At 59.2% G+C, this 65,369-nt stretch overlaps 1 protein-coding gene and 1 long non-coding RNA gene across 15 annotated transcripts; one reads left to right on the plus strand and one right to left on the minus strand.

Annotated features, from left to right (window-relative positions):
- Nucleotides 1-21,135: 21,135 nt before the first annotated feature.
- On the minus strand, nucleotides 21,136-30,482 carry LOC103540567 (uncharacterized). Of its 9 annotated transcripts, XR_011533087.1 has the most exons (5): nucleotides 29,049-29,183; nucleotides 28,646-28,696; nucleotides 27,631-27,717; nucleotides 27,107-27,334; nucleotides 21,136-22,729 (listed from the first exon to the last, which is right to left on the minus strand). It is a non-coding gene; the product is annotated as an uncharacterized lncRNA (long non-coding RNA). The 9 variants fall into 9 exon arrangements; XR_011533080.1 differs by lacking the exons at nucleotides 21,136-22,729; nucleotides 29,049-29,183 and adding an exon at nucleotides 30,219-30,482 and having other exon boundaries at nucleotides 27,103-27,334; XR_011533079.1 differs by lacking the exon at nucleotides 21,136-22,729 and having other exon boundaries at nucleotides 27,103-27,334.
- On the plus strand, nucleotides 29,078-57,662 carry CEP170B (centrosomal protein 170B). Of its 6 annotated transcripts, none has more exons than XM_070594379.1 (19): nucleotides 29,078-29,201; nucleotides 32,713-32,844; nucleotides 40,539-40,628; nucleotides 42,414-42,492; nucleotides 43,423-43,481; nucleotides 44,603-44,741; nucleotides 45,491-45,595; nucleotides 45,750-46,235; nucleotides 46,583-47,283; nucleotides 47,534-47,704; nucleotides 48,191-48,281; nucleotides 48,428-50,140; nucleotides 51,424-51,667; nucleotides 53,989-54,148; nucleotides 54,434-54,616; nucleotides 54,697-54,785; nucleotides 55,219-55,312; nucleotides 55,532-55,583; nucleotides 55,771-57,662. In XM_070594379.1, exons 2-19 carry the CDS (start codon nucleotides 32,740-32,742, stop codon nucleotides 56,010-56,012), a joined length of 4,803 nt encoding a protein of 1,600 aa, XP_070450480.1. In that variant the 5' UTR covers nucleotides 29,078-29,201; nucleotides 32,713-32,739; the 3' UTR covers nucleotides 56,013-57,662. The 6 variants fall into 6 exon arrangements, with proteins under 6 accessions (XP_070450480.1, XP_070450483.1, XP_070450484.1 ...); XM_070594382.1 differs by having other exon boundaries at nucleotides 54,434-54,577; XM_070594383.1 differs by lacking the exon at nucleotides 29,078-29,201 and adding an exon at nucleotides 29,488-29,657.
- Nucleotides 57,663-65,369: the final 7,707 nt, after the last annotated feature.

The following is a 65,369-nucleotide window of genomic DNA, read 5'->3' on the forward strand; positions in this document are numbered from 1 at the left end:
TGTCCCTGTTCCACATGGACTCAGTTCATTTACTACAAGGGAGGAGCTGCCATTTACTCTGCAACCCACTCCACTAAAACTGCTGGGAAACCAGCAGCCTGCAGGTTGCCATCAGACAAGGCTGTCACATCATGCGCTGGGTACTCGTTCTCTTGGCAGCATTCTGCTCAGTGGCCCACTCCCTCCTTCAAATACTCCTCTCCCGGTTTTCTCCTCACCTCCATGGATCCCTACATCTGCTGGCACTCCTCAGCCCCGGGCGGGCTCTGTTCTGTTTCTCTGTTAATGCCCGTTCCTTAGGGACTCTCATCCTTTCCCATGTGACAGATGCCCTCTCCTGCTGGCGCCTCCTAAACTGATGCTGCTGGCCACGAGCTCCCCTTTGAGTCGAGGCACACAGGCGGCACCTCCGCACATCTCCTGAGAACCTTCCGGGAGCACAAAGGAAATCCGGACTTCCCCCACGAACCGGTTCCTGACCAGCTGTCCCCACTGGCTAGGTAGGACCACCAGGGAGCCTGCCGTTCAAGCTGAGAGCCCCGAGGGCCCCCTTGGTTCTTTCCTCTACCTTCCTCCCACGTTCCACAGCAAGTCCCGCAGGTTCTGCCTGCACCAGCTACCTTGGATCGCTCCATCTCCACCGCCCGAGTCCAAGTCACGACTGTGTCGCACGCACAACGACCGGAGTGGCCTCCTAAGGGCATTAATTAGCTCACACCACTTACCGGCTTACAATCCCCACCGGTCCCTCCCCTCTCTTGGAAGGACATCCCATCTCCTCCTTGCCCGGCCCGTGCCGCCCGCTGACCTCATCCCCCGAGCGCCCCGGCCCGGCCTTTCCGCTCTGAGTCCCCGTCCCGGGCCGTGCTGGCGCTTCCTGCCCGGCTTGGTCATCCCTGCAGGCGAGGGCTCCCCTCCAGCTCGAGCCGGGGCGGCCGGGGAGCTGGGCTACGGGGTCCGAAGCCCGGCCCGCCGTCTCACGCCCCATCCTCGCTCTCACGACCTGCCCTTTTCTCTGACGCCCCCGCGGAGGATCTAGAGCCGCGACCCCCGCCCCGGCCCGCCGCGCGCCCGGAAGTCGCGGTCCCCGGCCGCGCATGCTCGCTCCCTCCTCCCCCCCGCGCTCTCGCGTCACGTGGGAGGGCGCGCGAGCGGCCCGGGAAGTCCCGTCCGGAAACGCGAGCCGTGGGGCCGCGGGCTCCGCCCCCCGGCGCTGGGGGTTGGATCACGTGTCGCCTCTGTGACGTCTGCTGCCACGTGGCCCGGGGGGCGGGGCGGGCTGCCGACACCCGCGCGTCCTGCGCGCTCCGCGTGGCTACCTGAGCACGCGCAGGCGGGCGGCGCCCGGGCCTCGGCGCCCGCTCCCCTGGGATCTTCCTGGTGGGCTCCTCCCGGGCCTGCAGTGGCCGGCCTGAGGGCAGGGCCCCTGTCTTTCTTGGCATGTCCATCGGTGCCTGGCACTGTCACTTAATATTGGGGGCTTGAGTAGGGAGGCGTGGGAGATGGGTTATCCTCACGCACGCACGCTGCGGCCACCCAGTGTGACAGCAGGCCCTGAGGCAGAGGGGCACGGTGAGCTGCAGGCTAGGGTCCGCCCTCTGAATGTGGGGGAACCCCAGCCTGCACACTTGATGGGGTCTGCCGAGTCTGTGGCTTCACTGAGGCCTCACACCTGGTGTCGAGCCCTCCTCTTCCCCGGTGCGGCTCCAGCCGTCCCGATGAGGAGCCACGACATGGTCTGGTGCTTGCTCGGCCCTGGGTTCCAGGCAGGGTGCTCTGGGCCTGACCCTCCGCACCCACGGCTGTCTGCATTTCCTCCTCAGCTCTTCCAGTCCTCGTCTGTCTAGATAGGACCCTTCCACCAGCCTGACTGGGCCCAGCTTGGGGAAGACGTTCTTGGGTTTGTCCCTGGCTGGGCTCATCCTGGGCCTCACCAGGCCAGGGCTGGGCGGGAAGAGGGTGATGCAACCGAGATGGCTCCAGGTGGAGCGTGAATTTCTCTCCCGGACAGAGGAATGGTTTGGAGGCAGCAGTGGGATGGAGGAGAATTCTGACTCTGTCGCCAAAGGCTAAGATAGTGAGCTCCAAGAGAAAAACCACCACTATTTGAGAGGGTTCTAGTGCATGTGGGATCCGCATGGGAGAGCTTGGTTTGGTTCAAATCTAGGAATCCTTCAAAACTTTCCATTTCCCCAATCCTCCTCCTGACAGTAAACGACTTTCTACAGGTGACCTCTCTGGAATAAACTCCTTAATCTGCATTCCCACTTCTACCTTCCAGTTGGTCTCTATGCCGCCTCTGTCCTTTCCTCCACTCCTTTCTGAAAAGCAAACTTAACTTGCTTCTTAAACTCACTAGAGTAAATTTAAGCAAATTAACTCCTTTGCTTAAAAGCTTTGTTAACTCTGTGCTGGATGGATGGATGGTTGGATTATGGATGGATGGATGGATGGATGGTGGATGGGTGGGTGGCTAGTGTATCAGCAATTTTGGCTTCAAATGGCAGAGACTCTGACAAGTGCAGTGTTTGAATCAGTAGAGGTTTATTTTTCTCCCATAACAAGAAGTCTGGAGGCAGGCATGGCTGTTAGTTCCACAGCCCAGAGGTGTCAGCCCAGCATTTCTGCAATCCTATTGGCCTTTCCCTCATGGTCACAGAAGGTTGCTATAGCTCCAGACATCACTTCCACGTTCCAGGCTGGGTGAAGGGTGGAAAGCATCATGACAGAGATGTCTTTTTTTCTCTTTTATCATGAAAAAAAAAAAAACCACTCCCAGAAGCTCCCCAATAGGCCTCCAGCTACATCTCACTGCTCAGAACTATGTCACAAGACCAATGCTACTGCAGCATAGTTGGGAGAGTGGCACTAAGCTTTTCCAGTGTTTCTAGTGAAAGCGAGAAGGGGAGAAGGTGGTGGAGTTAACCACTGTGGTGGGCATCTGTCCCTGGGGCTGCCCAGGCTGTTGAATATCCCCCGTTCCCACATGTGAATCCTGTCTTTCCCACTTAGAATTCAGAAGGGTTACGCCGCCCTGCCTCCCTGGCCTCTAGTGGCAGATGTCTGACTTGATGTGTGACGGGCTGCTACACCAGGACCCCGGTGGGCTGCTGGGGCGACCGTATGGCTGGATCTGGTCCTGGCAAAGGCAGCATCTTTCTAGGGTTGGGCTGCTGGTGTCCGCTTCCTGCTGCCATGGAGATGCAGCCATTCTGGGCTTGGTGGGGCAGCAGATCCCTTACCCAGACCGGTGCCGGCAGGCGGTCTGGGCACTGTTCCTGGAAGCCTAACCTGATCCCTGAGCCATCCTACAGCTCCTTATAAACCCATTTCTGCTTAAACTCGCCAGAAGGGATCCTATTAGCTGCGAGTGTTATGGGTTGGATTGTGTCCCCCCAAACGCTATATTGAAGACCTAATCCCCGCTGGCTGTGAATGTGACCCTATTTGGAAATAGGGTCTTTACAGATGTCATCAAGTTAGGAAGAGGTTATTAGAGTGGGCCCATCCAATATGACTGGTGTCCTTATAAAAAGAGGGATATTTGGACCCAGACACACAGGGAGGGATCACCATGTGATGAAGGAGGCAGAGATGGCGGTGCTGCAGCCACTGGCCGAGGAACACCAGGACCGGCAGCTACCACCAGCAGCTAGGAGAGAGGCGAGGAAGGGTCCTCCCCAGGAGCCGTCAGAGGGAGCGACGCCTTGACTTTGGACTTCTGGCCTCCAGAATGTGCGAGAATGAACTTCTACTCTTTGAAGCCCCCCAGTTTGTGATACGTTGTTACCACAGCCATGGGACACTGATACAGCAACTAAGCACCCCAAACGACAGTGTCCATGCGAGTGGAAGGGAGGGCGGGTGGGCGGGCATGCAGCCCCGTCCTGAGTGGTGGGATTTGCTGAGTGATGAGGTTGCGCGCATCCCGAAGGGAGATGGCACCACCGGGCCAGACTCCTCCCTCTGCGCTTTCCAAGAAGCAGAACTGCCAGTGTGGCAGCCATCCTCACACACACTGTCCACCTACGGGGAGGACTGGGGAGGCAAGAAGTGGGGGGAGCCCTTGGCTTTACAGGAGCGCAGTGTGCACAGGTGCAGTGACTGCCACCTCCCATCGCGCCTGAAGCAGAGTGAGGGTGTGCTCCAAAAGACCGCTCAGAAGTGCTGTTGAAACACCTGCAGGACGAGGAGACCGGCATCTGGTGCCCCAGTTGGAAGCCTGCTGAGCTGCAGAGCCCGCAGACCCCCAACACCCCTGTCGGAGCAGAGCAATCCTGGCCCCCTGGGGAATGGTCCACACCAGGGGCGCTGGCCTTGCCCCTGCGGTGGTGAGATGACCACCCAGCAGTCAGAGCTGCTGGAAGAATCCGGGTGAGTGCAGAGCCTGGATTGCCACCACACCTGCTCTTGTGCCAGGCCTGGGGTGCCTTGGCAGGGAGCTGACTGACACCCGCAGGAGGTACTATTCTGTCGACTGATTCTGGAGAGCCTCCTCTGCAGGGGATCCTTCTGGGGGCATCTCCGTGGAGCACAAATATCTTCTCGCTCTGCCCATTTCAAGTGACTCATCAGAAGACCCCTCCCCAAACCTCCATGCCGCCAATCACCCCAACTTGTTTCTGCCAAATCATCCTGCCTGGGCGCTCCACCTCACGAAGCCATGTAGATCCGTGTTCCAGGTATTTGCGTGCTTGCCCTTCACACCGTCCTTCGGGGCCTTCCCTGCGGGGGATGCAGCAGCTGTGGTGGCAGCTGGCCACTCAGACCCCTATGTCAACCAGTTCAGTTCTTTTCTGTTAGCCAGCCAACCAGGTGCCCCCTGAGGCCATAACGTGTCTCACCTGGGGAATGATCTGAGCAGCAGGCCTCAATGTCAACGGAGGCACCCGCCTCTGCTCACGTGAACACCTGCGCCTTTGGACCTATGCGCCGGGTCTCACGTCTGTGTCCTCATTCAACGATAGGAACGCTGCAGGGCATGTTTCATTCTATCGAACATCCCCGGTCCACGCCAAGCCGCCTGTGCGGTCGCTTCATGACCCGTGGTCGGGTCTTCAGAGCCCAGGAGCCAAGCTGGGGGCTGCCTCTCAGACGGAGAATGTCATCAGCTGGTGCGAGCATGACCTTGCTGCAGACATCGAGGGGACTTCATTGTGATTCTCCCATGGGGGCTTACCAGAGGCTCATACAGAACCCCACCTTCTACGGGCCCTGCAGGCAGCACTTAGGACCCCAGTGGGTCCTAAGTCCCAGCTGGCAGCACAGCCTGGACTGCTGCCGGGCCCCAGAGGAGTGCTCTCTCGCTCTGGGCCCCCCTCGACCCTGGAGCCCGTGTGTTACTTAGGAAACGTGCTGGGGAGGCTCGTCCAAAAGGCGATGTGCTGCCTCCAGCTCCCAAGGGTCTCAGCGAGTGTGGGGGTGGGGGGGCCATGTAGCAACTCACCCTGCACTTTAGGGGGAGGGATCATTGCCCGCCCCAGATCGCTAGACCCCTGGAAATGTCGCCACCTGAGATTCCATGAGGCTCCTTGCCCTCCCTTGGGCACACAGGCCTGGACAGGACATCTGGTGTGCTTAGCACTTCCCGGAGACCTGATCCGATGAGGACAATACCGTACAGCTGAGGTTTGGCGGGACATCAGTATGACCGAGGCCCCTGGGACCCTGTGACAGAAGCTGGGGGTTAGCGCCATCGTGGGAAGATCACCAGGATGTCCTGACACCCCTGCCAGGTAGAGGCACGCTGGTTCCGGTCCTCACCCTATGGACTGCTTTATCTGTATCCTTTAAAAGGAAAAGGTAAACGTAAGTAAATGTTTCCCTGGGTTTTGCGAGCCATTCTAGCAAACTGTCGAACCCGAGGAGAGGATCAGGAGAACCCCGATTAATAGGCTCTCGGTCAGAAGCTCAGGTGACAGCCTGGACTTACAATTGGCATCTCAGGTGGGGTCCTCCACCTGTGGGGTCTGGGGCTATTGCCCGGTACATAGTGTCAGAATTGAGTTAAGTTTGTAGGACCCCCAGCCTGTTCTCTCAGAATCAGAGAACGCCTTGATGTGGGAAACCACCCCCCGCCTACATCTGGTGTCAGAAGTACTGAGAAGAGAAAAATACAGCTTCCTTTACCCTGGCTTATTAGCTCCTGCTCCACAGATCAGGGAGCCAGAAAGGAGACCAGGCCAGTGGCCAAGTGAGCTGACCTCAGTCCATGCAGAAGTGGGGAAATGCCCCAGGACTGGTCCCTGCTGAGACAGACTTGCACCGAACTCCTTTGTCACTTACCTCCGTCAGCCTCCACTCTGACTCGGTGGCCCTTGGAAGCCCCAGGGGTTGGTGTCAATTCAGAGCCGGTGGTGACAATGCCCGGAGGGTGTGGCTGTTTCCTCCTCCTCACAGTCCCCCCTGGGTGGCCACAGTCCCCTGGGGAAGGCTTGGAGAAAGACTGACAGTAGACACGTGTGACCTGCAGTGGCACCCTTCCTCAGAGGGACCCAGCCTCCCCTCCCATTAAGGGGCTTGGGGTCCGGGACCTGGCTCGGGCTGGGAACTGGGTGAGGGTCTTGGATTCCCAGTCTGGTGACTGGAGTCGGCGTTCTGCTTTGACTAACCAATCGAGCAAGCTGTTGGGGCTGCTCCCTGCTGCTCTGTTGCGGCATCAACTCCAGATCCTGCCTGAGGGCACCCCCCTGGGCAAATGCAGCCCCCCAGTCTGGTGTTCCACCCGCCTGGCTCCTACCCCTGCAGACTCTGTTTTCACAGACAGAACGATTCTGCAGGTTCCTGCCGATACAGGTTAGCAAGCCCTGTTATCTCCCCCAGGAGCACATTTGAATTGTCCCCTTGGCCGTGCAGCTGGCCTGGAAGCGACGACAGTGACAGTGGTTAGCCTGGAAAGCCAGGGTCCTCTTACAAGGGGACTGTCCCAGGTGGCGTTATTCAAAGATGGTCGCATTTTCTCCATCGAGGCAGCTCTTTCTTCTGGCAAAGGAGGCTAGGTGGGGATATGGGAGTTCAAGTTCCTTCATGTGTGTCTGCACGTATGTCCCCATTTCTTCCCACCCAGTCCCCCCAAACTCTGCCTGAAGACTTGCTGAGGGCTGGCCTCTAACGTGCTCAGCAGCTCTGCAGCCTCACGACCCCGTCCGAGGCCAAGTCCTAGCCACGTCTTCCCTGGGGTTCATGAGCTGAGGGACTCTTCCAGGACCACCATAGTGCAGCCAGAAACCACCACACCACTGCATCATCTTTGTCGTCACCGTGGCACCGAGGCCAACTGCACTGGTCTCTCTACCTTGCCCCTCACTGGTTCTCTGCCCGCCTCTGGTGATGACCTGAGTAGCTGTGGGCACCACATGCCATGGGGTCTCGGTGCCCCACGGTCCCCTCATGGAGTCAGTGGGTTCTCACCAGCCCCAAGTTGCATTTGGAAGGTCTGTTTCCTGGGGCCACTCCAGTGGCCAGTGCTGGGTCAGTCAGGAAGCCGGCTTCAGCCCAGCCAGTGCCAATGCAGAAATGGGACAGAAGGCACTGGTTGCAGAGGTGTGGGCATGCCTCGGGGAGCAAAGGAGGGGTGGTGAGATGGCGAGGCACCCAGAGGCCCTCCAAAGCAGAAGGCCATTCCCATCTTTCGAGCTGAAAGGACAGAGGTAGCGGAGAATGTTTCCAGAGCCCATGAAGAGCTGGGCCGTGCAGGAGGGCTGCCCGGGGGACTGTCGTCAACATGGCAGGTGTGGCTGCTGCCAGAGACGTGGCACTAAAGCTGGGAGGGAGCTGGAGAAGCACTCAGCCGCCTAGGAATCCCCTGCCCCAGGCATGGGCTGAACCCAGCCAGAAGTCAGCTGGCGTGGGAGCCCACATTGGTGCTGTCCCAAGCCGTCAGCCTCCTGGGGCACAGAGCAGGCAGAGGCTCCAAGGGCAGCAGCGAGGGGTTAAAGGGGGACCAGGAAATGAGACCCCCCAGGTGGTCAGGCCGGTTGGAGGATGCCATCTTGGTGAAGAGCTTGAAGCCAGGAACTACTGGTGGGTCCAAGACATGCAGCTGCCCCCTGGGGGTCTCAGCAATGGAAGGGTTCAGCTGAAGCTGAGCATTGTCCCGAGACAACCATGGCCTCTGCTTCTGTAGGGACATCAAATTGTAGGGGCAACAAGACCAGCCAGAGCAGGAGCAGGGACAGGTCCACACAGCGTTGATCCTTGCCTCCCCACCTCTCCTCCATGCCCCCAACCGCGGAGGGCCAAGACCCAGGGAGGGAGGTCGAGGCTTGTCCCAGAGGGAGATCCATTCCTCTCCTTCTTGGCCCCACGTGCTGGAGCTAATGAGTGAATGAGACCCCACTGCCACCCCAAGTTAGACCCCTTGCGTCACAGGTGTGGCCAGAAGTGAGGGATTAGCAGCGGATGGGGGCTTAAGTTGGGTATTTTAAACTGACTGGGCTGTGTTGATACCTGAACGTTGTGGACCCTGCCTGAGCCTGAGATGTAGTTACAGGATGAAAAGGGGGCATTGGACAGAGCACGATGGGGTGCCTCAAAAGAATAGGTCCAGGTGGGTGATTGGAAAGATTGAGGATAGAAGGATGGACGGATGGATGATGGAAGGATGGATGGACAGAAGGATGTTTGGATGATTGGATGGATCAAGATTGAGTGGATGGGGATAAGGATGGATGAATAGATGGATATGTGGATGGGGATAAGGATGGATGCTGAGCGTGCCCCCCACGCCCCCTCCACCCCCTGTGTTGAGAGAGCCTGAGCACCTGGACGAAAGGGGCCTTTCCTTGCAGACACTGGGTTCCATCTTGGGGAGCTGCGGAGCGAGAGTATGGGGCTGGCCACTGTGGGGCTGGGGGATGACTTGGGACCCCCGCCCAACTGTCCTAGTCTGCACAGCTTTCCAGATGGACTAAACCCTTCACCCAGTAGCCCTCATTTGGGAACTTTAAAGCGCTCAGTTTACCTCGCAGGGCCTGGGAGAGCCATGGCCCACTCTCCTAGGGGCAGTGCCCACCCCACCTGAGCGCTCTCTGCACCCCAGGGCGTTCTCAGGATCCTGGGCAGCTCTTACCATCCCGGGAGCACTCTCAGCATCCCCGGAGCTCTCAGCAACCTGAGGGGGTGCTCTTAGCATCCCAGGGGCACTCTCAGCATCCCAGGGGCACTTTCAGCATCCCAGGGCACTCTCAGCGTCCCGGGGGCACTCTCAGCATCCCCGGAGCTCTCAGCGTCCTGAGGAGGCACTCTCAGCATCCCAGGGCACTCTCAGCGTCTCGGGGGCACTCTCAGCATCCCAGGACACTCTCAGCGTCCGGAGGGCACTCCACGAGGCCGGCCAGCCTGGTTCCCGCGACCAGCGCGCCACCTGGCGGCGTCACCTCGCAATAGCGCCCGCTCCGGGCTCCCCTCCTCCCGGGCTGCGCTGAGGGGCTTCTCCGTGGAAACCCCCACCGCCCTCGGAGCGCGGAAGCGAAGGAAAATGCAGCCCTTTGACCACAGCTGACGCCGGTGGAATCTGGGTCCCCGCCCTGCCGCGGGGTCTGGGGGAGCAGGCTCAGGCGGCGGTAGACCTGGGGCGCCCCTCTCCATCCGCGCTGGGCAAGAGGGCCCCCCCCCCCCCGAGAGCGCAGCGAGGGTCTGCGGGGGCGGGGGGCGCTCGGGGGGCGCTGGGAGGATGGGCCCGAGCTCTCCGGGAAGGGGAGGGCGTCGCGGTGGAGGTGACCGCAGGTGCCAAGACCAGGCCGGCAGCCAGGACGTTTAGTCCCGCAGACACCGGGGCGCAGCAGCAGCCCTGGGGCTGAGGATACCAGAGAGGAGCGGGGTGAACGGGGCTGAATCATGTGTGTGTGTGTGTGTGTGTGTGTGTGTGTGTGTGTGTGTTGGGGGGGGGGGGTCCTAGGAGGAATGGGGAAGCGGGGGAGATTTGAGTAGGCGCGCGCCCAGGTGGGCTCTGCATGAGTAGGAGGGTTGCTTTGTGTACTGAGTGGAGATGGGAGGTGGCCGCCCTGTTCCGGGGGCGAGGACCAGGCCTGGACCGCCCCGCAGTGGTGAATGCCTTGGTGGCCGACCCGGTGTGGAGGGAGGACGGGAGGGGGCAGTGGGGCGGTGCCCAGGGCGGGTATGAGGTGGACAGGGAAGTTTGGGGTCACCGGGGCGGTGGCCTCAGCTCTCGCCCTGAGTGGGGAGCTGTGGTGGAACCTGAGGGGCAGAGAGAGGCTTGGTGGGAACCGGGCTTGGGGAGCGGCCAGCACAGGCCTGTGCCGAATCGAGGGGAGGGCTGGGGGAGGCGGGGGTGGGGGGCAGTGCAGGAGGACTGGAGGAGGGGCACGTGGAGAGGTGGCCCGCGTTTCTGAGGGCGCGGGGCGATGACAGGCCGGGTTTGGGTAAGGACCCGGCAAAGGTCTCCATGCAGGGTGGGGGTGGCAGCCCGAGGCAAGAGCCGTAGAGGCTCCACGTGCCCTCGGACGGCCGGGGGTCCTCAAGGAAGCCTCCGGTCCCCTCGCCCAGCCTGCCCCCTTCCCTTCCTCCTCTCCGGCCCGTCGGGGGCCCGGGCAGTCCGGGGCTGAGGCCTCTGGGGCACACCGGTGCCCTGGGCTCCCTCCTCTGCTCAACTGTCTCTGAGTGAGTCACCGCAGCCTCTCCGCAAAGCTGCTCCCTCTGGGGTCTCCGTGATGGGACGCCCGTCCTCCCGCGCCTCCACCTCCCCCAGGCGCTGCCGCGGGTGGCCGCAGGTGCTGTCGGAATCTATCCTGGGGAAAACTGCCCGCAGCCTCTCCCGGAACCCGGTCCCAGGAGTGGCCGGCGCGGGTGGGTGTGGCACGGTGGCCGCAGCGGCGGGCAGGTGGCGCGCAGGTTACTGCCGGGTCCCTGCGCGGCCCCAGCTGGGAGACTCGGGGCGGGGGGTTGGGGGGGAGCGGTTTGGACAGAGAGAGGGCGGGCCAGGCAGGTGGCGTGTGCCCTGGCCGGGGAGGGAGAGGTGCGCCCAGCCTCAACGGGGCGCAGAGCGGAGGGCTGCGCCCGGGCCGGCGTGAGCTCCTGGTCCACGCCGCCGCCGCCATCCGTTTACCCTGGCCCACCTCCCGGGGTCGCTCCGGGCGTCGGCTGCTCCCAGAATAAAGTCTTCATGTTTGTTTTAAAAAATATTTAAGCTTGTTTCATGTGTGTGTTTTAAACTTACATGAATAGCAATGTGCTAAAAATCATGCTGTTTCTTTCCTGATTTAACGTGTTTCCATTGAGTATAACTTACATGACGCTGGGCCCCCAAATCTAAAGTGGACAGTTAGATCATTTTTACCTGTGTAGACGCCCCTGTAGACATCTGTGTTCACGTGCCCCCAGCGGGCACCCTTGTGCCCACTCTGTGGCCCCAAGCCAGCCGTTCCCCTGACCTCAACACCACACATGAGCTTCACCTGTTTTTGAACTTCATCTAAATGGACTCATACAGTTTATTCTCTTTTGCAGCCAACTTTTTTTTTTTCTCAAAACTATGTGCATGAGATCCATCCATGTTGCCTGGAGCAAAAGTTGTTTTTTTTATCGTTCAGCCGAGGTCCATGCGTGACTATACCCACTTCCCTGTCCGTGGACCTCTGGGTGGTTGTTTCCAATTTTGGGTTCTTAGGAATAAAGCCACTCTGATTGTTCTTTTGATGGATATAAGGATGTGCTTATTGTGTTGTTTTTTTTTAACAACTCTCTTATTCATTTTAGTGCAAATTTCTCCATTTTTACTCATTCATTCATGAAACTTTTATTAAGAAGATGCCAAATGAAGTTTTCACCAATATGACCACGGAAAGGGGGAGGCAGCGCAAAGACCTGGTCCTGCAGGAGCTGGCCATCCAACAGGAAAAAGGCGGCACAGAACTCTGCCAGCTCCCAGGGAGTGGAAAGGGAAAAAAGATTCCATTTAAGAATGAAGTCTGGCTTTCGTGAGGTTTGGGACATATTTATACTTGTCAACAACAGACCCTCCAATATTCTGGTTGCAGTGCTCGGCTCACGGTCGTGAGACACTGCAGTCCCGACGGTGTGAGTCCTTTGGATGAGCTCCTCGTATTTAAAGCCAGATCATATATCTTGGTCATAAATTCCATAACTTCACTGTTGAGTTTCTTCATATGTTTTGGAAAAAAAGACCTCTGACTTATTTACAACTAACTTGTCAGTTACATGTACACTTTCCTGTGCTCTGGTCACTGTTTAATGTAGGATTTTAGGTTTGCGTGAAAGGACCATTGAAAGTGGATGTTTCCTTAACTTTTCATCAGAACGACAGGCAGCTCTGCACGTACTCGCCCCTGCTGACCTGCATGCGGTTCCCTCCTGTGGGGCCCGTATGCCTCCGCCCTGCCTGCCACCTGGGCGCGTGCCTCCGTCCCGTGCGTAAGCGCTCTCTGCGTGTTGGGTAACATCTTTCCTCACGTATCGCATCTTTTCACTTTTCTCTTTAGTCTTCAGCTGTGTTCCCTTCGAGAGCTGATCTTTTTCTGGACACAGGTTCCAGTGAGGTGCTAATGTAATTTCCAAGCTTTTTGTGTTTTAAAAAATAACTCTGCCTTTAACTTTTTACCATATCTTTATTCTCTTGTAGTTCTGATTTCCAGTATTCACTGATCACATGTTAGATTTTTTACATTTTCGCTGTCAATGCGTCACTAGTAAATGCCATCTTCTTGTTCCTCCTCCTCATCATTATTTTGTACACTTTTTGCTGTTATTGTGGTTTTTTAATTTATTTTTATTAGATATAATTCTGTATAATTTACCTGCAATAAAAGGCACAGATCTTTACTGCAAAATACCTGTGGAATATCACCTGTACACCATGCCTCTGATGCCTCTCTTGTCATTCTCTTTCTAAGAACTCTAAAAATGGAGACTTAATTCGTATGTCATAAAATTCACCCCTTGAAAGTGTACAACTCAGTGGTTTTTATTTCAGAGTTGTGCATCTGTCACCCATCCCCACAACCAAATTCCAGAACATTTCATCACCTCCAAAAGAACCCTGTACCCATTAGCTGTCGTTTCCTTTCCTCCCTCCAGCCCTTGGCAACTACGAATCCACTTTCTGTCTCGATAGATTTCCCTCTTCTGAAAATTTCATATAAATGAATCAAACAATATGTGGCCCTTTGTGTCTGGCTTCTTTCACTTTAGCATGATGATTTCAGGTTCATCCGTGATACGGCACGTGCGAGCACATCATTTCTCTTTATGGCTGAGTAATAGTCCAGGGGATGGGCGGGCCACATTTTGTTTATTCATTCATCCGTTGATGGACATGTGGGCTGTTTCTCTTTTGGGCTATTTGACTAATGCTGCTCTGAACATTCATGTGCACGTCTTCTGTGGATATATGTTATCAGTTCTCCTGGTTATCTATCTGGAAGTGGAATTTCTGGGTCATATGGTAATTCTCTGCTTAACTTGTCAAGGAGCCGCGGAACTGTTTTCTGGAATGCCTGCACCATTTTCCATTGCCAGCAGTAATGGATGAGGGCTCCACTTTCTCTGCATCCTCACCAGCACTGGTTATTTTTCATTATAGCCATCCTAGTGGTTGTGAAATGGTATCTTACTGTGCTTTAAATTTGCATTTCCCTAATGACCAGTGAGATTGAGTATCTGTTAATGTGCTCATTGGCCTTGGACAAATGTCTGTTCAAATCCTTTGCCCATGTTTTAGTTAGATTGTTGTTTTATTATTATTTAGTTGTAAGAGTTCTTTATACATTCTGGTTACTAGACTTCTCAGATGTAAGATTTGCAAATATTTTCTCCCATTTGTGTGTGTGTTGTCTTTTCATTTTCTTGATCGTGTCCTTTGAAGCAGAAAAGTTTTTAATTTTTTGGAAGTCAAATTTATCTACTTTTTCTTTTGTTGCTCGTGCTTTTGGTGTCATATTTAAGAAAAAGTTGGCTGATCCAAGGTCGTGGATGTTTACCTCTGTTTTCTTCCTAGAGTTTTATGCCTCTAGCCCTTACATGTAGGTCTTTGATGCATGTTGAGTTAATGTTTGTCTATGGTGGCAGGAAAGGGTCCATCTTCATTCTTTGCATGTGGAGATCCAATTTTCCCAGCACCTTTTGTTGAAAAGACTGTCCTTTCCCCGATTAAATGGTCTTGGCAACTTTGTCATGAATCAATTGATCGTATATATGAGGGTTTATTTCTGGACTGTGTGTGCTATTCCAGTGGTCTGGACATCTGTCCACAGCCAGTACCATGCTGTTTTAATTACCATAGCTTTAGAGTAAGTTTCAAAGTCAGGAAGCATGCGTCCTCCAACTTTATTCTTTTTCAAGACGGTTTTGGCTATTTGGGGCCCCTTGCAATTCCATAAGAATTTGAGGATTGGCTTTTGTTTCTCTGTGGGAAAAGCCTGTCGGAATTTTCAGAGAGACTGTGCTGAATCTGTAGATTGCTTTGGGCAGTACTGATGTCTTAACAACGTTGAGTCTTCCTATCCATGAACATGGGATGTCTCCCCATGTCCTTAGTTCTTCTTTCATTCCTTTTGGCAATGTTTTGTGGTTATTAACATACAAGGCTTTCACCAACTTGGTTAGACTTATTCCTATGTATTTAATTCTTTTAGACGCTATTTTAGGTGGCATTACTTTCTTAATTTCCTTTTCTCTCCGGAATTATTTTTGATCTTAGTACTTACCACTACCTAACATTTTAAATATAGTTATTTGGTTTTTTTCTATCTCCTTTACAAGAATAAAACTCCCATGAGGGATAGAGCTTTGATTTGTTTATTGCCCTAGTCTCGAATCTTAAAACTGCATCAGGCCCATAGTTCAGTATGTCATTGTTGGCCAGATTCATGAATGAAGGAATCATTTACCTATATTGCTACTCACTCTATTTACCATCATTTTGTTCTTGTGCCACTACAAAGAATGCTGCACTAGACAGCTGTGAACATGTATTTTCTGCAGTGGAGATTTTATTTTTATGGCAGAAATTCTCAGTCAGGGGATGGATGCCCATTGGTCTTTTTAATTGCATTTGTGGTTGACAGTCTGCTATTCAAGCTGCTGTAACGGTTCTCATTTCTGCCATCAGCGTACGAGGGTCCCCGATCCCTTACCCCCCAGCTAGCTCGTTCATTCTCAAGGTCTGGCAGCCTGGCGGTGCAGCCCTGTGTCAGGGGTGCTTTATCGGCACTTCCCTGATGGCCCGTGAGTTTGAACATCATCACATGTCTTTGCTCTTCTGCGAAATGCTTATTTATATCCTTTGTCCATCTTTCCATGGGTTTCTAAAAATCCATTTCTTGTCAATTTCCAAGAGCCTTCTGTATATTATAGATATTCATCATTTTTCTGTCATCTACTTTACAAACATGTGTTTTTCCAAATTTATCACTTTTATATCGAGTTTGTTTATAGCTTCTTTTTCCAAACAAAATTTATTATTTCTATGCAGTCAAATACATCCACCTTTTTCTCACAGTTCTAGGGTACCCAGCTTAAGTTAAGACGTTCTTCTCAACCCTAGATTACGTATGTGCTGATCGAGTCTCTTCCAATTCTTTTTATTTCTCCATTTAATGATTTAATCAGTCTGGCTTTCACATTGACATCCTCTGTAAGTTTCTCTCACAGACGGTTACCCAGTTGTGCCAGCCCCGCTGGTTAGATGACCCGTTCTTTCCCGCAAACTCACCCTCCTCTTCTGTCAGGAATGCCGTTGCCCTGTTCCGTGCCGTCTGTTTTTGGAATTCCTGTTCTGGTCCGTGGGTCTCCCTGTCTATTCCTAAGTCGACACCACATCTGTTGGTAGCTTTAGAGATGGCTAGTATCTGGGAAGGCGGAGCCTCTCTTGCTCTTTTTCATTCTTTTCTTGTCTGCTCTTGGGCATTTATTCCTCCGTGTAAGTTTGAAGATCCTTTTAGCCATTGAAGGACCTTCTGGGGTTCTAAGTGGCCGTGCTGCTCTATGGCTTTGACCCCGTTCTGTAAGATCTGCTCTCTAAGATTTTACAGCTGTCCTCATATCGGTCCTGTGCCTTCCTCAGTGGTCTTCTTAATATTTTATATCTCTTTGTCCCTGTAGTGAATGGAACAGATTTTCCATTTCTTTTTTTTTTTTTTAAAGATTGTTTTTTAAATTTTTTTCCTTTTTCTCCCCAAAGCCCCCCGGTACATAGTTGTATATTCTTCGTTGTGGGTCCTTCTAGTTGTGGCATGTGGGACGCTGCCTCAGGGTGGCTTGATGAGCAGTGCCATGTCCGCACCCAGGATTCGAACCAACGAAACACTGGGCCGCCTGCAGCGGAGCACGCGAACTTAACCACTCGGCCACGGGGCCAGCCCCAGATTTTCCATTTCTAGAAGCTCATTATTGGAATAGAAAAGAATGATTGATTATTCCATACCCTTCTTTCTTGCCAATCACCAGAGGATTTTATTGGCGCCGGTAGTTTTTACTAGACTCTTAGATGGTCCGGACGTCCAAGCACGTCATCCTGAGCAAGAGCCGGCTTTGCCATTCTTCCTTCTCAGCGTTTATGCCAACTGTCTCACGTTCATCTATATTCATAAGTGGGAGGGCTACCTTCTCTTTCTGTACCATCTGTTATCAGCCGGGGGGGTCCCGCCTTTCCCTCTGGGATGGAATAGTCAGTACTCAGGACTGTCTGTTCTCTAAAGGCAGGCAGAGCTCTGCTCCCCTGCGTCTCCCAGCGCCTCTGCTCACCGCCTGGTCTGGGTCCCGCAGGACAATCCAGCAGCTCCCCACCGGCTCCTGGCCCGTCCTCCGCTCGTCAGTGGAGGTTTTGATGACTGTTTCCTGCCGGCCTGGAGCCAGGGGTCCTGTGGGACAGGCCAGGCCCTTCAGCTGATGGCTCCTCTCAGCCTGGGGTGCAAGTGTGAGCCCCAACTTGTAGGCCTGGGGGCTGAGAAGGAAAAGCCCAGAACCCACTGTCCTGGGGGCCCCCAGAGGAGCCAAGTCAGCTCTCCTGCCGAGCGTGCTGTCACCATCAGGGTCATGGAGACTTCCCCGGCCCAGCCCACCTGTAAGGGGAGGCGATGTACGACGTCCACGTAGGCCAGGGCTTCGCAGGGCCCTGAGGTGCTCAATCCTGGAAGTGTCCCTCCCTCCTGGCCAGAGTGGAGCCCCCTTGCTCCACCCAGGGCCCCTGGGCCCCTGATTCCCGCCCCCCCCCCTGCCAGCCGGGGGCTCCCTCTTCCCGGCATCTGCACCCTCTCCACTGACACCCTTCACCGCAGGCTCCCCATCCTGAGAAACAAATGCAGCCAGTCCCCCCAACCGCTAACCCCAGGGAGAAGCTCTGCCCAGGTCAGGGGCTGCTCCGCGATCAGCAGAGCTGCACTGCTGGGATCCCAGAAAACCCCTTCTCTCCCGGGCACCCAGCTGCTGGAAAGGAAGAACACGCTGGCTTTGAGACTAGAGTCCCGGCCATGGACTCGGGAACTAGAAGAAAAGAAGCTGGCGCTGCTCTGCGGAAATGCGGTTTTGCGACGCTTCTTGTAGGAAAAGAGAGCGCACCCTTAGAAACCATCTCATCTGTCCCCACTGGCCTGGGGGCAGTTTCCCGGCTCCTCGCCCCCACGCATCCCATCTCCCAGCTCCCCTCTGCCCTGGGCTTCTAGCCCTGCAGCCGCCAGGCGGGGCTGCTTCTGCCCAGCCAGGCTACCCTTCCTGTGCCCGGTCGGCACCTGGTATGTGGCACCAAGTGACGGCCTCCATCCCACAGGCTCCATGCCACCGGACAAGGCCACATTTGGTCTTCCTGATGGCAGGGTGAGGAAACTGAGTCACAGAGCCGCCATGTGACTTGCTTCAAATCACCAGCTAGTGGGGTGGGGCTGGAGTGCCCCTTCACCCTCTCCTCTGCGACAGCAGGGCTTCTGTCTGCACAGCGTCACCCACCCATCCCTCCCTCTTTTCCGGGGGCAGCTGTCTCCGGGATGCCTCTCTACGCCCAGACTCACTCACCTCCAGGAGGCCTTTCCGGCAGCGAGTTTGTCCAGGGAAAGGGCGTCTGTTCTTCCTAGTTTGGGAACCAACTCAGAGCAGAGTGGGCGCAGAGGGGACGTTCCCTTGTGTCTGGAGCCCGCCTGGGAAGGCGGAGGGGCTGACCCACCCTCAGTGGAGGCAAGGACCTTGGTGGAGGGTGCGCTCTGTCCACTAGCTTCTTCCCCTCCACACCCAGCCACGCCCACATGTGGCAAATGCATGACAGCGGGGCACATCCAGGGCCTGCAGGAGCAAACAGCCGGGGCAGACTGAGGAGTGGGAGTCAACAATGTCTCCTGGGGGAACAGACAGTTAAGCCAGGGCCAGAGGGCGTGTGGGACACAGCCCTTGAAGGGAGGGAAGGGCGGTGGAACGGCATGTGCAAAAGCTCAGAGTCGGGAGAGTGGTGGCCTGGAGCTTCAAGACAGGCAATGAGGCCAGTGGTGAGGGACCAGGTCGGGTGGTCTCCTACCCGGCTCAGGTACGCCCCTTGACCCCGTGGGCCACGGGGAGCCAGTCTGTGTTTTGGGGCGGCCAATCTCTGCTGGGCAGAGATGGGAGCCAGAGCACAGGGTGGGGATGAGGGGCGAAGGAGGCCAGGCCCCTGCCATCGGCTGCCCCAGTGTCCCAGGATCTGGAGGAATAAGCTCCCGTCCTCTGTCCCCTCCTGTCCAGATGAGGGGAGGCAGTGGGGTGTTCTGGAGAAAGCAGGGCTCCTTCTTCTCCAACCAGCACCCCCCCGGAGCCCCCCGAGTCAGGCCTGCCCAGACCCTCCTATTCTCACTGTGCCTGTGGCCCCACGGGCCCAGCACCCCTCACCCCCAGAGTGAGGACTCCCACACGGTGGGGACACTGCATGTCTGCAGGGTGTCCCAGAGGCAGGCCTTGAGACCAGAAAGGGGGTGAGTGAGGTGTGGATAGAAGGCAGCCATGGTGGGCGGCCAGAGTCTCATCTCCAGGGGAATTCGGGGAGAGAGCTGGGAGCTGCCCCTCCAGGGAGCAAGGGCGCGGTCCAGATGCAGTGGCTCCTTCTGGGCCGGCTGAGGGCTGTCCTTGGGCTGATCAGCTATTGAGACTTGTCTATCAAGCTCTCCATTTCAGTTATTTTATTTCTAATTCTGGAATTTCCATCTGATAGTTTTTTTCATCGATTCCAGGTCCCTTTATTTCATGAATGTTTTAATCATAATTATTTAAAAATCCATGTCTGATAGCACCCATATCTGGATCATTTGTGAGTCTGTTTCTTTTAATTTTTTCTTGTTTTTTCCTTTCTTTCTTTTTTTTTTTTTGGTCTTTTGTTCCTGTCTCCTGCCATGCCTGGTGATTTTTTTTTTTTTTTTTTGGTGAGGAAGATTGGCCCTGAGCTAACATCTGTGCCAATCCTCCTCTATTTTATGTGGGATGCTGCCACAGTGCGGCTTGATAAGTCGTGTGTAGGTCTGTGCCCAGGATCCAAACCTGCAAACCCTGGGCTGCCAAAGTGGAGTGTGCAAACCTAACCACTACACCACCGGGCTGGCCCTGGCGCCTGGTGATTTTTGAGGGCGTGTTGGACATTGTGTATGCAAAACTGTCCAGGGTGGGGACGATGTGTATTTCTGGTTTGCTGGAGAGTCACATCCAGGGGCCTCATTTCCAAGGTGCCTTCTCTTTGATGCCGGAACTGACTTCTCTCTCGAACATCATTCTGCTTAGATTTTTAGGCTTTTAGCTGCCACTTTCTGCTTGGCTTTTTACCCCAAACAGCTTAGAAATGGGCCAACACCTTAAGAAAAGAGGCACCGAAGGTTGGGTGGCAACTCCCAGCACCAACATTTGTCTCCCCAGGCCCAAGAGACCGTTGACGAGAGCTTAGAGCTGCCAGCACCAGCCACACATTAGCAAACGCCCCGAGGAGGAAGCCGGCTGAGAAGGCCGGGCCGCCTCAGTGCGATTCCCTCTGGGCAGGGGATCAAGTCCTGGCTGCCTCGGTTGCTCCCTGATGCCTCCCAACAGCCGTGTGTTTTTAAGTCTGGCCTTTAGAGTTGCTTGTGGTGCAAAGTTTTGTCTGCTATTTGCTGCTCATCACAGGCAGAGGCAGAAGGTTTTTTTTAATCTTACTTCGGGTGAATAGAGTTTAATCATTATTATTAAAAAGTAAATGGTCTAATAACCTACAATGAGTGCTGTAGATTTGCTTGGCAAATATAATCTACTGCATGATTTAATTGATGTAAAAATTATTTAAATTGTATATGTATGTGTTTTAAATTTTGTAACAGAATAATGAGAGATAAGGTGGCATCTATTTTACCAAGAACCGTGTTAAGAAAGAAAACATATAGAGATAGAGTATTCATTTTTCTTTTCTTCTCCTCCTCATAAAATTTCACCCGAGAGAGAGCAAGACCCTTACCCAGGCCTGTCTGACCCCCCCCCCCCCGGCGTGTGGTTCCCGGGTGGGAAACTTACACTAAGCGCAGCCTGAATCTCACTCCAGAATGGTCTGAAAACCGGGGTTTCCCTACAGCAAAGGGAAGCAGCCTGCCGGCCACCCGGGACGCCTTGTTCTGACACCGGGGCCTGCCCGCCCCCAGGAGGCGGCAGCTCCTTGTCTTTACTTGGAGGAATTCCCATCTCCGCCTGATTTGATTCGGGTCCAGTTTGAGACCATAAGAGCCTGCTACGTTTCGCTTAATGCTTCCCTATTTGGGCCACAGAACTGACACCAAAGAATGTCAACAAAAATCCCCGCCATACCAGAACTCAGGAAAGCTCTACTGCTCACACAGTTCGCAAACCGGGGCGCCTACTTCCGTTTGCTCCCGAGGGCTGCGTCTCCCGGGTTTGCAAACCGTACAAGCAATAAAGCTTTCCTAACCTAATTCCCATATTCCAGAGATTTTTGTTGACAAGCCACAGAACCGGGAGAAACCAATCTGCACAGCGCACACGTTTGGTGCGCAGCGGACACTGAAGGGCACCGTGACACGTGCTGAAATTGCAAGGCGAGATGCTGGCTTGGAACGGGAGCAGGCGCGGCCGGCGGTGCCGCCTGGACAGGGACGAGCAGGCGCTGGGCTCCAGGCTGGTGTGTGCGGGGATCGAAGGACGGTTGTGCCTAACAACACCTGTAAATGTTGTAACACATTTAAAAAAACATGCTGACTTTTATTAAAGGTCTAATGCTATTCAAAGAGCATATGTGCATGAGTTAAAACACACAAAGGAAATAAGTGTGAAGTGTCAAAAAATACAAAATCAATCCGAGACATGAAACAAAAACTTCCATTCTGTGACTCAAAATCGAAAGGCACTTTGCTTCACAAAAAGTGGTCTTTTGACATATGCGGAAGCCTTCAGTTCCCAGGGCCGGGGGACTCTCCCGCCAGTCTTCATTCGAAGCTCCACTGCCGGCTTGCTGACTACAGAAGGGACCAGAACATCACCCCACGGCCCCAGCAGGTGACCACACGTATGTGCACACGGTGCCACATCTGTGGGCAGCAAATGAGTCAGTTTTTCACTAGCCATTCGACAAAGTCACCCACGGGTGTCACAGCGTCAACTTTCACTGGGGGGACCTCGTCTCCAGGCCCGGCTTTCCTCCGGTGACTCATGTGTGAGCCAAGTCGTCCCCACAGTGCCAGGGCTGGCTTTGCACGGTCCCGCTTCCCAGGCAGGAGAAGAATCCAAGTGACCACGAGGAAGGCCACCCACTGGACAAGTGCCGCCATCACTCAGGCACCCCAACCTGTCGGGAGTCTGCTTGCTTCCTGAGAGAGCCCTCGGAGACCCGCGGGCAGGTCTCAGTCTGGGCAGGGGTGGGTGAGAAAGGCCCCGGGAGAAGAGCTTCGGGACGGTCACTTCTGCTAATACAGTGGCAGCGATCACCACCATCACCCCGTTCCTGCCCACTGTCGGTGTGCATGCCGCGCATGCCAGGATTAACACACAACGCAGAGAACTGCCACACAAGTCCACCAAACGACGGGGTGGGGAGGCTGCCCCTCTTCCTGGCTGTGTTCTCGGTGCCTCCATCCACAGCTGCCTCCATGATCTGTGGGATGTCCCCAACTCGCCGTCAGAGGGGCCGGCGCTCCGGACGTCTCCCTGATGGGACGTGCCTTTCTTTGCCCGTCCTCCCACGGCCACGCTCCGGGCTGCGCAGTGCGTACGTAGGGCTGATGGAATGGACGGACGTCACAGGGAGGTTCTCGAGAGCTCGGCCCCAGCCCGTTCTGCAGGTCTCCTGGCTCACGGGTCATCCTGGAGAAGCCCTCAAGGAGTTTCTTCCCAACTTCCCCCTCCCTAAAGAGAAGAGACCGCATCGTGGCGGTCGCCAGGAACAGAGGCTCAGTGCCCAGAGGTTACGCCCGGGGCGGGGTGGGGCAGGGATAACACATTTTTATTTTTAAAAATATATACATATATCACTAAAATTGACTTTTCTTTTACAGAAACATTTACCACTAATATTCTAAACAACAGTCTGGAGAAACCTGATCTAAACACACTATGATACACAAATGTTTGGACTGCAAGTAACAGAACATTCAACCCAAAGGAGCTTAAACGACAGTGAGGGCTTTTTGCCTGTTTGACTTAATAAGAGTAAGGTGTTTATCGGCGCTGGGTCCAGGTCAGCAATGGCAGGAATCTGGACTGGTCTCTCTGCTCTGTTCCTGGTCTTCTCCTCTTGGTTGTCTGATGGCTGCTGCAGCTCCAAGCATCACATCCTCATCTGGCAAAGGCAGTGAGTGGAGGGCAGAGTGTCTTACCTCAACTCACCTCTTAAATGGGATGAACGGCATTCCCAGAAGCGCCTTTCCCCACCCGGCTGCCCACAGTAGACCTCCCCTCACATCTCCTGGGCTGAAAACTGGGCCCGGCCCCTCCCCGCCGAGATCAAGAGTGCTCCCTCTCCACTGGTGGCTGAAAGGCCCCGGTTCTGTTTGGAGGAACGAGGGGGAGAGGTGCTGGGGCAGAGCCCTCAGTGCCCCCCATGGTGGGGAGCGGAGGCAGCGAGCTGCAGAAGGTGGGCCCCGAGGAACCCTGAGCAAGGCCCCCGTGAGCAGGCAGGAGGCGACTCCCCGAGTCCTTCTCCACCCACCAGTCCATCACAGGAGCCGCAGGGTATGGGGGCGTGGGGGGGACAGTGAGCCGGACCCCGAGCGGAGACGGGCTCTGTGCTCCAGCCTGAGGGTGCCAGAGACGAGGACCAGCTTCGTGAATGGGCGGTCTCCTAGCTCGCCACTGTCCGACTCTGTGCCCCAGACAGAACACGGACCACAGCCCACGCCAGGGGCAAGGGGGCATGAATGGGGGCAGTGGGGGCATGAATGGGGGCACGACTATGGGGTGGGGGTGTGAATGTGGGGTGAGGGCATAATTAGGACAGTGAGGGGGACGAATGGGTGCATGAATGTGAAGTGGGGAATGAATGGAGGGCAGTGGGGGCATGAATGTGGGGTGGGAGCATGAATGGGGACATGAATGTTGAGTGGGGCAGGAATAGGGGACAGTGGGGGTATGAATGGGGACAGTCGGGGCATGCATGGGGGCATGAATGTGGAGTGGGGCATGAATGTGGAGTGGGGCGTGAATGTGGGGGCAGTGGGGGCCTAAATAGGCGGGCCTGAATGGGGGACATGGCCACTGCCCTCCTGCTCTTGGATTCCCTGTGTAGGGGTGACTCCTGCAAGGGGTGCAACAGACCCCATGCCCTTCAGGAGAGAGGCTCAGAGTGGGATTAGGGGTGACAGCCTGGCACCCTCGCCTCAGTGGTATTGGGACTAACGAGCATCCTGCCGTGGCCCAGCTGGTCTCAGCTGGGGCGGACCATTAAACGTGGACACAATGCAGCTCTGGCTTTGCGGAGCGGCCCTCCCGCTGTTTGGGGATAATTGTCCCAGCGGCGGGTCTCAGCCTGCGTCCAGAAGACGGCGTCTCAGACGGGCAGGCCGGCAGGCCTGGGAGCACGGCCAGGGCCCTCCACGGGCCTGAGGAGGAGCCAGGCCGGAGGGGAGGGCCCTGGCTGGGCCACTTGCCGCCTGTCCCTGTGTGCAGCCCCCGTTCCAGCTGCCCAGGCTGCAGACAAGCGCCACCGAGGACTCTCCCAGCTGGGGGCTGGCGGGGCCCGGCCTGCAGACGGCTCCTGTCCTCTGCTGGGCTGGAGACATCTGCACGGACCGGGGCAGCCACGCAGACGACACATAAAATGGGGAAGTCGTTGGTCTGCTCACAGCCCAGGCACTAAGTGGCCTCACCTCTGGGAGGCCCAGCTCCTGGCTGCAGCTGGTCCTTGGCTGCTGGTCACCAGTAAGGGTGTGCCTGGCCCGGGCAGACAACAGAGGGGAAAGAGCCAGCCTCTGGGCACGTCTCCTCTGCCAGGGTCTGTGTCTGTCACCTTCCGGTCCTGCTGTCTGTCTACACGGAGGATTCCTTCTCCCCTAGCAGCAACCACACCCAGTTTGTAGTGCTCTGCTGGCGGCTGGAAGCTTTTAACATATTTGCAACTAGGGACTAAATGCAAAAATCCAAAGGCTGGAGGGACGGCTGGAGCCCACAGTCCCTGACCAAGGGGACAGGGCAGCCGGGCTGAGGGAGGCCCGGCTTATGCAAGTTCAGCCAGAGACCCCTCCGGAATCCTGAGGAGCCCTGGAGAGCAGCGTGTGGGTTCAGGAGGAGACTGGAGGGAACGGGGGCTGACGTTGGTCCCGGTCCCAGACCCAAGTAAAGGCTGCCAAGTCCAGTGGGGGCTGCAGAGCCTGGGGGCTGGGGACAGGCTGGGAGGGGGCGGGGAGGCCTCTGCCCCCACAAACCCCCTGCTTTTATCTCTTCTGCTCATCCCCTGGCTCCACTCCCATCCCCCGAAGAGGGCATCTGCACACTCCACCTCAAGCCCTGGGCACCAGCTCAGGTCCCTCCTGGCCCTGAAACCATGTGTCCTTGGCCCCAAGCCCACCGGACCTGCTGGGCACTCTCTTGACTCTGCCACATTCCGCAGGGGGACCCCCGCCCCCTCCTGACTGTCTCTTCCCTAAAGAATACAGCAATTTTTGTAATCCTTAATACAGCTTCCTGGTTTAAAAAATTCAGGCTGGGGGCCGGCCTGGTGGCACAGTGGTTAAGTTCGCATGTTCCGCTTCAGCGGTCCAGGGTTTGCTGGTTGGGATCCCAGGTGCAGACATGGCACCGCTTGGCACGCCATGCTGTGGTAGGCATCCCACATATAAAGTAGAGGAAGATGGGCACGGATGTTAGCTCAGGGCCAGTCTTCCTCAGCAAAAAGAGGAGGACTGGCAGCAGTTAGCTCAGGGCTAATCTTCCTCAAAAAAAAAAAAATTCAGGCTGAACCAAGGGCAGACATGGAAACAAGGTCTCCCCTGTCGCTAGTTCCCAGGGGCAGAGGCCACCACCGTGACCAGACATGTGGAAGAGTGAGGGGGCTGTGGGCTCACTTAGAACATCGAGGCAATGGCTCTGGGTTGTGAGGTGCCGCATGGTGCCTCAGGCTGCACAGCATCCACCCTCACTCACTGGTGCCCTCAGATGGATACGCGTCCAGGTGTTTCCAGCTTTGCCTAGAGCATGTGCACGCAGGCGAACATCCCCCAGGATGGAGCCGGGCAGGGGAAAGGCTGGCTGGACCTGGGCCTTGGTTAAGTTGATGGGCACTGTCTCTCCTCCCTGAATCTCAGACTCAAACTCTGGCCAGTAACTGGGGGTGCCTGTCTCCCCACCCTGCCCTCCCGGCCCCTCTCAAAACCCGCAGTCCGTAGGTGACAATACTCTTTCTGGGCAGCCTGTGTTTACATTTCTCTGCTTATGGGTGAAGTCAAGGAGCCTTTAGCAAGCAGCGGCCCGGGTTTGCTCTTGCACACTGCGTGCAGGCCGCCTGACGGCAGTCCTTACTCACTGACGGGAGCGCCGTGGGAGCAAAGCGGCCCTTTGTCAGCCAGATGAGTTAGACACAGTTCTTCCCAGTTTGTCGCACATCCTTTGGCTTAAAAGGTTACATCTGTGCAAAATGTCACAACTTGTAATTTAATTAAATGCATCAGAAATTTTTTTTCTGGCTTCTGCTTTTGTGTCATGCGGAGGGAAGCCTTCCTCACCCTGAGCCTGTAAAGCTGCCTCCTGCGGTTTTCCGAATGCTTTCGTGGCGCAGCTTTTTTTGCCTTTATATTTCTGGTCCATATGGAATTTATTTTGGAGTGAGGAGACCAGTGTCATGTTTTTTTCCCCAGACAGCCAACTCCTTGTCCCAGTACCCTTTATTAAATAATGCCATTTTCCTCATGGATTTAAATGCCAAAGAATTCTATGTTAAAGAGTCACACAGACCTCCGATCTGTGTGTCCAGTCTACCGCCCATAACAAAATATTCCAATCGGTTCTATGACAGTCCACCCTCGGGCAGGACTACAGCCTTCTTTCTCAGAATTTTACAGGCTTGTCTTTTTTCTTTTTTTTTACTTTTTTAATTGTGATAAAATATACCTAAAATTTACCATTTTAACCATTTTTACGTGCACTGTTCAGTGGCATTAAGTACGTTTACATCATTGTATAGCCGTAACCGCCGTCCGTTTCCTGAACTTTCCCATCTTCCCACACTGACTCTGTCCCCATTAGACACTCACTCCCTGGCCCCCGGCCCCCACCATTGCGCTTTCTGTCTATGAATTTGACTGCCCTAGGGACCTCGCATGAGTGGAATCATAAAGAATTTGTCCCTTTGTGACTGGCTTATTCTACTTAGCATAATGTCTTCAAGGTTCATCCATGTTGTAGTGTGTGATAGAATTTCCTTCCTTTTTAAGGCTGCATAATAGTCCATCGCATGGATTGTTTGCTTGTCCATTCATCTAACAATGGACATCTGGGTTGTTGCCAGCTTTCGGCTACTGTGAATAACGCTGCTATGAACACAGGTGTACAATATCTATGGATGTCCTTGCTGTCAATTATTTTGGGCATATACTCAGAAGTGGGATTGCTGGACCATATGGTAATTCTATTTTTGAGGAACCACTATCCTGTTTTCCATAGTAGCTGCACCGTTTACACGCCCAACACGGGGTTCCAATTTCTCCACACCCTTGCCAACACTTACTATTTTCTTTTTTTGGATTTTTTTTGATAGTAGCCATCCCAGTGGGTGTGAGGTGTTACCTCACCGAGGGTGTGATTTGCATTTCCCCGTGACAAACGATGCTGAGCATCTTTCCATGTGCTGTTTGTTGGTCACTGGTGCATTTTCTTTGGAGACATGTCCGTTCAAGTCTTTTTGGGTTCTTTATTCTTGAACCTTTATTTTCCTCATGGACTTCAGAATTGGTTCCTACGGTTATAGAAAAACATCCTGCAGCTACTTTTACTGGGTTGCATTCAATGTATGGATCAATTTGGGGGGACTGTGGCCACACCCCTCCTTGGTTTTCCTTTCCCAGTCTCCTCTGCCCCCTCCCTGTGGTTCTAAGCATCACCACACACGACCATGCCAACAGCTGTTCCCCAGCTCTGTCCTGAACTCCCCAATGCTACCCTACAGCTCACCAGAGTGTCCTCAGGTCTCTCCATGACACTGGATCAAATTTAACTGCTGACCCTACACAACCGCCCTCCTGGCCTGTTCACCTGTTTCCCAGTGGCAGCAGTGGCTCAGGTGACCACTGGGCACCATCCTTGTCTCCCCGCTCCCTCACCTTGGAGGAAGTCAGGGTCCTGGCAGGAGAAAGAGGCAAAGAGAGAAAAGGACTTTTATGAAGGGCCATTTACCAAAGTGGCAACAATGGGTGGGTCGAACCAGAGGGTGGTAAGGGTCCTGGGTAGGGGCTGGTCCTAGAGCCCTGAGAGGGTAGGAAAGTTCACAGGGAGAGGACAGGTCTTCGCCCAGCAGGAAGGGAGCTGGGGAAATTCCCCAACCTCTGGGCAGGAGGCCAGACTCACCAGGAAGCCAGCGGTGGGTGGGGGATGGGGCTGTCTGTCCGGGAGCACTGGGAGGGTGGAAAGGGAGGAGGGCAGGTCTGGGCAGCAAACTGCGAATACCCAGCCCACCCCCTTCCCTACCCTCTGCCCCAACCTCTTCTAGCTCAGGGCCTCTGGGTGGACATCTGACCATCCCCACCCCCAGTCCTGCTCTCCCATCCACTCTGTTTGGCGCCCGGCAGCTCTCCAAAACCCTCATCTGAGCAGGTCTCAGCTGGCATCAAACCCTCCTTTGGCGCCACACTGTCCTTAGGATGAAGTCCGAGCTCCTTGATCACCTGGCCACAGGTCCCGGGCCACAGGTTCCCAGCCTCCTCCCCCACTCCCACCTCAACCCCTCCACGGGTCTGCTCCCACCACGGGTCCTTCCTGGGAGCCTGCACAGTGGCGCCACCCGCTGCCTGGCATCCTCCAGGCCTCTCCTAGCCCTCCCCACTGCAGGTGGGTTTCCGCCTGCACAGCGGGTGTGAGGCTCCCTCCGTGCTCCCACCCGGGGCAGGGCCTGATGGCTGTTACGGCGTTTTGTGGAGTGCCACGGCGAAGCAGCAGCCGGCCCGGGTGCAGGGTACGGTGGGCACTGTCGCAGCGTGTGAATGCTGCCCATGCCGTGAGGCCCAGACCCCCTGGCACAGCGCCCTCCTCAAGCGCATCTCCCACGACTTGCCTCCACTTTCGCCGCTCACCTCCGCGCCTTCCTCAAGGCCCCCCCCCGCACCTGGAAGGGAGGAATGCCGGACGCTCGAGCCCTCCACCAGGCGTCTCCCACGTCGCCCCCGCCCCCAGCGTTAATCCTCCGCCTCCGGGCTCCCGGGACACCGGATACCTGTACTGCAGAGCCTGGCACGGAGCGAGCAGCCCGTGAGAACTTACCCCCGGAACAGTGAGCACCTCCGGAGCCCCCAGACCACCCCCGCCCCTCGGCAGACTCTAGCGCACAGTCGGTGTCCGCGCAGGACAGCGTCCTCGCCCCCGCCCCTCGCCCGGCCTAGAACCCCCGGCAAGGGAGCGCGGGGGCGCGGGAGGAGGGATAAGGGCCGGGCGGGCTGCGCCTCTGGGACTCACCGTACCTCCTCCACCCTCCGCCCCTCATTAGGGCGGGCGGGGCCAAAGGTTGGGGATCGGGGCGCGGCTGGAGCCTGGGCTCCCGGAGCGAGCTTAAGCGTTAACCCGCGGGCCCAGGGCCAGGACGCGGGGATGCTTTGGTCACGGGGTTCCGCCTGGTAAGGAGGGGCGGGTCCCCAAGCCGAGGCGGGGAGGGGAGGGGGTCCGGGGACGAGTGGGGAGGAGGGCGGGGCCCAGGTGGCCGACGGGTGGGCGCGCGGGGCGGGGCTGCTGCGCCACTGGGGGCGGGGGCCGCGCTCACCTGGCGCCCTGGGCCCGCCCTAACCTGGATTTCCGGGGGTCGGGGGCGGGGCTGGACCGGACCGGGGCGGGGCGGGGGCGGGGCTGGACCGGACCGGGCGGGGCGGGGCGGGGCGGGGCGGGGCGGGCGCCGCAGACGTCAGGGACCCGCCGCGCGAGGCCGCGGGCCGCCGCTCTGCGCGTGGGCTCGGCCGGGGCTGCCGCGAGCGTGCGGGCCGCGCCGGGCATGTCCTAGGCGGCGGCCCCGCCCAGCGCTCGGCGGGCCGGGCGGGAGGGCAGGGGCCGAGCCGGGACGAGCCGGGGCCGAGCCGCAGGTAAGACGCGCCGCCCTGTGCCCGCGGCGCCGGGGCCTCCCTCGCCCGCACCTGCGCGCCTGCGGGGACGGGGCAGGGGACAGGGGGCAGGGGCGCGGGGCCCGGCGGGACCGGACAAAGGCGCGGGGCTAGGGGGCCGCCGGCGCACCTGGCCAGGCCGGTCCCCGCCGGCTCGGAGGCGGCCGAGGTCTCCGCCAGGCCGGGAGGAGCCGCCCGGAGCGCGTCTCCGCGGCCTGGAGAGGGGGGCGCAGGCCCGGGTGCCGGGGTCCCCGCCCAGGCACCGGCTCGGCCATGGCCGCCCCCGGCGAGCGCTGATTCAGGAGAAGGCGCCGCTCCCTCCCCCTCCGGGCCCGGCGCTCCCGCCCGGCCGCCTCCCGGCCTGGTCTCTCCTCCCGCGGTCCCTCCCTCCGTCTTCCTCCTCCTCCTCCCTCTCTCCTCATTTCCCTTCGCCGCCGCCGTCGCTGCCTCCTCTCCCGGCCTCCGTTCCCTCTGCTTCCCGCGGCCGCCCGCCCGCCTCGCCTCTCCCAGCCCCTCGGCGACTCCACCTCCTCCCCTCCTCACCTCCAGCCGGGTGGCTCTTCTGGCTGGGGCGGCCGAGGGGACAAGTTTGAGGTGTTTATTATTCTCCCTCCTAGCAACGATGGCCAGCCCAGCCCCGAGCCGGCCGCAGGCTTTTTTGGAGCGTCCACAGCTCCCAGGCCTGGGCTTTTTCAGGATGGGCTGCGGTGGCAGGGGCGGCCTGGCGCCGGCACAGGCTCTGGGGACTTGGCTTCTCTTTGCCCTAAGCAGAGGCTGCGGCCTCCTCTGGGTGGGGTCTCCGTGCCTACTGCCCAGCGGGAGCTGGTGGCAGGTGATGGCAGAGTGTGCGGCGGCGCTGGGATGCGCCGGGGGCTGGATGGGGGCTGGGAAACGCAGTGACGGGGCGGGGCTCTCCGAGAGAGAGCCCTGTCATCTCCCTCAGTGCACCGCTGAGGGGTGTTCTAGCAGGCTAGGGTTGTGGGGGCCTCCGGAGGGCTGCAGGGGCATGGGAGTCCCCGCCCCCCTTGCTCCAGTGCCTGCCTCTCTGGCTGGACCCTGAGGAAGGAAGGCCAGGGGGCCTGGGGTGAGCCAGCTGGAGCTGCCTTCTCCTGGGGCGGATTTTCCCACGTCTTCCCACCTGCCTGCCGGAGGTGACATGAGGGTATGCCGTGGGATTTGTGGTCACTGGGCCTTCACGGATGGGTGGGGCTTGATGGTCCCCCCGCCCCAAGGAGCTGGGCAAAGAGCCTGGCAGCTGAGGCCTCTGGTACGGGCACTGCAGGGACAGAGCCTGGGGAACCCCCCCCCCACCAAGTGCCACACCATGTCTCTCCCTAGTTATTGTCTGCCTCCTGGCCAGCCTCCCGCCTAACCCCACATCTGTTCTCCATACAGTCGGACATCAGCTCAGGGCCTCCAGGGCCAGCCTCACAGGCGTGTGGCCGGCACACTTGCTCAGACCCTGCTTTCCTTTGATGCTCTGCTCTCGATGTTTTGAAACTCTTGTTAATTTTTGAATAGGGCGTTGTTCGTTTTCATTTCGCACTGAGCCCCACAATGATGCAGCGTGTCCCGGGCCTCCAGGGACTCCCCTCTCACTCTAGGACAAGCCCCAGCACTCCCAGGGGCGTACGACCCCTCGTCTGTGCACTGGCTGCCCCTCTGCCTGGACCGAGGTCCCAGGTGCTCACATGCCCACCTTGCTGCTCCCAGCCTCGCTCAGATGTCACCTTTCCTGCTCGCTGCCCTCCCCTGCCCCCTTTTCTCTGAGTCTCTCGCACCTTCTCTCGGAGCCGTTTGCGGGCTTTGCCGCCTGTCCCCCCAGCTGGAGGGAAGCGCTGGGAGGTGGGGATGCTGTGTGTCTTGGTCACAGCTGTCTGTCAGAGCCCAGGAGACAGCCTGGCATGTGGCGGTGCTCAGGACACACTTTACCCAGTGTGTGTGTGTGTGTGTGTGTGTGTGTGTGTGTGTGTGAGCACTGTGAGTGTGTTTGCGGAGGAGGGTGGCCGGGGCACTTGTGGGTGGCTCTGGTACATGGGGAGGCTGTGTGTACACATGTGGCATGGGCGTGTCTGCACATTTGGTGCCTGTGCACCCATGCTGGTGTAATGACACAGCTCTGCTTGTATGCTCTGGATGAGCAGGACACATGTGCAGAAATGTGGACACTGGCTGCATGGGGGCCTGTGCTGCCCTGGGGCAGCAGGACCGAGGGCCTCAGGCTGCCCAGGGCCTGGTCTTGGGGTAACATTGGCCCTTGTCATCACTCAACTTGCCCCCACTGTGCCCCTCAAGCCACCTGTGCTCCCTGTCCATCCGGGGCACCCCAGCCCCTCCGACTCCTCCCTCACCAAGGCCCCTGGGACCTCGGGCACCAAGGCCCCACCTCCCTCCTTGGCACTGAGGGGCTACCTGATGTGCTCATCACCCAGTACTGTTCTGGTCTGGGGGTCTCTGTAGGCCGGCCACAGTGGCTACCAAGGGACATTCTGTCTCCTCTCGCTGATAGGCGTATTGATGGCTCGGGGCTCCTGTGTCCAGCGCCTCTCCCCACCCCAGCGCGGAGCCTGTCCCAGAATGTCCATCTGAGGGAGGCAGATCCTCTGGTTCAGAGTTTTTGTCCTGGGGCGGGTCTGGTGCTGTGGGCCCGGCATTGTGGGGACCTGATGGGCCACGCTGAGTCCCACCCGAGAGCTACTCCTGGTAGGTCACAGGGACATATGGGTCCACACGAAGGCAATATGGCCAGTGCCCCACGAATTCAACCCCTGGCACCTAGAAGAGAGGGAAGAGGCTTGTGTGGGGCCTAGAACGTGAGGGAGGAGCAGGAGTCTTCACCAGGCAGGGGTCCACGGGGCAGACACAGTCAGGGAGGCAGGTGGCCCGATGTGGCTCAGTATGTCTAGAAGCCGCCACTGCAGTGGTGTCGTGAAGGGACTTGAACCTCAGGGGCAAGGTGTGTGCTGGGTGTACTGTGTGTCCAGGGGGCCCAGGCCCAGGCAGGGGAGCCCTGCTCTGATGACTCCTCCCCCTCCAGGGCCACACGGGCCTCGCCAGCGCCAAGATGAGTGTCACCTCCTGGTTCCTGGTGAGCAGCAGTGGCACCCGCCACCGGCTCCCCCGAGAGCTCATCTTCGTGGGGCGTGATGAGTGTGAGCTCATGCTGCAGGTGAGTGGGGGTGCCCTGGGGCTGAAGACAGGGATCAGGCTGGGGGCCGGGAAGGCACCAACCCCACTTGCTGCAGGACACCTGGTGAGGAGGCCTCGACGCGGCCCCAGGCCCCGGCATCTCCACCTGGGCCCTGGACCCACGGGTGAGCTCTAGGCCTTGGGTGGACATGCACAGCTGGGACATGTGCTCACGGGCATGGGTCCCTACCTCTGCGAGTGGGACCTTTTCCCACAAGAGGGCTCTTGGGCTTCTATCTGATTCTCAAGGTGTTGGGGGCCCATCTTTGGAAGGTGCTGGAAGGCAGATCTGTCCATACCCTTGTAGTCTAGGGGCCCCACCTGTGGCATGAGGCAGGGTAGGGAGCTGCAGGGCCAGCTTTGCCCATCAGATTGCCCAGGGGAAGGCTGATGCCCCTTTGAGGTGCCCTGAGCAGGGGACAGGGGCCTTTCTTGGGCACATGAGGCTGGCAGGGCACCGGGCGCTCGGCAGTCAGGGATTCTCTCTACCCCCGTGTCAGAGTCCACGTTTGGCCTCCAGGGGGCTCACACATCTGGCTGTTGGGGAATAAGGAGGGAGGGGTGATGGACTGACCCTGCAGGGTCCACCAGCTCGGACGTCCTTCTCCCCGCTCCTCATGGGTGGATTGAGTCGGGCTCCCTGCAGCCCCGTCCCCTCCCCAGCCTGGCACATGGGCCCCTTTTCCCAAGCCCCCGAGCTCCATGTCCCCACTGTGGGACTCTCAGAAGGAACTGGTGTCCTGGGTGGGCTGCACTGCCCAGTCTGGCCAGGGGGCCCACTCGGGTGTAGGGTGAGGCCTCGCTCAGGTCCTGGTTCCCATGAGCCACCCCAGGATGCGTGGGCTTGGGCTGCAGCTGGGGGTCCCACCCATGGGCAGCAAACGATTGTTCCCAGACATCCTCTGATTTTTTGACTCTGGACCCCGCCAGGCCTTTCGTTGCCGTCGGTGGTTCGTCTCCTAAGCGCCTGTTACCTAGAACGGCCTCTCCCCTTTTTCTCTTCTCTTCGTGCCTCTGGACATTGGAGGGACTGAGTCGGTGGCTCTGTACGGGGTGGGTGCACGTTTTTGTGAAGCATTAGGTGCAGCGGGAGGCCTCGCGGGCCACACGCCTCCATCACAGCTACTCGGCTCTGCTGTTGTCGCCAGGAAGTGGCCTCAGCAGTAGTAAACACATGCGTGGCAGCGCCAGTAACACTTTATTTACAGACGCTGAAATGCCAATTTCACGTCCTCTTCACGTGTCATAGAATAGTCTTTTGATTTTTTTAAAATCATTTCAAGCATAAAGACCGTTCATAGCAGTCAGTTGTCGTGGAGCGGCCGGGGTGAGGTCCAGACCTGGGCGGCTGTCTCCCGATGGTGTCATGAGACGTGACCCCAGTTCTCTCTAGATGGGAAGATCTGAAATGGTCACCACATCCGGCCCTGACCCCTGGCAGGGTTATTGTGTGCCATGCTGAGTTGGTGTGGCCTGTTGGCCCTGCCGTTCCACCCGAGGTGTCCAGGAGGGCCTCTTGGAGGAGGTGGCACTTGATGGGAGCCTGTGGGTGCTGAGGGGCAATAGATATTGGGGGCCTGCGGGTGCCCCAGCGTGGGTGCTCCTCCCGCCCCTGCCTGGCCCTGTCCCCCCACACCAGGCCTCACTCGGCTTGCTGCTTTCTCCAGGTGTCGGGGGAGAGACTGCTGGGGCGTGGTCAGGGTGCTCAGAGTGAGCTGGGGTCCTATTCCTAATTTCTGGCTAATCACTGGCGGAGCCCTGAGCAGGGTGGGAGCAACGGGGGCTCCTCAGCCCTCCGTGCTGGGCCGGCCTCTGGCCTGGGTATACCTGCATTTCTGGCCCTTGCTGACCTGGGCTGTGTGGCCATGTCTCCATCACGTGGGGAAAGCGAGGCTTGGGGAGGTCGTGCAGGTGTGGAGTGAGTGTGGGATTGCTGTCCCCTCCCCACCCCTGCAGTCGCCCCCCACCCTCCTGCCCCCGCCCAACTGCCCCTTGCTCAGGGTGCCCCATCCTCTTGTCCTCCCAGGGGCCACGCCCTCCTGCCACCTCCTTCACCCCTCACTGTGCTAGAGCCCCCGCTAGAGAGTTCCTTCCCTCCCACCACCGCAGCCCGGCCCTGAGTCCACACTGCCATCCAGTCCCATGTCCACACCGCAGCCTGGCCCCCCCTTGTCCACACTGCTGCCACCTAGCCCTGAGTCCACACCACTGCCCAGCCTTGTGTCTACCCCACCACCGCCCTGCCCAAAGTCCATACCACTGATGCCTGGCCTCATGTCCACACTGCTGCCCAGCCCTGTGTCTCCACTGCACTTTCCTGGGATGGCAGCTCCAGGCTTCCTCCAGCCTCTCGCCTCTCCCTGTCTGCCCACTCACCTCTCTCTGGAGGTGCTGTCCACAACCGCAGCCTTGGTTTCCCCCTCTGCTCAGATGATGCAAAGGGTGTCTCCTGCCTCCTGCATTCGTCAGCCTGCTCCGGTGCCTCAGAGGCAGCCCAGACTTGGTGCCACTGAGTGAAACCTGTCATCCTCCTCCCCTTCACCAGGGTCACCATCAGGGTCCCTGCCACGCATACAGGGTCAGACCCTGACCTTCCTTCTCCCTGACCTGCGCCTCGCACATCCCTGAATGCTGTTCCCACCCCAGCGGGTGCAGGGAGAGGCACCCTGGTCCGTCGGGCCCCGCCTCTCCCCACACCTGCCCTGCCGCTCCGGGATCCACCTCGCCCCATCGCGGCCCCTCGGGCGCCGTCGCCCGCGCTGTCCTCAGCAGGCAGCTCCTTTGCACCTCTCCCTGCCCGTGCTCCCAGACCAACGGCCCCCTCTGCGGCTCCTTGAGTTCATTCCCGCGTTTGAAACTCAGTCGTTTTTGTGGGCTCCGCTGTGCCTGGCACTCAGAGAGCCATGCAGGACCCTGCCCTCCTTGGTCTCCACTCCAGGGGGGACTGGCCACAAACGTGTAAGCAGGAGCCCGATGATTCCCCAAGGAGAAACCTGAAGGAGGTGGCACTGGGGGCTGAGGGGCTGACTGCACACGGGGATGGTGTGCTGGTGTTGTGCTGAGAGCTCAGGAGGAGGGGCAGGGGCGGGGCAGAGGCGCTGGTGGGGAGGGGCCTCCATTTGCAGGGGAGAGAGAGGGGGCAGTGTGGTGAGGGGGAAACAAAGCAGCAAGGGACCATCCAGGAGGAGGCCAGGGAGCAGGGGGCCCTTGGGGAGCCTCCAGGCAGGAGGGGGCCGTGGCTTGGAGCTGGGGGCCAGAAGAGGTGGGGAGAACAGTGTTCTGGAGGCAGAGCCTGCCAGCCTGGCCAGGAGCCACCCGTGTCCCCAGTGGCCTGTGTTTGCTCACCACAGTGTCCTGGCTCCCAGTGCAAGTCTGGCACAGAGCTGGTGCCCAGCGAGCGCGTGTTAAATAACACGAATGTGAGCAGGGATGCAGCCCAGGTCTGTCTGGTGTCAGAGCTGAGACTGCCTGCTGTGGCTCCCGCTCCCGGGCGGCCCAGGTGGTCAGGTGCAGGGCCTGTGTGCATGGACACATGCAGCTGTGTATGCGCACACATGTGAGCGCACACGCATGCGCAAACGCACGTACACGTGTATGCACATGTGTGTATGTGCACAAGCACGCGTGCGGATGTGTTGCACTGTGTGTCTGTGTGTGCACGTGTGTATGCGTGCTCATAGCAAGGTGTCCTCTCTGCTCCTGCCGGCTCACCCTGTGGGAGTGTGTGACGGCCGGGATCCGTCTGCTCGCATCCTCACCCAGAAACTGTGGCCCTGAGCGAGCGAGCCCTGGGGCCCCCTGCACACACAGCAGGCTGAGCCTATCACTGTGGGCACTGTGGCGTCGCTGGGTGACGCTGGCTCTGAGCTGGCAGTAGGGTGACCCCAGAGCCCTGGGCTGTGGCACTGCTGGGATCTGCATGGCCGGGTGGGGCTTTTCCCCCCCGGAAGGTGTCAGACACGAATTTTGGAAGCTCGTGTTTATTCTGTTTTAAAGTGAGTAGGAACAGTTAGACCCTTTTCCAAAAATCTGTGTGTTTGGAGCTTCTTCGGGTTGTTTTATGTGTCTGTTCCACACCCGCTCCTCTTCTTGTGCGGTAGGCTGTTCTCCAGAGGACCTGATTCGTGTCCTTTTAAGTCTCGAGTCCTGGGCCGAGGGGCTACCTCCAGCCCTCAGAGGGGACTTCCAGCCTCTGAGCACTGGGGCTCGATGGGTTGGAGTCTGCTTCTGGCCTGGGGTATCGGGGCTGGGAAGGAGGGCTCCGGAGGTGGGGTCCTCCCTGCCATTCCCCGTGAGCCCTGTGCTCCATGCAGTCTGGGGAGGGGCTTGACGGGTGCTGTGCCTGGTGCCGGAGCCCTGGCTGGGAGCAGAGTGTTGGTCGGGGGAGTGGATGGGGCAGCCCGGGCTCTGGGTGCAAATGGAGAGCAGGGGGCTGTGCCAAGTCCAAGGAGACAGAAGGTGGGTGGGTGGGCAGGGTGGGGCTTCTCGCTGGGAGAGGGAAGGTGGGCTCAGGGAGGGTGGTGGCCCTGGGCAGAGGACCCAGGCCTAGGAGAGGGCAGAGCTCCTCCAGAGCCCGCAGAGCGGTCTGGCCAGCAGGCCAGCTGGGGCGGGGTGGGGAGGGGAAGGTTTAGAGAGGCCTCCAGGGTCTGTGGCTCGTGGGACAAGCCTGGCCTTTCCTCCCCGGCTGGGAGCCCCAGGAAGTTTCAGCAGAAGAGGGACAGGCAGCGCCTGATGGGGGCTGGGAGGACAGGACAGAGGTGGGGATGGAAGCAGGTGGACGGACCGAGGGGTGCCAAGGAGGAAGGCCAGAGGGCCTTGGTGCCTGGGGGGCTGGAGAGCGTGGCTGGAGCAACTGGGGGCTTGGATGGCGGCATTCCCCAGGGAAGGCCATCAGGTCAGGCAGGCAGGGAGGAACTGGGTTTGGCCGGGCCGGGCTTGAGACGCGGAAGGTGGCCGGGGATGTGTCTGGGAGCTGGGGATCTGAGGCTCAGGAGGGAAGGGAGTGGGTCACGCTGGAAAGATCATCCCCAAAGCCTCTCTGGGGGATTACTCTTCAGCAGAGGTGGCGTCCAAGCCCAAGGGACAGAATCCCCTTAGTGCTGCCCATCCCACCCCCGTCCGCCTTGGCCAGACAGAGCCTGGGGCTGGCCCGTGTCCCACTGCATCTTGGTGCAGAGTCGGTAAGCCCTTTCCACACCCACGGACCCCCGGGAGGTCTGATGTCTGGCCGCGAGGAGGGCAGAGCCTGGCCCTCAGGCCCACTTTCGGGAGACAGTGGGTGCCTCAGGCCCAGTGGCACCCGAGTGTGGAGCAGGCTGAGGCGGGCAGCTGGCCTGTCCTCGAGCCCTGGGCTGAGCACCGGAGGGCGCACAGGAGGCGGTGAGGCCCCGTCCTCCCAGCTGCTAGGCTGGACTCTAGGAGTCGTGGTGCCTGAGCCAGCGGCCGCCGAGGGGACAGTTCACTGACCTGAGGTGGGTGAGCTTGAGCACCAGGCAGCCCCGGAGACCTGCTGATTCTTGTCAGCCCCACCCCCTGGCTGGGTCCTGGGGAAGCCCCTTCAAGGCCCTACAGCCAGGAGACCGAGGCCAGGAGAAGGGAGTGCCAGCATCTCCCAGCGGTCCCTGTCCCCCCGCCCCCTGCCTGTGCCAGGTAGGGGAGGCCCAGGCCAGGGCCACCGGGAGGGCTGCAGTGGAGGGTCACCAGGGCTGGCTTCTGGGGGAGGTGAGCACTGGGCGGTCTGGGTCGGGGACAGGCTGAGGAGTCTGATGGAGGAGATGGTGCCCAGCGTCCAGGGCAGAGGCTGTGGCCAGGAGCGTCCAGCTTTGGAGCCAACTTTGGGTGAGGAATTCAGGATGGGGGTGGCAGAGGGGATGCCTAGGGGAGAGGGAGTAGGTCTCAAGGTCAGAATCACCTTGCCAGAGGTGCTTGGCTTTGGGAGGTAGGTGAGTTGGCCCCAGGAGGCCATCAGGAGCAGTCCTGGGGGCCTCTCAGGGAGGACACCTGGAGCAGGCTGAGCTGCTGACGTGTGCTTCCCTGGTTCACGTGGACGGCACTGGGGCAGGTGCTTGGGGTGGCCCTCGTGTCAAGGAGGCCCTGGCTGGCCCCCGCAGACTCTGCTCTGCCCTCTAAACTGCCCCTGCACCCCTTCTGGACGATCAGGGGTTGGTGGCAGAATGAGGTGTGGGCCCTGCCCCCCTCTCTCTTCATACCACCCCTCCCCCATGGTCCCCCACTGCAGTGTCCTTGTTGTGGGTCAGGCCAGCCACCGTGGGGCCTCTGAGTCCAGGAGAGGCTGGAGCACGGAGGCCGGTGCTCAGGTCGAGGGCTGTGGCCCCCACCAGCCCCATCCGTTACCGTCTCCTCCAGGGCCCGCCCTGGCATCTCTGCTGAGCTGAGTGACCTTGGGTGGGGGCAGGGCTGATGGAGAGCCTCTGTCCACCCCCATCCTGACCCCGCTGTGCCCTCAGGTCTCTGGATGAGGAAGGAGGCCCTGCCCTGGAACTGGTCACTACAAGATGGTGCTGGAGGGACTGGGCAGGTGGGGAGTGTCAGAGAGGGCTCCGTGGTTGTGGCTGACTCTGGGGGAATGCGAGACTGGGCACTCACCTGTGAGAACTGAGACGCCCGGCGGTGTGGTGACGTCGGGACTTGGGTCCTGGGCCACCCTCTCGTGGGCTGGGGCCATCCTGTCCAGGCAGACAACGAGTGTGCAGGCCCCATCATTCCCACTTGCGTCCTGGAGGCGGGCCTGGGTGTCTTGTGGCGTACCACCTGGCAGGTCCACAGGGTCACGGACTGTCACCTGGGCCAGGGCTGGACAATGCCCCTGGGTGGCCACTTCTGCTGGCCTCTCCTGAGCTGGGCCCCAGGCCTGCAGCTCCTCACGTGGTAGGGGACCTGTGAGGGAGATGGGTGACTGGCCTCAGGGAGGGGGTCCCGGGGGCCTGGGAAGAGTTAGAATTGCTCAGGGCTGAAGTACCTGTGTGTGTGCCTGTGTGCACGTGTGCAAGGAGGCTGGGTGGCAGGGTGTGCTCAGGATGTGTGAGCTATGTGCATGTGAGCGTACAGCGGTGGGGTCTGAGAGGCATCACACATGCGTGTGTGTGCACGTGTGCATCACTTGGAGAGGTTATATGTGCCCCTGCGCGGATGGCTGGGCAGCAGGTTGGGGAGGCCTCTCCCTGAAGCCCCCCAACCCTTTGATCCTCCCTCTGGGCTCTGCCCGACTTGCCTAGCCGCCCCCGCCTGCCCTTGGGAGTGAGCAGCGTGTCCCAGATGATCAGAGGTTTCCCAGCCGCTCCCACGGCTGACCCAGGAGCAGCCTCCAGGATGGGAGCAGCACTGGCCTATTGGTGCTGGGGAGGGGGGTCACACGGGGAGGGGCTGGGTGGTAGCTGCAGGGTGAGAGGAACTGGCCCTGGCATCTTGGAAAATCCCTGTGGCCAGCTCCAGTGGCCGGGAGGGCTGGCTGGGCCAGGCCTTGGTGGGCTTTCCAGGTGCGCACAGTCAAGGTGTGCGAGTGTGACTGGGGCCTTGCCAGCTCTGGGGCCCAGGGGTCTGGGGTTGGTAGTGTGGTGGTATGGGAGAGGATGGGGGCTCCGGTGGGGTGGTGCCTCTGCCTCTTGGGCCTTGCCTCACCAGGAAGGGCACCTGAGGCCACCTGTGTCTTCCTAGTCCCGCAGCGTGGACAAGCAGCATGCCGTCATCAACTACGACCAGGAAAGGGACGAACACTGGGTAAAGGACCTGGGCAGCCTGAACGGGGTGAGTGCGCCCAGCCCCTCTGTGCCGGCCCCACCCCTGTCCGTGACCCCGCCCTTTGTGCTGGCCCTGCCCCTCTGCATGTCCTTCCCTCCCGTGACGGCCCCCGACCCTCCATACCCCCTTTCTCTGTGCCAGCCCCGCCCCTCTCCGTGCCCCGCCTCTGTGCCAGCCCCGCCCTTCTCCATGCCCCTCCATCTGTTCCGGCCCCACCCATCTCCGTGCCCCTCCCTCCTGTGCCAGCCCCGCCCATCTCCATGCGCCTCCCTCTGTGCAGGCCCTGCCCCTCTCCATGCCCCTTCCCGGTGCCTACCCGGCCCCTCCATATCCCCTCCACCTGTATGGGTGTCCTCTTTTTTTTCTGTATTTGGTGGACAGCAGCCTGCTCTGCAACACTGTTCCAATAAGAAAGAAAAACCACCAGCCTCGGTTCCCTTGTGCCAGAGCCAAGGAGGGCTCTTCCCCTGCCCTCTCCAGCCTGTGCAGTCTGCTCCCCTATCCTGAGCTGGGGGTCCCACTGCAGCCTCAGGCTGGCCCTGCCTCCACCTGGGAGCGCTCCCCAAGTGCTGGGCACCACCCACTGGCTCCCCTCTCAGGGTGTTCCCAACTGGGGTCTCACTCTCTGCCTGTGAGCCCCTCCTCCCTCAGCCTTCTTTCAGAGGAGGTGACCCTACCCAAATGGGGCTGCAGGAGGCGCAGACCTGCCCTCTGCCACGTGGGTGACACTGAGGCGCTGGCCCAGACTGCATGGGCTTCCAGAGGGTCCCAGGACTGCTGGCCTGGTTCCTGCTCCTGGACCCTGCAGGGACACGGTTCTCAGAGGCCTGTGATGTCCACAGAGCTGGGCCAACTCCTGCCTGCCCGTGTGACACCAGGCTCAGCCAGGGACACAGGCTGGCAGGGCTGGTCTACAGAGACTCGCTGCTGTCCGCACGCCAGGCCTGGTAGCCTCTGCTGCTTGCTCAGAGCCCAGGACGCTGTGTCCAAAACCAAGTTTGTATCTCGAGCCCGCGCCCAGGCTCTGCTCCATGTTTCTAGTCACGTTTGCTGCCCTCCCATCTGCGCACAGGCAGCCCCCCAGGCCTGGGCCGCCTCCCTGGGGAGCCATCCTCCTTCTGGTCCCCTCAGTCCCTCCTCATGTTCCTTGTTTCTTCTACCAGACTCTGGGCACAATTGCCATGCCTGGGACACAGCTGTCTTCCCTCTGTCACCCTGGCCTGCCCCAGAAGCCCTCAGAGTGCACTGGGGTCTTTCCTTCATCCGACCACAGCATGGTGGCCGGTGGCCGGCTGACTAGAAGCCCCTGATGAAGGGAAGAGGGTTTCCAGGGACTGGCGCTTCCCCTGCGAGCAGGCAGCCTGCATGGAGGCGTTGTCAGACAGCCTCACACAGCCTGACCCGCCTTGCAATGGGGCCACACTGTGGACATGCCTCGGCCACTCCAGGGGGAATTGTGAGGTCGGGCAGGGGGGAGCTGGGGCCAGCATGAGGCATTGTGTGGAGGAGAATGGGTCCGTTTCACAAAGACGCCCAAGGGTTTTGTGCTTGAAGGGCTGTGTCAGGGGCCCTGGGCGCTGGGCGAGCCCTGGTGCCTCAGCTCCCCTCGGCCAGTCCTTCAAGGCTGTCTGTCTTCTGGTCCCTTCCCGGCTAGGGGCTGGGCACACACGTGCTGGAGGGACAGTGCCGGGCCCAGAGCACAGAAGGAGAGCCCGGGTTGTCCGTTTGCTGGGGACCCCAGAGTTGTGCCTCACCTGCCATCGGCTCAGTTCCGCCCTGTTTTCTCCGCAGACATTTGTGAATGACGTGCGCATCCCGGATCAGAAGTACGTCACGCTGAAGCTCAACGATGTCATCCGATTCGGCTATGATATCCTTTCCCAGCAGCTCACCCTGCCTGGGGCCTCTCGCTTGGTCCCCCAGCCCCAGTCCTACTATCCCAGAAGCAGGTGGTGGCCTTGGAGGTCGCAGCTAGGGCCACAGAGGTCAGAGGGCTGTGAGGGTGAACCCCAGGCTGGGCTCCAGCCTGAACCCCAGCCCCTGCCACCTGCCCCTCTAATCTGAGGTCCCAGCCACTGGCACCTACTGTCCGCCTGGCCTGAGCTCTCACAGGGCCTGAGGAACGGGTGACCTCTCTCTGGGACCCGGAGTCCCCACGTGACCCAGGGGCTGCCCAGATCATGGGTGGGTGGGGGCTGTGCCTCTGCCCTGGACTCCAGGGCGCACAGCAGGAGTGCATCCTCTCCTCCTCCCACCTTGGCCCCATTCCCATTGGCACACCCACCCATGGGCCCTCCCCACTCCTGGAACCTTGGGAGGCCAGGGGCTGAGGGGTGGTCTGAGAGGGGAGCTGGGAGCTGGATGTGCCATGGCCTCCAGGGCCCCCCTGGCTCCTGGGCACGTCACCCGTGGTGCTTTGGGCTGTGAGCTGAGGGGTGGAGAGTGTGCCCGTGGCCTGAGGGCATGTGCATGCTGTGACCTGGAGCGGCCCCTGTCCTGCCCCTCTGAGTGGGCGCAGCACGGGCTGCAGGCCGCTTCTGCAGTGTAGACACTTGCTGGGTGCCCAGAGGCCCAGGCCTACACGGGGCAGGTGGTAGTGTGGGTGTGGGAGATCGTGCTTGCAGGTGTCCACACTGGGGTGGGCAGCACAGACGCCTCGCGTGCCCCTCCTTGATCTGCCTCCCTGGGAGTGGCCCTTTCATCTCTTTGGCTGAGGACACCTGCACTGCGTGGCCCGAGGCCGCTGTCTGAGGCCCTGCCCGGCTCTTCCTGCTCCCTGTTCTCCTTAACGCGCTGCCACATTCCAACATGTACGTGCTGGAGCGCGTGCAGCACCGTGTCCCCGAGGAGGCGCTCAGGGTCAGTGCTGACCCCCGGGCCCCGCATCCCCGCAGCCCTCTGCTTCCCACTGGCCGGCCCACCCTGGCCCACACTCCAGGCCTCTCGGCTGCCTGGGTGGCTGTGGCTGCGCTGCTGTGAGTCAGCCCGGCCCAGCCTGCTCTGCCGGACGGCCCAGTCTGGCAGGTGGGGAGGTAGTCATTCCCCCCCGAGGCTGATGCACCCACAGATGGTGGGCGTGGCAGCGGCCCCAGCAGAGGCTGCTGTGCTCAGCAAGAGGGGTGGCTGAGAAGACCCACCTGACATCTTGGGTACTGGGGAGGACCCTGGTCAGGCCCCCTGGGTGGGGGTGGCCAAGAACAGGCAGGACGGGGTGTCTGCAGGCTGGCGGCAGCAACCTTGTGGGAGGTCCTCAGTGATCGGGGCCCCTGGGTACCCTTCCTCCTTGAGGGCACAAAGGTCCCGGGTGGGGCATCTCCCCTTGCTCGTTTGGAGGAGTCATGGAACACAGACTCAGGGACCCTACCCACAGCTTTACCCGGGAGCCCCATGTGAGATGGGCAGGCCTTAGCCCCATCTTACAAATGAACCTCGGGTGGCACAGGGAACATGAGTGGCCTTCCAAGAGTCACACGCCAGTGAGGGCAAGGCCAGGTTGAGCCTGACTCTGATGACTGCAGAGCTCGGCCAGTTCGGGCCCACAGCTGCTGCTGTATCTGGCACACATGCACACACGCATGTACACGAAAGCCCACACGTGCACACATACATACATGCACGAGTGCACACATGCATATGGGCACTCTGCTCAGACAGGCCACCGCTCCCCACCCGCCAGCTCCTGACCCCTTCTTCCCCGTGGGGGCTGGGGTGACCGTCTCCCCCAGATGCTTGCTGCCCACTCCTCACCCCCCAAACAAGCACAGCTCCCTCCCAGAGGCTTCGTGGTCCTGAGGAAGCCCCCAGGCTTGGGCGTGGACCCCCACCTTAGCTGCTGACCTGGGCAGGTGTCCGGCTGTCTGCTCTGCGGGGGTCCTGAGGAGTCAGCGCCGGGCCCACTCTTGATGGAGAAGAGAGGCGGTGGCCCTGGGTGGGGATGTCTTCCTGAGGTGTCGCCCCTGCCCCCTGCCCTGTGCCCACAGCACGAGAAGTACACCAGCCAACTGCAGGTGAGCGTCAGGGGCCCAGTACCCAAGCGGGGTGAGGCGCAGCCAGAGCACACGCCGTACTGCGAGGCCTCGACCCCCAGGCCGGAGCGGGGTGACCGGAGACCAGGAGCAGGTGGGACGGCATGCCAGCTGGGCATGCAGGCCTGCACCCCACCCCCACCCCCGGGGCCCACACCCCTTGCCCCACTTCTCAGGGCCTCCTGGGCTCACGCCCCCAACAGCCGCCAGAGCACAAACCTGCTCTTGTGTGAGCTCAGACACCTGTGCACGTCTGCACCTCCTCACCCCTGTAGACATGCTCACTTATGCCCCCCTGCACCCCTGTAGATGCTCCCCCACATGCACACCTGTGCCCCTGCACTCCCTGTGATCCAGTTGGACTTTGGGCACTCAGCCCCCAGGGTCACCCGTTTGTGGCCAGAAATATTTACAGAGCCTTGGAGGGGGGCCGAGGCTCAGCTTGGGTGTGGGCTCACTGCTGGCCTCCTGCCTCTCAGTTGGGCAGGCTCTGGGGCAAAGGGCCAGGAGCAGGGCTGGAGGGACTGCCTACCCCAGGTTGGGGGCACTGAGGACAGTGCCACCCCAGGGAACAGCCAACCTGCAGGGAGGCCCAGGCAGGGACAGGGGGAGGTGGAGGGTGAGTGTCCACGGGACTCTCTGCACTTGTCAGCCCCCCATCGATGCAGAAATGGGGCTCAGAGTGCTTAGTGGCTGACCAGAGTCCTGGGTTGCTGTAGGTTGGAGCTGGCAGGTGATGCCAGGCTCCCTCCAGAGCCCAGCGTCCCCTCCAGTTCCAGGTTTCCCCTCCTGTCTGTGTTGGGGCCATGGCGACCCAGGGTCAAACTCTCTCTCCCCCTGCAGAGGCAGCGACCTACCGCACGCCCCTGTACGGGCAGCCCTCCTGGTGGGGTGAGGATGATGGTGGCACCTCACCCGAGGACCGGCGCCAGGAGGAGCCCTACCCAGGTAGGTCCTGGGGGCCTGCCCGTGAGACCCCCAAACTCCCCGAGGGTAGCCTGGCAGTGTCAGCTCATGGGGAGACGGAGCCAGCGGTCCCCGCAGAGGTGGGTGGGGTGAGGGTGCCGCCCTGTGGCAGCCTGAGGACGTCTCCCCCCACCAGAGCGGCCCAAGGAGCTAACGCAGCAGGATGGGGAGCTCACTGGGACGTTGGCCGGCTTCCGGTCCACCACGGAGCCTCAGGGCTACTCGTTCCGGCGGGAGCCCAGCTACTTCGAGATCCCCACGAAGGAGGCCCCGCAGCCACCAAGGCCCCCCGAGGTGCCGGTGCACGAAGCACCCACCAAGGACGTGGAGCCCGGCGGGGGCGGGGTGGCCCCCGTGGTGCAGAGCCACGCGTCCTTCACCATCGAGTTTGACGACTGCAGCCCGGGCAAGGTGAAGATCAAGGACCACGTCACCAAGTTCTCCCTGCGCCAGCGGCGGCCCCAGGGCAAGGAGGCCACGCCTGTCGAGGTGGTCTCTGCCGAGACCAAGGTGGCCGACTGGCTGGTGCAGAACGACCCCAGCCTGCTGCGCCGGGCCGGCCCCGGAGACGACCGCCACAGCACCAAGAGCGACCTGCCTGTCCACACCCGCACCCTGAAGGGTGAGTGCCTGGCTGGTTGGCCCCCTGGGCGGCCTGTGACCACACATCTGCCCAGGTCTGCCCGCTTGCCTCGCCCGTGGGAGGCCATAATCATCTTGATTGATTTCTGTTTTTCTCTTAATTGCCTGAGAATCGCCTGCCCAGTTGGGACAGTCCAGTGTGTTCTCGTGGCTCATCTCGACCTCGTGTGCTGGGTTCCATGTGGTGTGGGGTGCTGTGTCCCCAACCACGTGTGACAGCTGTGGTTGTGTGTGTCATCCCCCTCGGGCACGGGGTGAGGAGGCCCCCCAGCATCGCTCTGTTTCCTTTCCCTTGGCCTTATGAGTTGGGGTCCCTCCTGCCCCCAGGCCACAAGCACGAGGATGGCACACAGAGCGATTCGGAGGACCCCGCGGCCAAGGCAGCCGCAGAGAGCACCGGGGAGCAGGTGCGGCTGCAGAGGCAGATCAAGCGGGATCCCCAGGAGCTGTTGCACAACCAGCAGGCCTTCGTCATCGAGTTCTTTGATGAGGACACACCCCGCAAGAAACGCTCCCAGTCCTTCACGCATGCCCCGCCCGGGGACCCCAAGGCCGACAAGCGCCGAGGCCCTGGGCCCCCCGACAGGGACCGCACGGGGGCACCAGCCCCAGCCCGGGGGGCGGGCGGCAGCTCAGGGCCTCAGCGAGCCGGCTCGCTCAAGCGGGAGAAGACGGAGGAGCGGCTGGGCAGTCCCTCGCCCGCCACCCGGGCCCCTGCTCGCCCCTTCGGCAGCGTGGGGCGCCGCTCCCGCCTGGCCCAGGACTTCATGGCCCAGTGCCTGCGGGACAGCTCCCCGGCCACCCGGCCTGCCCCCGAGAAGGCACCCCCAGCACTGCCCACCCCCCTGACGCCCCGTGGGGCCAGCCCGGTGGCCCCCTCGACCCCGCCTCCACCGCCTGCTGACCCCCAGCTGAGCAAAACGCGCAAGCAGGAGGAGGATGACAGTCTCAGTGATGCAGGGACGTACACCATCGAGACGGAGACGCAGGACCAGGAGGTGGAGGAGGCCCGCAAGATGATCGACCAGGTGCCGTGGGGGTGGGGTCCGCCTCGGGCGTGGGCTGCCCACTCTGGCCCTACCTCTTGCTTTCCCAGGGCTGGGGCTGTTTTCCCACCCAATGCATGAACTGGACAGCCAGGCTGCATGTCCCAGCCACTGGCCACTCTGGCCAACCAGGGCCCCTGTTTTCCCAGTGTCTGGGGATGGAGCCTGTGTTTGAGTGGAGGGAGGGGTCTGGGCGCTCTGACCTCTGGTGCCTTACCATCCCTTCCGGTAGGTCTTCGGGGTACTTGAGTCCCCTGAACTCTCCAGGGTGTCCTCGGCCACCTTCCGTCCAGTCATCAGAGGGGACAGAGACGAGTCTGGTGATGGAGTGGTCCAGCGGATGGCCCTGCTGCAGGAGTTTGCGTCCCGGCCAGTGGGCGTGGTCCCCCAGGGGGAGCTCCAGGTGGGCAAGACGGAGCCCGGACACCGCCCTGTGGATGGGCCGGGCAGGGGAAGGACAGCGTCGGGCTGGGGCCCCGGTCATCGGGTCCTCTGTGCATGGAAGGCTCTGGTCCTGCCTGGAGGCGGACTCCAGATGAGGCTGGGCTGGACCTTTTCCTAAGGCGCATGTCCTCTGCCAGGCCCCGAGTTGGCTCGGGGGCCTGGGTGTGTGCTGCCCACAGGCGGGGCTGGGCTGAGTCCGACGGGCCAGGCAGAGCCGCAGGGACTGACCTCTGAGCTGCTGAACCAGGCTCATTTGGGGTCCCACAAGCCCAGCAAGGCAACAGCAGGCCTGCTCGCTGTTTCTGCAGGGGGCGCCTATTGCAGGCCTGGGGCTGGCAAGCATGGATTCAGGCGTTGGGGTGGGCTGCCTTTCATGCTCCCTCCTGCCCCTGGCACCTCCACGAGGGGCCTGTGTCACAGATGCATTTTGCTGTTTTCTCTGCAGGGCCTCCCATTGCCAGGCTCCCCCGGGGGTCAGAAGTGGGTGTCCCGCTGGGCCAGCCTGGCTGACAGCTATTCGGACCCAGGCCTGGCAGGTAAGCGACTCCAGTGCTGGATGGGGAGTGGCTAGGGTGGCCTAAGGCCAACGACTGGGGTTGCTGGTGGAGCACACACCAGCCATGCCTGTAGGAGGGCCTGCAGGCCAGCGACCACTCTAACCGGGCTACCCTTGTCTTCACAGACGACGGCCCTGGGCGCAGAGCTGGGGAGCTCGAGGGGGCCCTTCCTGTGCGCCAGCGGCGACTACTCCCACAGCTGCCCAGCGACAGGGCGGACAGCCCCGCTGGCCCCGAGGCTGCCAGGAAGAGTGGGCCTGGGCCGCCAGAGCCAGGCAGTGAACAGGCCAGCCGCCTCTTGGGCCAGGAGGACCTGGAACCCGACAGCCTCAGTGATGCCAGTGGGTCAGACGGGGGACGAGGCCCTGAGCCGGGCGGAGGTCTGCAGGAGGAGAGACGCAGGAGCCCACAGGAGGGACTGGCATGGACGAGGGGCCGGCGCTCGCCGAGGGCCCCCGGGGAGCTGGCCCCCACCTCTTTCTTCATCGGGGACCAAAACGGAGAGGCCACTTTCCCCAGGAAACCATCTGTGGCTCCAGGGGAGGTCGAGGGCCCGGGACAGGCAGCCCAGCCCAGTCTCCCAGCGAGGGATGGTGTCTACGTGAGCTCCAGCGGGAGAATGGTCATCCAGCTGCGGCCAGGGCGGTCCCCAGAGCCCGAGGGCCCCGCCCCAGCCCCACCCAAGGAGGCTCTGGCCTTCATCCGGCAAGAGAGCTTCACCAAGGAGCCAGCCAGTGGCCCCCCAGCACCTGGTCAACTCCCGCACATCTCTAGCCACCCCCTCCTGCAGGACCTGGCCGCAGCCCGGGCCTCACGCATGGACCTCCACTCCCAGGACACCCACCTGATCTTGAAGGAGACAGAGACAGCCCTGGCAGCCCTGGAGGCCCGCCTGCTCTCCAAGTCCACAGAAGAGGCGGAGGGTGAGGTTGGCAGTGCCCCTGGGCCACCGGAGGACTCCCTGTCTGGGGACTCCGACGTGGACACGGCTAGTACCGTCAGCCTGCTCAGTGGCAAGAACGGGCCCAGCCCGACCAGCCCCCAGCCCACGGGGCTGCAGAAGGAGAAGCCACCATCCCCGCCAGCAGCACAAGACCCAGGGAGCAGCGCCCGGGAGCGACTCTCAGAGAAGCAGCGCCACCCATCAGGCCCGACGGATGTGGGCCGCGGAGAGCCAGCACGGCGCCTGGCCGTGCGGCGTGGCTGCGGGCCCCGGGGGTCCTTGGACTGGCCTGATGAAGAACGAGGCTCTGGTCTCACCCACCCACCCAGCTCAGACACGGTCACCTCTGACCACGAGACCCCTGCAGCCACTGGGGCAGGTCGGCCGGGGCCTCGCCGAAAACCCACAGCGCCGCCGCCGTCCCCGGCTGCCCGGGATGAGCAGAGCCGCCCCTCAGCCGGCGCTCAGAAGGTGCAGCAAGCACTGACCCGCTCCAACAGCCTGTCCACCCCTCGGCCCACGCGTGCCTCCCGGCTGAGACGGGCCCGGCTGGGGGATGCCTCGGACACTGAGGCCACGGATGGTGAACGGGGACCCCTGGTCAACCCCGAGCCAGCGGGGCGGCCGGCCGCTGATCAGGCCAAGAAGCTGTCGCGCCTGGACATCCTGGCCATGCCCCGGAAGCGGGCCGGCTCCTTCACGGGGCCCAGCGACTCAGAGGCAGCTGCCACCCGCACTGGCTTCTCCGGCCGCAGCGTCGAGTTGTACTGTGCCGGCCGCAAGCCCACCATGGCCGAGGCCCGAGCTGCCGCCAGAAAGGCCGCTGCCACTGCCACGGCTGCCCGCCAGCCCTTCAGCAGGGCCCGCCCGGGCAGTGCCCGGTACTCCTCACCCAGTGAGTGTTGGGAGCGGGCGGGTAGCCCTGAGCCTCCTCAGCCCGGGCAGTGGGGTCTGCAGCTTCCTGTGTGGCAGCCCAGTGCCGGGCTGCAGGGCCTCCAGCATCCACAGCCCCCAGGCTGTCCTGGCGTGAGGGCCTCCACCATGTCCAGGGTGGATCGGCTGCTCCCGTCTCCTAGCTGGGCCTGCCTGCTCTTCCCTGGAGATCCAGACACCAGCTGGGAGCCCGATGGCTTGTGAGGCACATGTGCAGGCCCCAGCTGTCCACTCTTAGGCTGGGTGCCTGGGGAGGGCCATCCACCCCAGGCTGCTGGAGTTGTGCAGCTCCATCAGGGACCCTCTGTGAGCCCAGATCTGTGGCCAGAAGAGGGCTATGTCAGTGTCTCCCACCCCTCTGCGAGCAGAGGCCCCGTGGAACCTGCGATCCATGCGTATCGCAAGGAAGGAGCCGTGGCCACCAGCGTTGGTGTCCTGCCTAGGGGGGCTGGATGTCCACATCCACTCAGGCAGCCTCGCCCTGCTGGGGAGCCACCTGTCCTCTGAGTGAATTTGGCCCAGCTCCTTGCTGCTGCTTCTGCCACTCACCTGACACCCCCGCGGGGCCCCTCCCTGCCCACTGGGTCTGCTGGGGGCAAGGACTGTGGAGGGACAGGCTCACTGGAGGATGGGATGGAGCGGGACAGCATGGCTGCGGGCTGAGGACCACACTTGCTTGGCAGGAACCTGCTGCCCGCCTGTCCCTCCTCATTTGCAGCCGCCCCAGGAGCTCAGAGCAGGGAGGGCGAGGAGTCAGGTCGGAGAAGGCCAGGCAGGTGCAGGGAGAGGTCGTGAGGGCCGAGCTCAGGCTCCAACCACAGGCCGTGCTCGGCCACTCATACGGTCTGGCCCAGGGCCAGGGTCGACCCACATGGTGGGGGTTTACCCCTATTCGGGGTGTCTCAGGACACCACTTCCCTGCCACCAAGGGCGCTGGTTCCCATCTGATGCACATGGCCCCCGCCCACTGGCCCACCAACCACAGCTCTGGGCTACTCCCCAAGGGGCTATGGAAATGCCGGGCTGCGTGTCCCTACATGTGCCTCTTGGCTGGTGGTGGCCTTCTGGTCCCCGGAGCTCAGCAGCTGCTGGCACTTCAGCTGAAGGGCTTCTGGGTGCAGGGGCGCCAGCTGCAGTGTGGCTTGTCCTGCAGCGCTGGGCCTTTGGGGGACCCTGGGGCTGCCCCAGGGTGCTGAATGCTACTGTGGTCTATTCTTGCTTCCGCAAATGATCCGTTCACTGCAGGTACACGTCGCCGGCAGCAGGGCTCGGACTGCACATCCACCTCCGAGGAAGAGTATGGCTCCCACCACGGCTCCCCCAAGCACACACATTCCCAGGCCTCTACAGCCACGCAGACCCCACGGGCTGGCGGCTCTGGACGGCCCCGGCCCCGGGCCCCTGGCCTCCGGGACACAGATGATGAGGAAGAAGAGCCTGACCCCTATGGTTTCATTGTGCAGACAGCCGAGATTGCTGAGATTGCCAGGTGAGTGGCGCCAGTTGACAGCACAAGCCGTTGATCCTCTGGGTGCCTGCCCCTGGAGCCGAGAGCCCCTGAGGGCAGGAACTTGGCTGGGGCTCTCTTCCTAAATAGGCTTGGAAAATGTTTATCAGATGGATGGATGGTTGGATGGATAGATGGATGATGGATGGTTGGGTGGATGATGATTGGATGGTTGGAGAGTTCGATGGTGGGATAGATGATGGATGGGTGGATAGATGATAGGAAGGATGGAAGATGGGTAGATGGATGCTTGGGAGCATGGATGATGGAAAGAGGAAGAGTGAGTGAATGGATGATGGATGGATGGTTGGATGGATGGGTGGCTGGGAGGATGGATGGACAGATGATAGGTGGATGAATGGGTGGGTAGATGGATGGAGAATGGATGAATGGATGGGTAGATAGGTGGATGGGTGGCTGCGAGGATGGACAGGTGGATGGATGGACAGATGATGGATGAATGGACAGATGACGGGTGGATGAATGGGTGGATGGATGGAGAATGGATGAATGGATGGGTAGATAGGTGGATGGGTGGCTGCGAGGATGGACAGGTGGATGGATGGGCAGATGATGGATGAATGGACAGATGGTGGGTGGATGAATGGGTGGGTGGATGGATGGAGAATGGATGAATGGATGGGTAGATAGGTGGATGGGTGGATGGTGGATGGATGGGTAGATGGATGGAAGGGTGGATAAATGGATGAATGCAGATCTGCCTGAGGGTGAATGAGGGTGGGGGACCTCTGGTACAAGGAAGGCCTCCACCAAAATTTTTAAAGGTGAACTCTCTCCTGTGGTCATTCAGTGGAAGAGTCACCTCCGGGCCAGGTGTAGGGGAGGATGGTGCAGAGAAGTGGGCAGGAGGAGTCCTGGGGCTGGGTGGATGGCAAGTGTTTGGTGTTGAGGATGCTGAGCTTGAGCCCATGAGGCACCTGGAAGGAGGTGACCAGAGGCAGTGGCTCCTAGGAGAGTGGCCCATGTGGGGGATGGAGACATGGGTATCGTCAGCATGAAGACGGCGACTGAGGTGGTAGAGCACATGAGCTTGTGCAGAGGACGTGGATGGCGCGAAGGGAAGGAGGCCTGGGACCGAGCCCTCAGGACGCCTGAGGAGGGGTTGGAGGGCAGTCACCTGTGAGAACGGTGGCGAGGAGGGGCTGAGGAGCCAGCCGAGAAGGCAAGGGTGGGGTTCTGGAAGGAGATATGCACTTGGGTGAGAGAAATGAAGGTGGTGGAGGTGGGGAGAGAGGAAGTGGGGAGTGGAGGCCCCTCTGGGCTTCCTGAGGTCCCTGCTTTCAACCTGGGCGGGCTTGAGCCCACCAACCTGCTGAGCGCAGGAGCAGAGAGAGGACCGAGGGGGCTGGGTGGGCACTGAGGCAGGGGCACATGTCGGTTGGGTATCACCGGGAGTTTGAGGGACGTTCTTCTGTGTTTGCGACGTAGGGAGGGTGGGACCAAGTTGGGGACCCCCATCTTGAGGGGGCTGAGGGCAGCGCTGGTGGGGGCAGAGCTCGGGTGGCTGTGCCAGACAGAGGCTGGAGGTGCCGCTGGGAGTGGGTGCGCCTTGAGGGACAGCTGGGAGGCACCTGGGTGGAGCTGGGACAGCTGAGGGCAGAGACCTGGTCCTCGGTGGGCCCCCGGCTCCCCCGTTGGTTGGGTGACTACAGGCATTGAAGTGCCAAGGAAACCTGAGGGTGAGGGGACCAGGCTGGTACTGGGGGCTCAGCCTTCCTTGGCCTCTCTGCCCTGTGGGGAGGTCCTCAGCCTCTCTGGGTCTGCCTGCCACACCGTCTGGCCTATTCTGACCCTTGTCTGTGACCCCGCCCTCTCCCCTGCCTCAGTTTCCCTGCCTGCAGAGTGGAGCTTGTGTGGCCCATGGCTTCTATGGCAGCCCCAATGCCCAGCCCTGGTGGCCAGAGGAGGAGGTGGTGTGGCCTGCCTGGGAGGCTGTGGGTATCTCCGCACAGCCCTCTGCCTGGGCCCTGCCCCCAGCCCCACCCCCACCACCCCACCTTGGGGCATCAGGCACTTGAGCCTCTTGGTGGGGCCTCGTCAGTTCCGGCATTGCCAGTGACCAGCTGGGAGCAGTTTGGGCCAGGTTGGAGGCTGCATACGCCAGTCCCTGCCCCTCACCCAGCAGCTGCCTCCTGGGAGGGATTCCCGCCCCGACCTGGGAGGGAGCATCTGCCTGGGGAGGGGAACGCTGAGTCCTCTCTGGCTCCCCTCCCCAGCCTCCCCCGTGCTGGCGCTGAGCCAGGAGCACTCACAGGCTCTCCCTTCTTTCCTGCTGGCTGCAGGCTGAGCCAGACACTGGTGAAGGACGTGGCCATCCTGGCCCGGGAGATCCACGATGTGGCTGGGGACGGCGACTCGCTGGGCTCACCGGGGTCCGCCCGCAGCCCCTCCCTCAACAACGTACCCAGTACCCCCGCCTCCACCATCTCTGCCCGAGAGGAGGTGAGCCCGGCCCCCGCCCTGCCGAGGTGGCCCCCTGCGCTCCTCAGCAGAGACCGGTCACAGCCACAAGCCCTCACTGAGGCCCCTCGGTGCTTAGCTCCCCAGACGGACACCCCGAGAACTCGGGCGCAGGACCTGCCTCCATCAGGTCCAGGTACCCTGAGCAGAGGGGGCTTGGGGTCTGCACTGGCCACCTGCTGTCACAGCAGGGGAGGTGCAGCTCTCCACCTCCTGGGGGATGCCCCCACCAGGTGGGCCAACGCCGCCCCCTCCCTGTCTCCACAGTTGGTGCAGCGCATCCCTGAGGCCAGCCTCAACTTCCAGAAGGTGCCGCCTGGCTCCCTGAACTCCCGGGACTTGGACCAGAACATGAATGACCGTCGTGAGGACTCCCTGGCCACCAAGACGCGGCCTCGGAACCGCGAGGAGGCAGGCACCCCACCCACCGCTCTGAGAGCGGGCCCGGCCGTGAGCACACGGGGCCCCCTGGGCCGAGTCAGGGCTGCCGGGGGAGCGGGGTCTCCGTGCTGATGCCTGCCTCCTTGCAGGTGATCTTTGATAACCTGATGCTGAACCCCGTGTCCCAGCTGTCTCAGGCCATCCGTGAGAACACGGAGCACCTCGCCGAGAAGATGAAGTGAGTCGGGCACCTGCATGTCCTGCAGCCCGTGGGAGCCCCTGGGTGCCAAGGAGCACCCACCGCTCAGTGGACACCCCGCCAGACTCCCCTCAGACAGAGACATGAACACGTGTGTGCGAGCTGAGACTGTACCGTGGCTGATGTCCTCCGAGGGCACCCGGGCAGATGTGCACACACAGGCTTACACGGCTCCTGGCAGCCGGACCCTGAGCCTGGCAGAGCCCCCTCCGTCCCATTCCTCCCCTATCGGGCACAGGGACAGGGACTCTGGTACCGGCCAGCCCAGTCCTGCTCCTGGCCTGTTTCCCTTTGCGCGCAGGAGGGGGTGGCACGAGCTTCCCTGGGGCAGGCGGAGAGGGCTGGGTGCCATGCCCAGGTTCCATCGTCACCGTCATCTGCCTGCTGCCGCCCACCCCCCCTTGGCGGGCAGGATCCTCTTTCAGAACACGGGGCGTGCGTGGGAGGAGCTGGAAGCCAGGATCAACGCCGAGAACGAGGTGCCCATCCTGAAGACATCCAACAAGGTGAGGGCCGGGGGGCTGGGACACAGGGACCGGGATGAGATGGGACAGGAGGCCCCTGCCGGTCCCCGGGTCCTGCCCACTCAGCCTGCCTGGCTACAGGGAGGGAGTTGGGGGTCTGGCCCAAGCCTGGGACCCTGACTCCTGCCCCTCGAGCCCCCGGGGAGAGGTGACCCCCTTGGTGATCCTGCTTTATCTACCTCCTTCCTGCCCCGCTTCCAGGAGATCAGCTCCATCCTGAAGGAACTGAGGCGTGTGCAGAAGCAGCTGGAAGGTGGGTGTGGCCCGGGCTGTGGGTGCTGCACCGGGGCTGCCTGCATTGTTCAGGTGGAGGGGGAGCTGGTGGCGACCTTGGTGGGAGAGCTGACTCATACCCAGAGTTAACGGCCAGGAGACCCCTAGGTGGGCCTGGGAGGCCGTGCAGGACCCTCCAGCCAGCCTAACCCTCCCCGCCCCCATAGTCATCAACGCCATCGTGGACCCCAGCGGGAACCTGGACCTGCTGACGGCAAACAGGGGCTCTGCAGGCTCAGCCCAGCTCGGGAAAGGCCGGCCAGCTGCCCAGAGCCCATCGTCGCCCGCCTCGGCCCTGCCCCTGCCCCTGAGAAGCGTCCCGCCGCGGGCGAACTGCGGGGCCCCCGGCCTCTCGGACGCCACCTTCCTCCCCGACTTTCTCCCTGACGCGGAGCGGTTCCTGATCTAGGGGGCAGGCCGGCGGCCCCTTATCGCCCGTCTGTCCCTGCACCGGCCCCTCCTGGCTGCGGACAGCTCATCAGAGACCCCCACATGTGCCATAACCCCCTGGGCGGGCGCCTCCATGCCCAGGTCCCCCCCCCAGCTCCCAACCAGCACCCCAACCGGACTGTCCAGCCCCCGCGGCAGCCCTGCTGGCCTCCTGGCCCAGCTCCTGCTGTGGCCCCTGCCAAGGGCCAGCGTTGCAGGCGAGCGCCGCCTCCTCTCTGTCTCTGTTGTTCTCGTCTTTCGCTTTCAAGGAAAGAGTAGTTTGTGCCATGTGGCAGCCTCCCTGGCCCGGAAGGGCCCCCCCGACCCCCGGGGAGTGGCTGTTCTGCTGGGAGGCCCCATGAGCTTACCTGTCCTGTCCCCGTGTGCTGGACGGGGCAGGCAGAGGAAGAGGGGCTGGGCCGTGTGGTCATTCAGTGCCAAACGGAGCTGGGGGGCTCGTGACTCCCCCGGCTTGGGGAACAGGCAGGGAGCAAGCTGGGCAGGCCGCTTGCAGCCGCCCCAGAGTCCAGGACCTGGGACAGGGATGTGGCCTGTAGAGACGTTCAGGGCAGGACCCCCGCCGCTTTGAGCCTTTGGTGCCAACACAACTGCCAAACCCCGAATCGTGCGGGCTGCTGCGGGGCTGGCCACGCACACGCCAGACACACACACCCGTGCTCGCGGCCAGCCCAGCACATCTCCACGCATCAGGCACAGCCCTGCGAGCAGTGCGGGGCCTCTGTACCCGGCTTTGGGGGTTCTAGGCTGGGTGGGGTGAGCGCTAGACCAAAGTGGCCGGACACCAGGCTTCCAGAAGCTCCCTAGACACGCACCTTCTGCTGTGACCTCGCCCCTGGCCTCCCGGATGTTGTGGGCATTAATTGGGTGTCTGTACCCGGCTTGGGCCTTACAGGCCCCTTTGCTCCTGGTCCCGTGGGGGGCAGAGAGAGGCCCCAGGGACAGTCTTGTTTTCTCAGGATTCTTTCAGCTGGGAGCGTGCCGGGAGAGCCGAGTGCGGCCCCCTCCTGGGGGCTGATGTTTCTCGAGCCTCTAAGCCAAAGAGCCCGGTGGCTGTGGCCCGGGGGGTGGGGTGGGCCCACCTGGACCATCCTGGTGTGGGTGGGCTCTGCAGGACAGCACTGCCTGCTGGGGGACCCCAAGACAGCGTGTCCCTGTGTTTACATTGAGCTGACAAGGAGCCGAGCCCTTGGGTCCTGTGTCCCCACCCGGTGTTTACGTGTGTGTATGTGTGTGTGTGTGAGTGGCGGGGATCCCGCCCGGCCCCGCCCGCGAGCCTGCTGTGTCCGCACGGAGGAGGTGCTAGTCCAGGTCCGCCCCTGCATGCCGCACACTTGCCCGCAGCCTGCCCCCGGAAGCAGCCGTGGCCGTCCCTGTGTCCACGGCCTGCACCCACACCCCCTGGCGATCGCTGTACGGTTTTTTTTATTCACCAGTTCGTGTTCCTCCCCTCCAGTCTTTGACTTGGGATCGGTAACTTATTGTCTGGCTTCTCGGAGGCACCTCTGTGCGTTTGTCCTCAGGTGGTCTTATGGAGGTCTCAGAAAATGGTTATTTTATATGATTTGTCATGGAATTTGTTCTAATAAATCATTCTTCTATCACGTGGCAACATCCTGGCGTCGGTGTCCTTGGCCTCGTTTCTCTACTGGTGGGGTTTGGAGGGCGTGGGGATGCTTGGCCCGAGGGGTCTCCTTTTCTGGGTTGGAAAATCTGATTTGACCCCCGAGACCAGGGGACGCTGCAGTGCGGCATACTGCCACCAGGTGGCGGCCTAGGTGAGAAAGTGGAGCAGGGAACCTCCGAATGTTTGCGTCTCAAAGAGAAAAGCTGTTTTATTCAAGGAGGCTCACCCAGAGCGCTCTAACGTCCAGGCGGCAGCAGGAGGGCACAGCCCTGTGCCAAGACCCGGCTACTCCCATCCCGTCCCCCTTTTCATGGCCTCCAAAGGGTCTCTGACCTCACCCATCACGGGGGACTGCACACCACCGAGCACTCAGAGCCCTGTGCCTTCACACCCGGGCAGTCACGGCCCCACCTCCAGCTGCAGGGAGGACCCAGAGGGAGGGTGGACAAGTCCAGAGGGAGCAAGTGTCCAGCGCACTGGCACTCCACATGGCTGCCTGCCACCAGAGCCTGCTTGCTAGGTCCCCACCAGCAGCACAGGAAGCACTAGTATCCCAGCTCTGTTCCCCACGCCAGCTCTATTCCCCATGTAAAACTCTGTTCCCCATGCCTGCTCTGTTCCCCACGCCAGCTCTGTTCCCTACACAAGCTCAGCTCCCCACACCGGCTCTGTTCCCCGTGCCAGCTCTGTTCCCCTTGCTAGTTGGAGACCTTCAGGAGGCCACCTCTCCACTCCCTGCTCGGTCACCTCTCTGGTGCATGGCAGCCCCCCAGAGCCAGGCGGAAGCAGAGGAGGCGGGGGGCTGGCGAGTGGCACCCTCACACAGCCCCTCGGCCCGCCAGTCATCCTGAAGACCTACGAGCACCTGGCCCCGCCCACTCCAGCTGTGGAAACTCACTGGAGCCCACCTTCCCGGTTCCGAGGTGCAGGCCAGGCCAGTGGGGGAGGGAGGTCCCTGGAGGCGGAAGTGTGGCCGGGCTGGAGCGGCTGGCGGCCCTGGGATCTGTGTTATGCATGGAAGGGGTGGCGGAGATGCAAGGGGCTGGGGGTTCGCTGTTGGGCCTTTCCCTGGGGACCGGGGGCTGCTCTTCCCTTCTGGTTGGATCTGAGCAAGGAAGGTCTTGGGTTGGGTGAGGTCTTAGGGGCTGCCGAGGAGAAAGTGCTTGGGGATGTCGTGGAGGGGGACTGGACGGTGCTGGGAGGCAAGCGGGGACAGGAGACGTGGGCCTGGACCAGGGCAGGTGCCACGGTGGGGAGGGGACCCGGTCACCAAGACGACATCAGAGAGGGTGAGAGGGACAGCGGGTTTCTGGGCTAACGACCTGGAGGTGGGGCCAGACCTGGAGGTGGGGCCAGCCGAGCAGCAGGGGCGGTGTGGGTGGGCGGCGGCTGGGTGTGTGGCCCGGTTCCTGATCTCCCTACTTAGACCCAACAGGTGATTCATATCCAAAATATATACTAACTACTACAAGGCAGAGAGAACTAGGCAAGCAACACAGTCACAAACGATCAGAAGACTGAGCAGGCGCTGTCCAGGGCACAACCACGCAGCCAGACAACTGTGCAAAGATGCCCCACAGCATCTGTCATCAGAGATGCACAAATTAAACTGCAATGAGACACCCCGACACCCACCAGAGGAGCTAAAGCTGGATCCTTGTCAAAGCCGGTGAGAGGGTGGCAGTCAACTATTTTGGGAAAACTGGCAGAATTTATTGCAGCTCTGTGCATGGCGCACGTGAGGCTGCCATTCCCCTCCTGGATTCGCGCCCCGGGGCTGCCTCTCGGAGGAGGGTGTTGACTGAGAAGGCGGTTGAGGGACGGTCCCCCATCTTATCTAGATGGTGCTTACACAGGTGCACGCATGCGCAAAAATTCATCGCACCGTACACTTGAAAATCCACGCCCGCTGCACGTGTATATTATACTGCAAGGAGAATTAGAAAAAGTAGCACAGAATAGAAAATGAATTTATTGGCATAAAATAGCTCATAATATGCTCTTGTTGTCTTTTAACTCTTGTAGGATCTTTTCCTGTGCCTTCATGCTCCCTCCTGATGTTGGTGACCATCAGTCTCTCTCTTGTGTTCAGCCTTCTGGGGTTTATCGATTTTGGTATTCCTTTCATAGAACCAACTTTTTGGTTTTGTTGATTTGCTCTGTTATACATTTTTTCCTGTTTTGTTCATTTCTGCTTATTTTTTATTTTCATTTGTTAGCTTTTTCCCTTTCTTCCCTGATTTAGTGTTACTTTCTTTCTTCCCTTCCTCCTTTCTTTCTTTAATTCCTGAGATGGACACCCGTTGATTTTCAGCATTTCTTCTTTTCTGATACATGGATTTAAGGCCACAGATTTCCTTCTGAACGTAAGCTTTAGCTGATCCCATAAAGACTGCTAGATCGTATTTTCATTATCTTTCAGGGAAGACAATTTCTAGAGTCCATTATGATTTCTTCCTTGGCCCATGAGTTACTTACATGTGTGTTGCTAAATTACCAAGCATTTGAGGATTTTCCAGTTATTCTTTTGTGGTCAGAACATATACTTAAAATTATTTCAATCATTTGAAAGGTATTATAGAGTATGCTTTACGGCCCAGAATGTAGACAATTTTGTTAAATGTTTCATGTACCCTTGAAAAGAAGATGTACACTTCCTTTTTTTTTTTTTTTTGAGATATATTCTCTTTTGTCAATTTGATCAGCTTTATTGTGTTCACATTTTCAAATATATCCATACTGATGTTTTGTCTACTGGCTCTACCAGTTACTGCAGGGCTGTGTTAAAGCCACTATGATTGTGGATTTATCTATTTCTCCTTTCAGTTCTGTCAGGTTTTCTTTATGTATTTTGAGGCTATGTTATTAGGTGCATACAAGTTAGAACCATTCTATTCCAGGCTGATGGGCCTTTTGTCATTATGAAGCCTTTGTTATCTCTCGTCATTTTTTCTCACCTTAAAGTCTACTTTGATATTAGCACAGGTATGCCAGCTTTTTTTCTGGCTGATGTTATAATCACTTATCCTTTTCCATCCTTTTACTTGAACTTTCGTGCATTTTGTTTTTAAAAATTCAGTTTGACAATATTTGTCTTTTCATCGGAATATTTTTAGTGCATTTATTACAGTTTTTAGGCTTAAATCTGCTATATTATGTCTGTTATTTGTTCCATTTTTCTTCCTTTTTATCTTTTTTAGGATTAATTGCATTTTTTTAATTGTTCTACATTCTCTGTTTACTTGTTACAATACTTACTTCCATTATACTCTTAGTGGTTAGTTAGAAAACTTATCCTTTACTTCTTACGGTCTCACATAAATTGTTCTATTTACTACCTCCTGGCCATTATAAAATAATTCACAATAAAAAAACTACCCCCACTTATTAGGGCCTCATGTAAATGTGTACTCTGACTGCTTCCTGGACTGCGCAAAGACCCTGTGCCACTTTCAACCCGTCTGCCTCTGCCACCACTTGAGCTGTCGTGGTCAGGCATTTTAATCCCGCACAGACTGTGAACCCCACAATAAACTGTTCTGTTAATTTCTACAGCCCAGACGCACCTAAACTCATCCGAGTGTCCTCTTCTGCTCCTCCTGCATTTCCATGTTCCCACCTGGGACCTTTTTCCAGAAGACCTCCGTTAGCAGTTTTGGTTTCTCGTGTGGTTTTGTTGTCACGACATCTCTCCGTTTCCTGGGTGCAGGTGTTTGAAAATGTTTTTCTTTTGCCTTTTCCTTTCATTTGATAGAGCATTCTGGGCCGGCAGGCGCCGTCTTGCGGCACTTACCCCCTAGCGCCCGCCGTCCTCTGGAGTTCACTGGTCGTGGGGAGAAGCCAAAAGCACTGTCATCCCTTCGAGATGGGGTCTGTTTTTCCTGGCTGTCTCGGATTGTCTGTGTTATTAGTTTTTCAGTGGTTTGACCATGCTGTGCCTAGGAGTATCTCTGTATTTATCTGGGTTGAATTTCCGGCACTTCTTGAATCTGGGGCTTGCTGTGTCTTTCATCAGCCTCGGAAATGTCTCCCCTTTTCTCTTCAGATATTGTTCTGCCCCATTTCCAGTCTCCCCTTTCTTGGGCTCAGGTTTTCTTTACACCCTGCCCTCTGCGCCCCTTGTACTCTTCTCCGTCTCTCTGTACATTTCCCCCTGAGCGTCAGTCCTTTATTCTCTGCTGACCCAAGTGGCCACTCAGAGTCCTCCCTCCGGGTCTGTCCAATTGTCCGTCAACCTGTCCACCGCTCTCCTCACTCTGGTTACTTTATTTTTAGTTCTGAAATTTCTATTTGATTTTTAAAAAAATATTTCATTTCTCCAAGTGAACATTTCCATCTTGTCATTTATTGTTCTGAACATATCGATCACAGTTATTTCACAGCTTGTGTTTGATACCTGGACCCCCTGCTTTTATACTTGGTTCTATTTTTTGACACGTCTGGTGACTCCTGATTTAAAACCACAGACGTTGTGAGTGAAAAAGGAGAGTCTCTGGATGGGGTCGTATTTCATCAGAGAGGACCACCCGCCTCCGCCACGGAGCGGGGGCTGACCCGTCAACCCACTTGGGGACGAGGCTGGCCTGAAGCTGGCTTTGGATGCAATGAGGTTTGTGCTACTTTCGTTTGCTTCTGGGGTGCAGCCCTCCAGGGTCCCGATAGGGGTCAGGCGAGCCTACTGGCACCTCCTCCTTTGAAGGAGATCCTGTTTCACTGATTCAGTGTTGTCTCCCCAGAACCGTAATGTTATTAATCTTTGCTCAACCTTCAGACACGTTATGTCCAGCCTCTCGGTCCTGTGCAGCACAAGAGTCGGCAGAAGCCTCAGAGGGAGACTGGCACCAAGTTCTCTTCTCTGCTCCCCTTTCTCTTAAGAATCCTGGTGGCCCCGGCAGGCCTGGGCTCCGGTGGACGCCCCTCGCTTTGTGAGTCTGCTGAGATGTGTCCTGGTTTCTCCGCCTCCTCACAGCCTCTCACCATCACTGCTTCATCTCTACCAGTTGGAACACCTAGAATCATTAGCTAAAAACAAAATCAAAACCAGACACAAAGCTGAGATGATAAGAGGTAAGGGGAAATCGCCATGTACCAGAAACTAAGCGGGAACTGAAAGCCAGAATGGTCAGGAGCTGACGTTGCAGCATCTCTGGGGGGCAGTTATGAGCCCAGAAATATCCCTTATGTCTAAGCACTTGAGATTTTCTATCCACAGAGAGTCAGGAGACAAGGACCTGTGCCTGGTAAGAGCAGAGTTGAAATTAAGAATCCTGCACAGAGCTGGGCATTCAAAAGGCTGTACTCACAGGAATAGGGGCCGGAAAAACTCTACCTGTGGCCCCAGTGAGAGAGTGAGAGGGCTAAGAAGCTGGTCTGTTCCCAGGCTCTGGGAGAGAGGAAAAAGTCTGCAGTAAGAAATGGAAACCTCAGGGAAAGTTGACCAGCTAATAACAGAGCTGAAGAGGCAACTAGTGATTGGGGAGGCTGACACTGGAAATCAGCCAGATGCAGAAGATGAGATGAAGGTATGCACCATGTGAAAGGAGATTATGAGGCACAGAAGACAGAATGAAAAAGCTCAGCATATACTAATCTGAGATTCACAATGCGAGGATAAAGAAAATGGGCAGAGTCAATAGTCAAAGAGATAATGGCTGAGAACTTTCTAGAATTGATCAAAGGCATAAATCCTCAAATTTAAGATGCACAACTCCTGAGGAGGAGATATGAGAATAAACTTAACCCGGACACATCAGGTTGAAACTGCAGAACACCAAAGTCACAGAGAAAACCTTACAGCAAGCAGAGAGGGAGGAGAAATCCCCTTCAAAGGAACAAGAGTGAGATGGATGCATTTGTTTCCAGGGCAACATCAGAGTTGAGAAGTCAAGATCTTCAAACTAGTGAAAGAAAAGAATTGTCAACCAATAAATTTGCACCCAGACAAAGTCTCGTTCAAGAGTGAGGGAGAAATAGACATTTCCAGACGATAAAACCTGAAGATTTACTGCTCTTAGAGCCGTGAGGACAGAATTACTTAAGAGCCAGCCCTAATGGCCTGGTGGTTAAGGTTCGGAGCTCTCACAGCTTTGGCGGCCAAGGTTCGTTTCCCAGTTGTGGAACCACACCACCCGTCTCTGTCAGTAGCCGTGCTGTGGTGGCATCCCACATAGAAGAACTAGAACGACTTACAACTAAGACATACAACGATGTACTGGGGCTTTGGGGGGCGTGGGGAGAGGAAGATTTGCAATGGATGTAGCTCAGAGTGAACCTTCCCCGGAAAAAGAAAAAAAAGAATTACTTAAGGATTTTTTTACTTAAAGAATTACTTAAGTTCTTTTCTTAGGAAGGAAAAAATTGAATTCAGAAGGAAGATAAGACTTACAAGAAGAAATAGTGAGTAAAGAAATTGGTAAATATGTGGTAAGTCTAAACAATCATTAAACATTAAAAAATTGTAGCGACTCTGAAGGGTTACCCAAAAAGGTGAAATTAAAATGCTAGAGAATAAAGTGGAAGCCTTGAGGAAGCAGCTGGAAGCAGGAAGTTCCAAGCTCCTTTTGTTGTTCAGAAGGGTGGTGGGGCTGGCCCTGTGGTGTAGTGGTTAAGTTTGGCGCACTCCACTTCATCAGCCTGGGTTTGCAGGTTTGGATCCCAGGCGTGGACCGAGACCACTCGTCAGCCACACTGTGGCAGTGACCCACAAAAAGCAGAGGAAGATTGACACAGATGTTAGCTCAGGGCGAATTTTCCTTAAGCAAAAAATAAAAAAAGGTGGAAAGCTCAGTTAGGTCTAGAGTTTAAAGTCCTATTCCCCAGGACACGCAGACTTGCGAGAGGCAAGCTTGGGGGCACCACTGGGCAGGTGCATTGGAGAAAGGACCCTGGGGGTGCACTGGCCACCCTCTTCCGTTCTGTGAAGCGATGCTTTATCATCCACCCATGGGCCTATTCCCGAGCATATTGAGACGCCCCCTGCCCGGGGACACCTGGGGTCCTCACGTAGTTTTAAACTCCACACTTTCACAGTCACATGCACACGGCCTTGGGGCGGGGGCCCTCTCAGACACCACTGGCCTACCCTAAGCCGCTCGCCCTGCCTCCCGCTCCTGCCCACAGAAGCCAGTGAAGCCACTTGCCCACAGTCCCCCTCTGCCTTGTCACCCACCCGGTACTGCCCTGTGTGGCCCTGTGGGGCACAGTGTGTTCTCCCCAGACACTGTGAGTATCATGAAACCTTTAAACTTTTCCAGTCCCTCTCAAGCTGCATCTGGTCATGCCAGACCTCACCCAAGATGATGCCCTTAAAACAGGGGGACGGACCGCATCTCTCGAGAGCTCTCCACACTCAAAGGGAGAGGGGCAGGGGCCACTGGGCAGCCCACCCCGCAGTGCCTCCTGCCTGGCAGTGGCCTCATATAAAGGGAGCTTCTGGGTCTCAGGACTTGGTATCAGCTTGTTCTTTCATTAATCTAACTGGGAACAGTTAAGCCAGCATCTTCCGAAGCTACAGAAAGAAAGAAGAAAAAGAGCCACGAGGGCCCCCTGGGTGTGTCTCTCTGTGGTCTCAGGCTTGCTTCACGTGGGCTTGGGGTTCACATTTACATGACCCTGGATAGACAGAGGTTCTCTAGGGCAAGAGCAAGTCTGCCAGTGCTTCCCGGTGGACAGCAACCCTGGGGCCCGTAGAAG

Source organism: Equus przewalskii, chromosome 25 (genome assembly GCF_037783145.1).
Source record: "Equus przewalskii isolate Varuska chromosome 25, EquPr2, whole genome shotgun sequence".
NCBI lineage: Eukaryota > Metazoa > Chordata > Mammalia > Perissodactyla > Equidae > Equus > Equus przewalskii.

Excerpts from the sequence above, each read along its gene's own strand:
- CEP170B (XM_070594378.1), top strand. Across the intron at positions 40,629-42,413 it reads ACCTGGGCAGCCTGAACGGG|ACATTTGTGAATGACGTGCG; the intron begins GTGAGTGCGCCC and ends TTTTCTCCGCAG. Across the intron at positions 46,236-46,582 it reads CCACACCCGCACCCTGAAGG|GCCACAAGCACGAGGATGGC; the intron begins GTGAGTGCCTGG and ends TCCTGCCCCCAG.